Below are 72,089 nucleotides of genomic sequence, written 5' to 3'. Positions count from 1 at the left end.
TTAGTGTGTCTTTGATGTGGCCTGTCTTCAGTGCCAGGGGTCATCTGCCTCCCCCTGACGTCTCCGTCCACATCTCTGTTCACCAGGAGATAGACGACCTGTTTTCCTCTGAACTGACAGACTAGAGGGTCCTCATTGTACTCTTCAGGATCCTTTTGGCTTTGTGCTCCTTGGCCCATCAGACCGGCTCCTAAAACTACCATGACAGATGCTGGCAGGAGTTGTTTGAAAAGTCATGTTTGGATTATATATTACACCGAATTTCCACGTGTGTGATCCTAGACTAGTATCTGTGTGTTTTATGTCGAAATATATGTTTTGATCAAAGTTTATCGCTGAGATTTAGTATGTGTTTTGACATTGTTATAATACAAGAAATGGAAGCAGATCAAATATTTATTCTCGTTCACATCTAGATAAATAGACGCTGTAAAGCAGGAGGAAGTGAATATATTCATGTACAATGATGATATTTATTACTTTCAGATAGAATGACACCGTAGCAACGTTGTGTTAGTTCAGGTCAGTATTTCACCATGCGGCGTTACATAAAGTTCTGGGCCTTCTGTCCTTGAACACATGTTGCCCGTCCAAACTGAGGAAAAACACCATAATCAGACAACCACTGATGAGTCACTAATGAAATGGACCATGGGTGGAAACCTGATATTGCCTACCAGAATGTTTTCACTAAAGCAATGTCATTAATACAATGTGATTCCAACCAGGATTTCATGTGGTGAATTGTACACAAAGGGTCTAGCTGGTTAAAAATATATATATAATCAGGGGTGGCCACCATCCAGCTCAAAAGAAGAAGGAATTGACGCCAAGTTGCTTGTTTTATCTGGACAGTGATATACTTGCATCATAGTAGCTCTCCAGAAATAATGTCAAAACCCGATGACTCAAAGAGAAAATAGTGAACTTGTTGAAAATAAAGGTCTGCCTGTCTTTTCAGCTTAACTCAAATCCGCATTTAGTGGAGCAGAGCAGCTTTGGCAGATTGATGCTTTTCATACTTGTGTTGTTGGACTTGGTGAATGGATGTTTCAGGCATCGCGTTAATAACAAGAATTCAAGCTTTCTGCCAATACCAGATATGTCTATGTCCTGGGTCATGTTCTTGTCACTTACAACCTCATGCTTATCGCATTAGCCGACGTTAGCTCAACCGTCCCGCCGGGGACCCAGTGTTAATAAACTTCAGTCAGCTATTGATCAAGAGAATGGTTGATGGATAGGAAGAGAGCTCAAACTACAGACGTGGCTATCACAACTTTTCACAATTTACACATTTCGGTAACACTTTACTGTATGTGCCCTTATGCATGCATTCATGACGTCTTTATAACAGCTAAATAACACATTATAATATTTGTCATAAGCTGTAATAAGTTGTCGTAAGTAGTTATGAGTAACCCCATATGATGTTATAAATATATGATGTTAATTAGTGTTATAGATGACTGTTCATCCTGTTGTCATGTGCTCTAATTTCAACTGTTAATAGCAACTGCTATTACACAGTATGGATGACAATTTATGTAATATGTTATTACATTCTACATAAGAGTCTACATACAAGATGTTATAATGGGATTATTTCATTTTCCCACCCTATGTCACCTCTGTGTGTAAGGTTAGGGTTAGGTTAAGGTTAGGGGTTAGGGTAGGGACATCCCAAGGTTCCCGGATAGCGCAAACGTGTTAATTTTGCTTATCATGAGAAATGTTAGTAAGTCACACCCTTCTTCTGATTTCAGCGATATGATTCGATGACACAAGATCTGTCAATAACTTTTCATTGGATCGGCAACCTGTCAATTTCTGTCAGCCAATTATAAAGCTGAAAATGTATGTTTGGAGATCCAGTGAAACATTTTTGAGAGCACTCTTGCCAGCGAATCATATTGCTGAAACTGGAAGAAGGTGGGACTAACAGAAGATGGGAGAAGAGAGACGTTGGCTCATGTAGCGAACCTTTCTACATGCAAATAGCATGGATTACAATAACATAAGTTATCTTGAAAAGGTGACTGTGTTTAAAATGCAAGTGAAAGAGGATGTTAATGTGCAATGCGCTGCAGAGTAAGCGTTATAATTCCACGTGTAGCTAGCCACAGATGCTGATGATCCTCTGTCCATCCTACAAAGGAGCGCCTCTTCTCTGTGGATCAACGACCGGTATAGTGGCAAGTATAATGTCAATGTGCTGTGTTATTGTGGGATTTTGAGGAATCCCTTGTTCACTAATGCAGTGGTCAGAGACGTTCAACTTCATTGTAATATCCGTTCTTGTACAGTATACCACTTAGAGTGCATGCCCAATGATGTTTCCATGCTAGGGTGGATATTGGAACATGGTCTTTGCTAAACTAAGAACTATGAACTCATTATTCCAGGCATCACCATTCAGACACACACAAGTATGGCGGTACCTGTTCTCAATATTATGGACTTGGCGATATGTGATGGAATACTTAACTGTATTCTTGATAAACTATGTTGGGAAGTGCACATCTCTTTCAAAGGGTGGAGAACTGTGACGCAGCACATAGCTGACTATTAGCTGGTCCCAGTTCACTCTTTTTCCCTTGACTGTATAACTTTATGTTGAGCATCCACCATTTTCTTCACATCTTTCAGGTCTGCTATCATGAAATGGTTAAGGGCAAGGGAATTGGAACCTAATGACTATCTGACATAATGTGTCTCTCTCTCTCTGTGTGTGTGTGTGTGTGTGTGTGTGTGTGTGTGTGTGTGTGTGTGTGTGTGTGTGTCTGTGTGTGTGTGTGTGTGTGTGTGTGTGTGTGTGTGTGTGTGTGTTAGCAGTAAACTCTAAGGATAAGGCTTGATGACCACACCTCCATGTTTGTGAGTGTGGCACTAAACCCGGTACACATTTTACACTTACCTGAGTCCTCTTCTTTTTTCTAGTGGTTCCACATTCCAGTATTCTCCTCACCAAAGAGCTCAATACTGGGAATCAACACAATGTTGCAATTGTAACATCAACTACGTAGTTACCTGACTAACTGGCCTTTTTCGTTATGTACAGTAAGTCCTTATTACTGTAGCCTGCATCTCTTCCTTTTGTCACAGCGGTTACTAATCCTGCTGTGTTCCAGAAACACTGATTCTGTTGTAAAATTGCATTTGCCTCCATTTTGTTTGAAAATGTTTGTTTTCTGGCAAGTTGTTGTTATAATGTATATTTTTTATATCTGGGCGTGGTCTACAACTCAGTTTGTCTCGTTGTCCCCCCCCCCCAAAAAAATCTATAGTACATCTGTGCTCCCTTTTGCCCAGGTTGTTTGGAGATTCTTTGAATGGTTTTGTTTTGTGATACTTTCAACTCATCCTGTGGTATAAGCATATTCGTAACTATTTGATAACACCTCAAATGACTGCCACTTTACTTAAAGTGTCTGTGCACACTCTATAAGGGCATACGACATGGTTATGACACCCTTCATTTCTTTCAATGTAATACTGTGACACAGAGGTTAGTAAATAATTAAATAATACCCTGTTATAACATCTTGTATGTAAACTCTTATGTAGCATTTAATAACACGATATAAGTTGTCATGCAGAATGTGTAATAGCGGTTGTTATCAACAGTCGACATGAGCGCATCTGACAACAGGATGAGCAGTCATCTATAACACCCAATTATAACTGGTTTTATAACATCATATGGGGTTATTCATAACTAGTTATGAAAACGTAGGACAATTGTTATAATGTGTTTAAATAGCTGTTATAAAGGCGTTATGAATGCATGCATAAGGACACCTACATAAAGTGTTACTGACATTTTATAATCTAAGGGAGTGACTGATTAGGTAAATGGGCAGCACAAGAAGTGACATTGACCTGCGAGTTGCTATCATACACGCACAGTGGATGTTAAACACATGACTGTTTACGTGAAGTTTCAACATCTAAAAATAGACGTTTGCAGCTAAAATAGCCACCTTAAAGTGTGAAATAGTGAGTTGCCAGATCACAAAAAATGGCTGTAATTTCCTGTCAAATAAGAAAACAACGCCACAGTGTGACAATCTTGCATTATTCATCAGCATCTCACATTACCCAAATTCCCCCTGGATGAAAATAGATGACTATGTGTGGGGTGTGTGTTCTGATGTTGACATTTCTGGCCACATTCCAAGATCTAACCTGTTTTCGGTATTCATAGCGTGACGAGTATCAGCAACAAATCACCAAAACAGGATATGTAACTGGCAGGTGATTGCGCCATGTCAGGTCTACAGTACATTGGAGGTGATGGACGCCATCCCATGTTGGTCTATGCTGGAGGTATAGCCTATAGCATAAATGAGTTCAGGCAGCCCCATAGTAAACTAAGCGTTAAGCATCTCACTCGCATCAGGGAATCTCGTCCTATGGACCATCAAAGAGCAGCTTCACCACGAGTTTCCCTGCCCTCCGCAAGGCTATGGACAAAAGACCCCTAAGGAATGGAAAACAGGCCTCAGTAGAAGGGGGTGCAGGGGAGGGAGGGGTGTTGGTGTGGGGGAGACGGGGGAGGGAAAGGGGCTGTAGGAGGAAGGAGGTGGGCTCGTGATTGGCGTAGTGAACCAGTGAGAACTGTTTAGCTGTGGTAGTCATACTTTTATTGTGCTGCTGTCACATTTTATACTGGGGGAATGTTTTAATGGTGGCCCAGCTGACTAAGCATGTCTGTCTGGTCTGGTCACACCACATAAAGCATGGCATATATACAGTATATACCAGTGGAGGCTGGTGGGAGGATCTATAGGAGGACGGGCTCATTGTAATGGTTGGAATGGAATAAATGGAACAGTATCAAACACATCAAACATATGGAAACCACATGTTTGACATCACTGACATGTTTAATTCCATTCCAGCCATTACAATGAGCCCGTCCTCCTACAGCTCCTCCCACCAGCCCCCACTGGTATATACACTGACTGTACTAAACATTAGGAACACCTTCCTGATATTGAGTCGCACCCCCCTTGCCCTCAGAACAGCCTCAATTCTTTGGGGCATGGACTCTACAAGGTGTCGAAGGCGTTCCACAGGGATGCTGGACCGTGTTGACTCCAATCCTTCCCACAGTCGTGTCAAGTTGGCTGGATGTCCTTTGGGTGGTGGTCCATTCTTGATACACATGGCAAACTGTTGAGCGTGAAAAACCCAGCAGCATTGCAGTTCTTTACACAAACCAATGCACCTGGCACCTACTATCATACCCTGTTCAAAGACACTTAAATATCTTGTCTCGCCCATTCACCCTCTGAATGGCACACATGCACAATCCATGTCTAAATTGTCTCAAGGCTTAAAAATCCTTCTTTAACCCGTCTCTTCCCCTTTATCTACACTGATTGAAGTGGATTTAACAAGTAACATCAATAAGGGATCATAGCTTTCACCTGAATTCACCTGGTCAGTCTATGTCATGGAAAAAACAGGTGTTCTTAATGTTTTGTATACTCAGTGCATATACACTCACCGGCCAGTCTCATAGATACACCACCCCGATCACGAAAATTGATCGCTCCTACAGACAGTGAGTCACGTGGCCATAGCTCGTTATATAAATCAGGCAGACAGGCATCGAGGCATTCTGTTACTGTTCTATTGAACGTTAGAATGGGCAAAACGAGTGACCGAATCGTCGGTGCCAGTATCTCAAAAATGGCCTCACTCCTGGACTATTCACGCACAACAGTGTCTAGGGTTTGTCGAGAATGTTGCGACAAACAAAAAACATCCAGGGTGCGGCAGTCCTGTAGGCGAAAACAGCTCGTTGATGAGACAGGTCGAAGGAAAATGGAAAGAATTGTGCAAGAAAACAAGAGGGCCACAAGCAGACAAATAACGGCGCAGTACAACAGTGGTGTGCAGAATGGCAACTTGGAATGCACAACTCATCGGCCCTTGTCATGGATGGGCTATTGCAGCAGACGACCACACCAGGTTCCACTACTATCAGCTAAAAACAAGAAAAAGTGTCTCCAATGGGCACGCGATCACCAACATTGGACAATTGAGGAGTCGAAAAACATTGCCTGGAACATGACAGTGATTTCAATTTACTCAAGCGGCCTGTGTAGTCCACAGACCTCAACCTAATAGAGCATCTTTGAGATGAGATGGAATGGGCTGTTAGCAGCATGAATGTACCGCTGTCCAAAATGCAGCAACTGTGTGATTCCATCACATCAGCACGGACCAAATCCCTGTGGAACGTTTCCGACACCTTGTAAAATGCCCCAAAGAATTCAGTCTGTTCTGGAGGCAAAGGGGGGTCTGACCCAGTACTGGATACGGGTACCTAAAAAATTGGCTGGTGTGTGTATATATATATCACTTAGTAATGTCTTTGTTTTTGCAAATTTTTGTGTACGAGATCTTCAGTTTGTTGGCAATTTCTCGCATGGAATAGCCTTCCTTTCTCAGAACAATAATAGACTGATAAGTTTCATTAGAAAGGTCTTTGTTTCTGGCCATTTTGAGCCTGTAATCGACACTCCAGATACTCAACTAGTCTAAAGAAGGCCTGTTTAATTGTTTCTTTAACTTCTCTGGGATAGGTGGGACGGTAGCGTCCCACTTGGCCAAAATCCAGAAAAAATGTAACGCGCCAAATATATTACTATAAAAATCAATCTTTCATGAAATCAAACATGAAAGACACCAAATTAAAGCTACACATGTTGTGAATCCAGCCATCATGTCTGATTTCAAAAAGGATTTACGGGGAAAGCACACCAAACAATTATGTTAGCTCAGTACATAGCTACAGAAAAATACAGCCATTTTCCCAGCAAAAGATAGTAGTATCAAAAAGCAGAAATAGAGATAAAATTAATCACTAACCTTTGATGATCTTCATCAGATGACACTCATAGGACATCATGTTACACAATACATTTGTTTTGTTCGATAATGTGCATATTTATATCCACTAATCTCGGTTTACATTGGCGCCATGTTCAGAAATGCCTCTAAAATATCCGGAGTAATTGCAGAGCCACGTCAAATAACAGAAATACTCATCATAAACTTTGATGAAAGATACATGTTTTACACAGAATTAAAGATACACTTGTTCTTAATGCAACCGCTGTGTCAGATTTAAAAAAAACTTTACGTAAAAAGCACACCATGCAATAATCTGAGACAGCGCTCAGATTTAACAACATTTCTCCGCCATGTTGGAGTCAACAGAAATACGAAATTAAATCATAAATATTCCCTTACCTTTGATTATGTTCATCAGAATGCGCTGCCAGGAATCCTAGTTCCACAATAAATTGTTGTTTTGTTCGATAATGTCCATTACTTATGTCCAATTAGCTACTTTTGCTACTTAGCTACTTTTGCGTGTCCAAACGCTCGCGCAGATGCAGGCAAACGTCGGACGAAAACTTCAAAAAGTTATATTACAAGTCGAATAAACTGGTCAAACTTAGTAGAGAGTCAATCTTCAGGATGTTGTTATCATATATATCCAATAACGTTCCAACCGGAGCATTTCTTCATGTCTGTATAAGTAATAGAACGCAAGGCAATATCATGAGGAAAGCGCGTGAGCAAGAACTGGCAATCTGCCAGACCAGTGACTGAAACACCTCCCATCCGGCCCCACATCACACTAGAGGCTTCATTCAGCGTTCTACAGACTGTTAACATCTAGTGGAAGACGTAGGAAGTGCAAACAGATCCATATATTACAGGGAATTGAATAGGCGATGACTGTAACATCGACCCGTCTCAGAATTCTCACTTCCTGTTTGGATTTTTTCTCAGGTTTTTGCCTGCCATATGAGTTCTGTTATACTCACAGACATCATTCAAACAGTTTAGAAACTTCAGAGTGTTTTCTATTCTATAGTAATAATAATATGCATATATTAGCATCTGGGACAGAGTAGGAGGCAGTTCACTATGGGCACGCAATTCATCCAAAAGTGAAAATGCTGCCCCCTATATCAAAGAAGTTAATCAGCACAACAGTTTTCAGCTGTGCTAACACAATTGCAAAAGGGTTTTCTAATGATCAATCAGCCTTTTAAAATTATAAACTTGAATTTGCCATTTCCAGCTGCAATAGTAATTTACAACATTAACAATGTCTACACTGTATTTCTGATCAATTTGGTGTTATTTTAATGGATAAAAATGTGCTTTTCTTTCAAAAACAAGGACATTTCTAAACGACCCCAAACTTTTGAACGGTAGTGTACCTAGAAAAAGTGCCGTTGTGAGGCGGAAGTGCTGCCCCACTCCACTCGCTGCCTGAAGAAATAACAAGGCACCTTCGTGCCCTTCTAATTGGCCATTAACTTTATTTTGACAAAACTTGTGTTTCCATGCATGTGCTGGACTAACAGGCACCTCTCTCGCTCTCTCTTTGTGCTGTGGTCTGGTAGGGATTTAGCATGGTTATAAACACAGTTTTGTCTAGGCCATAGTATTATTCTGATAATTGAGGTCAGGGGAAACTCAGTGGGTACCTCTTACCTTTTCACCCCGCTGGCACGGTGACATCCCCTTGCCTCCTTCAGGTCACCAGCTGAGTCCTGTCGTCACTGCGTTCCTAACAGTCACAGGCACAGAGCTCTGCTTCTTGTCTGGTGAAATGTTTTGTATTGAGAGTGAGAGCCAGGAGGGGTGCTGGCTGTTAGGCAGTGGAACATAGAAAAAGCCATATCCCTGTCCAGTGTCTGTGTTCTTTTGCCCATCTTAATCTTTTATTTTTATTGGTCAGTCTGAGATATGGCTTTTTCTTTGCAACTCTGCCTAGAAGGCCAGCATCCCGGAGTAAACTCTTCACTGTTGATGTTGAGACTGGTGTTTTGCGGGTACTATTTAATGAAGCTGCCAGTTGAGGACTTGTGAGGTGTCTGTTTCTCAAGCTAGACACCCTAATGTACTTGTCCTTTTGCTCAGTTGTGCACTGGGGCCTCCCACTCCTCTTTCTATTCTGGTTAGAGACAGTTTGTGCTGTTCTGTGAAGGGAGTAGTACACAGCGTTGTACGAGATCTTCAGTTTTTTGGCAATTTCTCGAATGGAAAAGCTTTATTTTCTCAGAACAAGAACAGACTGAAGAGTTTCAGAAGAAAGTACTTTGTTTCTGGCCATTTTGAGCCTGTAATCGAACCCACAAACGCTGATGCTCCAGATACTCAACTAGTCTAAAGAAGGCCAGGTTTATTGCTTCATTAATCAGAAAAAAAGTTTTCAGCTGTGCTAACATAATTGCTAAAGGGTTTTACTAGGGTAGGGGGCAGCATTCGGAATTTTGGATGAAAAGCGTGCCCAAATTAAACTGCCTGCTACTCAGGCCCTGAAGATAGGATATGATTTGGATTGAAAACACTCTAAAGTTTCCAGAACTGTTAAAATAATGTCTGTGAGTATAACAGAACTGATATGGCAGGCAAAAACCAGAGGAAAATCCAACCAGGAAGTACTATTATTTTGAAAGGATCTTTTTCCATTGAAAGCCTATCCACCATACAAAGACTTAGGACCCAGTTCACGAGCTCTATGGCGTCCTTTACATGTGGCCAGTCTTTAGGCAATGTTTCAGGCTTTACTCTGAAAAATGAGGGAGATACAGCACTTTCAATCAGTGGCCAGTGGAAACTTCCAGACATCAGCCATGCGCCTGATCGGGAACGCGCCTTTCTTGTTTCTCTTTTTCTATTGACGAAGCTTTTGTCCGGTTGAAATATTGTTGATTATTTATGACAAAAACAACAGGAGGATTGATTGTAAACATCGTTTGGCATGTTTCTACTAACTTTTATTGTACTTTAAAAAAACTTTTAGTCTGGCCTTGAGCATTCGGATTACTGGACAAAATGCGCGAACAAAAAGGAGGTTTTTGGTCATAAAAAGGGACATTAACGAACAAAACAAACATTTATTGTCTAACATGGAGACCTGGGAGTGCCACCAGATGAAGATCATCAAAGGTAAGTGATTCATTTTAATGCTATTTCTGACTTTTGTGACACTCTCCTTGGCTGGAAAATGGCTGTATGGGTTTCTGTGGCTAGGTGCTGACCCAACATAATCGCAAAGTGTGGTTTCGCCGTAAAGCCTTTTAGAAATCTGACACAGCGGTTGCATTAACTTCTTATGGCTGCAATCCCGTTAATGGGATGATATGACAACAGCCAGTGAAAGTGCAGGGCGCCAAATTCAAACAACAGAAATCTCATAATTAAAATTCCTCAAACATACATGTATCTTATACCCTTTTAAAGGTAATCTTGTTGTTAATCCCACCAAAGTGTCCGATTTCAAATAGGCTTTTCAGCGAAAGCACCACAAACGATTATGTTAGGTCACCGCAAAATCACAGACAAACACAGTCATTTTTCCAGCCAAAGACAGGAGTCACAAAAGCAGAGAGATCAAATTAATCACTAACCTTTGATGATCTTCATCAGATGACACTCATAGGACTTCATGTTACACAGTACATATATGTTTTGTTCGATAAAGTTAATATTTATATCCAAAAACCTTACATTGGCGCCATGTTCAGAAATGCCTCCAAAATATCCGGAGAAATTGCAGAGAGCCACGTCAAATAACATAAATACTCATCATAAACTTTGATGAAAGATACATGTTTTACATAGAATTAAAGATACACTTGTTCTTAATGCAACCGCTGTGTCAGATTTCAAAAAGTTTAACGCCAAAAGCACAATATTCAATAATCTGAGAACAGCGTTCAGCCACAAAAGCAAGCCATACAGTTACCCGCCAAATTGTGCAGTCAACAAAACTCATAAAAAGCATTATAAATCTTCACCTACCTTTGCTGATCTTTGTCGGAATGCACTCCCAGGACTCCCAATTCCACAAGAAATGTTTGTTTTGTTCGGTAATGTCCATCATTTATGTCCAAATAGCTATTTAGCTATAAAGCTATAATAGCGGGTTTGGTAAACAAATCTAACGTCAGGAAGCGCGTTCACTAAAAGCTGACGAATGTCCAAAAGTTCCGTAACAGTCAGTAGAAACATGTCAAACGATGTATTGAATCAATCTTTAGAATGTTTTTAACATAAATCTTGAATAACGTTCCAACCGGAGAATTACATTGACTTCAGATATGCGATGGAACAGAGCTCCCTCTCATGTGAACGCGCATGGTCAGAGCATGGTCAGGTCATGGCAGACCTGACTAATTCCCCTCTCATTCGGCCCCCCTTAGAGGCATCAGACAAGGTTCTACAGACTGTTGACATCTAGTGGAAGCCGTAGGAAGTGCAAACTCATCCACATCTCACTGTGAATTCAATAGGATATTGGTTGAAAATCGACAAGCCTCAGAATTCCCACTTCCTGTTTGGATTTTTTCTCAGGTTTTTGCCTGCCATATGAGTTCTGTTATACTCACAGACATCATTCAAACAGTTTTAGAAACTTCAGAGTGTTTTCTATCCAATACGATATGCATATATTAGCAACTGGGACTGAGGAGCAGGCAGTTTACTATGGGCACCTCTGTGCACCTTTCATCCAAGCTACTCAATACTGCCCGTGCAGCCATAAGAAGTTTTTAAGGAGAATATTCGTATGTTTAACACTTGTATCAATTATCAATGTTTATGATGAGTATTTCTGTCATTTGATGTGGCTCTCTGCACTTTCACCGGATGTTTGTTTGAGACAATGCATTTCTGAACATAACGTGCCAATGTAAACTAAGATTTTTGGATATAAATATGAACTTTATCGAACAAAACATACATGTATTGTGTAACATGAAGTCCTATGAGTGCCATCTGATGAAGATCATCAAAGGTTAGTGATTAATTTAATCGCTATTTCTGACTTGTGAGCCCTCTCCTTGGCTGGAAAATGGCTGTATGGTTTTCTGTGACTGGGTGCTGACCTAACATAATCGCATGGTGTGCTTTCGCAGTAAATACTTTTTGAAATCGGACACTGTGGTTGGATTTACAAGAAGTTTATCTTTAAAATTGTGTAAAACACTTGTATGTTTGAGGAATTTTAATTATGGGATTTCTGTTGTTTTGAACTTGGCGCCCTGCAATTTCACTGGCTGTTGTCGATGTGGGACGCTAGACGTTTCCAGCTACAATAGTCATTTATAACATTAACAATGTCTACACTGTATTTCTGATCAATTTGATGTTATTTTAATGGACCAAAAAAATGCTTTTCTTTCAAAAACAAAGACATTTCTAAGTGACTCCAAACTTTTGAACGGAAGTGTATATATATATATATATATATATATATATATATATATATACACACGTATATAGGTATAAATATATACATACACATAAACAGTATATATATATATATATTTATAAATATGCAGTTGAAGTCGGAAGTTTACATACACTTAGTTTGGAGCCATTAAAACTTGTTTTTCAACCACTCCACAATTGTATTGTTAACAAACTATAGTTTTGGGAAGTCGGATAGGACATCTACTTTGTGCATGGCACAAGTCATTTTTCCAACAATTGTTTACAGACATATTATTTCACTTATAATTCACTGTATCACAATTCCAGTGGGTCAGAAGTTCACATACACTAAGTTGACTGTGCCTTTAAACAACTTGGAAAATTCCAGAAAATTATGTCATGATTTAGAAGCTTCTGTTAGGCCAATTGACATCATTTGAGTCATTTGGAGGTGTACCCGTGGATGTATTTCAAAGCCTACCTTCAAACTCAGTGCTTCTTTGCTTGACATAACGGGAAATCAAAAGAAATCAGCCAAGACCTCAGAAAAAAAATTGCAGACCTCCACAAGTCTGGTTCATCCTTGGGAGCAATTTCCAAATGCCTGAAGGTACCACGTTCATCTGTACAAACAATAGTACGTAAGTAAAAACACCATGGGACCACACAGCCATCATACCGCTCGGGAAGGAGACGCGTTCTGTCTCCTAGAGATGAACGTACTTTGGTGTGAAAAGTGAAAATCAATCCCAGAACAATAGCAAAGGACCTTGTGAAGATGCTGGAGGAAACCGGTACAAAAATATCTGTATCCACAGTAAAATTAGTCCTATATCAACATAACCTGAAAGGCTGCTCAGCAAGGAAGAAGCCACTGCTCCAAAAACGCCATAAAAAAGCCAGACTACAGTTTGCAACTGCACATGGGGACAAATATTGTACTTTTTGGAGAAATGTCCTCTGGTCTGATGAAACAAAAATAGAACTGTTTGGCCATAATGACCATCGTTATGTTTGGAGGAAAAAGGGGGATGCTTGCAAGCCGAAGAACACCATTCCAACCGTGAACCACGGGGGTGGCAGCATCATGTTGTGGGTGCTTTGCTGCAGGAGGGACTGGTGCACTTCACAAAATAGATGGCATCATGATGGAGGAAAATGATGTGGATATATTGAAGCAATGTCTCAAGACATCAATCAGGAAGTTAAAGCTTGGTCGCAAATGGGTCTTCCAAATGGATCTTCCAAATGGACAATGACCCCAAGCATACTTCAAAAGTTGTGGCAAAATGGCTTAAGGACAACAAAGTCAAGGTATTGGAGTGGCCATCACAAAGCCCTGACCTCAATCCTATAGAAAATTTGTGGGCAGAACTGAGAAAGCGTGTGTGATCAAGGAGGCCTACAAACCTGACTCAGTTATACCAGCTCTGTCAGGAGGAATGAGCCAAAATGCACCCAACTTATTGTGGGAAGCTTGTGGAAGGCTACCCAAAACGTTTGACCCAAGTTAAACAATTTAAAGGCAATGCTACCAAACACTAATTGAGTGTATGTAAACCTTTGGCCCACTGGGAATGTGATGAAAGAAATAAAAGCTGAAAGAAATCATTCTCTCTACTATTATTCTGACATTTCACATTCTTAAAATAAAGTGGTGATCCTATCTGACCTAAGACAGGGAATTTTTACTAGGATTAAATGTCAGGAATTGTGAAAAACTGAGTTTAAATGTATTTGGCTCAAAGATACTTTCCATTGGGGCTCTTGACTGACTTGTCCAGTGCCAAGTAAGACATGAAAGACGTTATCTATTTAATCTATCATGTTCAGGGAATGCGTGGTGGATAGAGTATTTTGATGTCAAAATAGGATCCAGATTTATTTTTTGCTGCATCCTTTGTGTCCATCTTTTTTGTTTGATTCTCTGTATGGTAATAATACTGATATTAGTTTCATTTTGTGACATATTGGCCTAGGCTATATGCTCCATAATTCACCAGAGGAAGTGAGATCTCAAAACACATTAGCTAGATTGCGAACCCTAAATATGATATTGTTGCTAGATAGCCATGTAACTGCCATTTAATAGCCATGTAATCTAACAGTACATTTTATGTCCAACAAAAACTGTCCATTGGTAGGCCTATATAGGCTACTCTTCACCGCAAATGGCACGCTCTGCTCCGTTCCGCTAGTGCATCATTTCAATTACATTCTCAGTTTGTAAAGTGGACTTATTTCCTCAATATTTAGAAAGCTGAGACTCCTCTCTCTTTAACAACAGTAACATTAGTTGTGTTTTGCTCTAGATTTAGATTCTAACCTGCTGGCTCCTGAAGCCCCCATGAGCTATATCAAACTACTCCAGTATCCCTGCACATTGTACATTTGGTATTGACCCTGTATATAGTTTTCTTTATTATATTTATATATATTTTTTTTATATTATATTAGTTATACTCTTTTGATATTGATTATTGCACTGTTGGGTAGAGCTTGCAAGATAGTCATTTAAAAGTACTTAATTAAATGTTTTACATTTTTAAATGTTTTTTTTTTATTTCACTGTAATTGTGTATGTGATAATAAAACTTGAACTTGAACTTAAAATAAATCTTCTTTGGGATCGGTGTCCCGTCCATGGGACGGTTGAGCTAAGGTAGGCTAATGCGATTAGCATGAGGATGTAAGTAACAAGAACATTTCCCAGGACATATACATATCTGATATTGGCAGAAAGCTTAAATTCTTGTTAATCTAACTGTGTCACGCCCTGACCATAGATTGCTTTGTATGTTTCTATGTTTTGTTTGGTCAGGGTGTGATGTGGGTGGGCATTCTATGTTGTATGTCTAGGTTGTCTATTTCTGTGTTTGGCCTAGTATGGTTCCCAATCAGAGGCAGGTGTCAGTCGTTGTCTCTGATTGGGAGCCATATTTAGGCAGCCTGTTTTCCTTTGTGTTTTGTGGGTGGTTGTATCCTGTGTTAGTGTTTTCACCATACGGGACTGTTTCGGGTTGTTTGTTTTATACTTTTGTTATTTTCGTTCAGTGTTCTGTTTGATTTATTAAATATATCATTATGGACACTTACCACGCTGCGTATTGGTCCGATCCTTGCTACTCCTCGTCAGACGAAGAGGACGAAACCCGTTACAAACTGCACTGTCCAATTTACAGTAGCTATTACAGTGAAAGAATACCATGCTATTGTTTGAGGAGAGTGCACAATTTTGAACATGAACAATTATTAATAAACAAATTAGGCACATTTGGGCAGTCTTGATACAACATTTTGAACAGACATGCAATGATTTATTGGACCAGTCTAAAACTTTGCACGTATACTGCTGCCATCTAGTGGCCAAAATATAAATTGCACTTGGGCTGGAATAATACATTATGGCCTTTCTCTTGCATTTCAAAGATGACGGTACAAAAAAAAGTATGTTTTTCTATGTATTGCCTTTTACCAGATCTATTGTGTTATATTCTCCTACATACCTTTCACATGTCCATAAACTTCAAAGTGTTTCCTTTCAAGTGGTACCAAGAATATGCATGTCCTTGATTCAGGGCCTGAGCTACAGGCAGTTAGAGTTGGCTATGTCATTTTAGGCGAGATTAGAAAAAAAGGTGCAGATCCTGAAGAGGTGGGAAAAGCTAAGGGATTGGTTGAGAGATGGCTGAGCTATTGATGAATCAGGTCATCAAATGTTACGTGTCCATTTAAATCCACTTCACAATGGCCTATCAACTGTTTTAGATTATTTTCCCCCTTTGAAATACGGTTTTGGGAGATATAGGGTTATCACATATCCGTTTGAGAAATGTCCTTCCTGGAGGCAAAGTCATTCATATCCGTCGGGTGATTGGTTGAGGCTTCTTGTGTGTGTGATGTCATTGTGAGCCCTTACCAAAACACCAAACATGGCTTACAGTTTCTCTCGCCATCTGAAACCAGTAGTAATCACCAACTTCAATTACAGTTAAGAGATATACCATGGGCCTACATACCGAATTTGGTGTTATTTGTTAAGATTTTCCAACATTTCCAAGATGGAGGAAAATCTATCCTGATGGACCTTATCGTTCCTTGTAACAAATTTGTTCAGCATGAGGAAAGAAACCTACATATAAAGTGTAAAGTCTCTAGGTCAAACGGGGCAGCAGATATGAGGGTTTAGGTGACCTATAGTCCAATCGGTGCCATTCTTTTTGACCAAGTTACTCATGGCCTCTAAGTTATCCAATCTATGCTTGAGTTATTTGACCATGTCAAGGGGAAAAAATGATCTAAGAATAACAAAAGATTTCACAGCTTCGCTGTGAGCCCCTAACGGGGAACAGAGGGTATGATCCATAAACTTTTAGAGGTGAGCATTTCTTTCAGCAGCTAAATGCATCTCTGAACATGAATATCCCACATGTGATAGTTTAGCTACGCTGTGACCACAGCAACAGAGGGGTTGAGGAAGCAAGAGAAGGAGGGAACTGCACCCCAGTGATGAGCAGAACCTAATGTTCTCACCTCTGAAGTAATAGTCAGAGGTGCGTTCGGCAGTCAAAAGTGAACACACCTTTTCCACTAGGAAAAGGGGAACCCACAAGAGACCAAAACATCATCACCATGCACCACCACAACATCAGTCCAGACTTCACAAATTGTGTTTTAATGACAGAAGCTATCACATCATTATCATAAATTATGACTGCAAGTTCACTCTTGCCCTGCATTTATAGATTTTTTTGGGACGGACATTGTCAAGAGCCAAAATAATACACGTGGTTTACTGACACCCCAGTACCCAGCACCAGTCTTCTTCCTCATGTCTTTCTCTACCAGGTTTATTTTTGGGCTGGATGAGTGTGTGTGTTATGTAAATGAGCCTAGTGCAGGTTTTGTGTAAACGGCTGTGCAGTCACAGATTACATTAGCGGAAGTTGTGAGCTCAGTAACAGGTCAAGTTTTGGGTACAGACAGTTTATAACCCCGGTAAGAGTAGCCAAGGCTTTGTTTTCCGATACAGAGGAAAGCAAGCGAGACTCAAACCCCTTATTTTCATCACTCCTGCAATGCAGCTCTACGGGTTTTAGCCATTGATGCCTCTACCTTTCGTTCTACTTAAAAACGGTGCAACGATTGAACTTTTTCAATTACTATTACTTTTTCTCTGCCTCACCATGGTTGTTCTCTATTTTTTCACTCTCCCGTCATTCGAAAATATAGACTGTAACTATAGGCTGTATGGCTTGTATTAGGAAAGTCAGGATTTATATGCTAAGGAAAGATAATGGGACATTTTTACGGCAATAGCACTATTTTAGAGGTGTGTAGAAGTAAGTTGTATAACCATTTTTAGACTGCAGACATAGGTGGAAAATTGGAGTAAGCTACTAAAAGGCAGTTGTAACTTTTTAAAGCCTATGGCTTTTCACGGAAACACCTCCTCGTAGACGTAGAAAATATATGATGCTAATCATATGCTATTAACATCTCTGCCTATAGCCGGGTAACAGTGCCAATAAAATCTATCTGGGATTTCATAACAGTTTTCCTTGAACAAACAATTTTTTTTTTTTTAAATAAGGTAATTCCCGTAACATTGTCAAGCCCATAACACATGGATGACATAGGTTGACACATGGTTGACAATAAGACCTTACATTATGTGACGGCAAGCTCCGTCTGCACTTGGTAAGAACCTGCAGACGTGACACTATTTCTCTCTGACTTTTCTGTCTATAAATAATCTGAGTAGTCAATGGAAACAAAATGACTCCCAGCATGATTCATAACCTCCTTAAATAAACAGTGTAAATTGATAGCACCACAGCGTATTTCCTTCTGCTATTGTTGTTGTTTCTATATTTAGCTACAGGGAAAAGAAACCCGTGCCACTCATACAGCATAAAACGGGGTCCCTTTCTACATACACCGTCACAACAGAGCAGTGTACTACTGCTGCACAGAGGGCACTGTGCACGTTAACACTATTCAGTAGCTGTGCATGTGTAAAAATCACTGAGGAAGCCAAGCCAAGCCAGGATTAAAGCCATATTACAACCTATGTGTTGTGATAACTGCATTGTTTGGTCTATAACCAGCTAGTTCATACGCCACTGTGATAAATAAGGCCAAGACAACAAGAAGACAGACACAGTGGCAGAATATATTCAACCACAAGTACAGCGGCTTGCGAAAGTATTCACCCCCCTTGGCATTTTTCCTATTTTGTTGCCTTACAACCTGGAATTAAAATAGATTTTTGGGGGGGTTGTATCATTTGATTTGCACAGCATGCCTACCACTTTGAAGTTGCAAAATATTTTGTATTGTGAAACAAACAAGAAATAAGATAGAAAAAAAGAAAACTTGAGCGTGCATAACTATTCACACCCCCAAAGTCAATACTTTGTAGAGCCACCTTTTGCAGCAATTACAGCTGCAAGTCTCTTGGGGTATGTCTCTATAAGCTTGGCACATCTAGCCACTGGGATTTTTGCCAAAAGTCAAAACTGCTCCAGCTCCTTAAAGTTGGATGGGTTCCGTTGATGTACAGCAATCTTTAAGTCATACCACAGATACTCAATTTGATTGAGGTCTGGGCTTTGACTAGGCCATTCCAAGACATTTAAATGTTTCCCCTTAAACCACTCGAGTGTTGCTTTAGCAGTATGCTTAGGGTCATTGTCCTGCTGGAAGGTGAACCTCCGTCCCAGTCTCAAATCTCTGGAAGAATGAAACAGGTTTCCCTCAAGAATTTCCCTGTATTTAGCACCATCCATCATTCCTTTAAGTCTGACCAGTTTCCCAGTTCCTGCCGATGAAAAACATCCCCACATCATGATGCTGCCACCAACAAGCTTCACTGTGGGGATGATTCTCGGGGTGATGAGAGGTGTTGGGTTTGCACCAGACATAGCGTTTTCCTTGATGCCCTAAAAGCTCAATTTTAGTCTCATCTGACCAGAGTACCTTCTTTCATATGTTTGGGGAGTCTCTCACATGCCTTTTGGCGAACACCAAACATGTTTGCTTATTTTTTTCTTGCCACTCTTCCTTAAAGCCCAGCTCTGTGGAGTGTACGGCTTAAAGTGGTCCTATGGACAGATACTCCAATGTCTGCTGTGGAGCTTTGTAGCTCCTTCAGGGTTATCGTTGGTCTTTTTGTTGCCTCTCTGATTAATGCCCTCCTTGCCTGGTCCATGAGTTTTGGTGGGCGGCCCTCTCTTGGCAGGTTTGTTGTGGTGCCATATACTTTCCATTTTTTAATAATGGATTGAATGGTGCTCCGTGGGATGTTCAAAGTTTCTGATATTTTTTTATAACCCAACCGTGATCTATACTTCTCCACAACTTTGTCACTGACCTGTTTGGAAAGCTCCTTGCTCTTCATGGTGTGGCTTGCTTGGTGGTGCCCCTTGCTTAGTGGTGTTGCAGACTCTGGGGTCTTTCAGAACAGGTGTATACAGTTGAAGTCGGATGTTTACATTCAACTTAGCCAAATATATGGAAACTCAGTTTTTCACAATTCGGGTAGCCTTCCACAAGCTTCCCACAATAAGTTGGGTGAATTTTGGCCCATTCCTCCTGACAGAGCTGGTGTAACTGTGTCAGGTTTGTAGGCCTCCTTGCTCGCACACGCTTTTTCAGATCTGCCCACAAATTTTCTATAGGATTGAGGCCAGGACTTTGGATTGGCCACTCCAATACCTTGACTTTGTTGTCTTTAGGCCATTTTGCCACAACTTTGGAAGTATGCTTGTGGTCATTGTCCATTTGGAAGACCCATTTGCGACCAAGCTTCCTGACTGATGTCTTGAGATGTTTCCTCAATAAATCCACATAATTTTCCTCCCTCATGATGCCATCTATTTTGTGAAGTGCACCAGTCCCTTCTGCAGCAAAGCACCCCACAACATGATGCTGCCACCCCCGTGTTTCATGGATGGGATGGTGTTCTTCGGCTTGCAAGCCTCCCCCTTTTCCTCCAAACATAACGATGGTCATTATGGCCAAATAGTTCTATTTTTGTTTCATCAGACCAGAGGACATTTCTCCAAAAAGTACGATCTTTGTCTTCATGTGCAGTTGCAAACCGTAGTCTGGCTTTTTTATGGCGGTTTTGGAGCAGTGGCCTCTTCCTTGCCGAGCGGCCTTTCAGGTTATGTCGATATAGGACTCGTTTTACTGTGGATATAGATACTTTTGTATCTGTTTCCTCCAGCATCTTCACAAGGTCATTTGCTGTTGTTCTGGGAATGATTTTCACTTTTCACACCAAAGTACGTTCATCTCTAGGAGACAGAACTCGTCTCCTTCCTGAGCGGTATGACGGCTGCATGGTCCCATGGTGTTTATACTTCCGTACTATTGTTTGTACAGATGAACGTGGTACCTTCAGGTGTTTGGAAATTGATCCCAAGGATGAACCAGACTTGTGGAGGTCTACAATTTGTTTTCTGAAGTCTTGGCTGATTTCTTTTGATTTTCCCATGATGTCAAGCAAAGAGGCACTGAGTTTGAAATTACATCCACAGGTACACCTCCAATTGACTCAAATTATGTCAATTAGCCTATCAGAAGCTTGTAAAGCCATGACATCATTTTCTGGAATTTCCCAAGCTGTTTAAAGGCACAATCAACTTAGTGTATGTAAACTTCTGACCCACTGGAATTGTGATCCAGTGAATTATAAGTGAAATAATCTGTCTGTAAACAATTGTTGAAAGAATTGCATAAAGTAGATGTCTTAACCGACTTCCCAAAACTATAGTTTGTTAACAATACATTTGTGGAGTGGTTGAAAAACGGGTTTTAATGACTCCAACCTAAGTGTATGTAAACTTCCGACTTCAACTGTATATACTGAGGTCATGTGACAGCTCATGTGACACTTAGATTGCACACAGGTGGACTTTATTTAACTTATTATGTGACTTCTGAAGGTAATTGGTTGCACCAGATCTTATTTAGGTGCTTCATAGCAAAGGGTTTGAATACATACGGACGCACCACTTTTCCATTTTTTTATTATTATATATTTTTTTAAACAAGTTATTTTTTTCATTTCACTTCACCAATTTGGACTATTTTGTGTATTTCTATTACATGAAATCCAAGTAAAAATCGAAATAAATTACAGGTTGTAATGCAACCAAATAGTAAAAATGCCAAGCGGGTGAATACTTTTGCAAGGCACTGTATCTTCCATCACAAAACCGGAAAGCACCTTTTCCAGTGAAGTCCACAAAGCATATTGCATGTAACAAATAGTTACGTAACCTACAGCATGGTCAAGCAAGTTAATGTGTCCGACAATTTTGGACCACAAGTCTCAAAGAAAACAGGAGCTGCCTACGCTATTCCAGCACCATTTCAACTTCAACATTTCATCATCATCACATCAACTATGCTTAGTCTAATACAGTGACAACTTAACGATATCAAAACAATTTAGTCCAATCAATGTAAGCTAAATATCATGAGACTGATTTCTATGTGTGTGTACTTGTAGAGGAATGCCAATGCCATCCTACTTTCTTTCATGTTGCCAAAACGGCCCATGACTCTGTCTTTAAACACTTTTAGTTTTTGTTGACCTAGACCAGGTAACCTGGCTAAAATGCTTGCTAGCCTCTACAGATCAGTGTCCCACCGCGGGTCAGTTGAGCTAACGTAGGCTAATGTGATTAGCATGAGGTTGTAAGTAACAAATAAAATCCCAGGACATATGGGCAGAAAGCTTAAATTCTTGTTAATCCAACTGCACTGTCAAATGTACAGTAGCTATTACAGTGAAAGAAGACCATGCTATTGTTTGAAGAGAGTGCACAATTATGAACTTGAAAATGGCACATTTGGGCAGTCTTGATACAACATTTTGAAAAGAAGTGCAATGGTTCATCTGATCAGTCTAAAACTTTGCACATGCACTGCTGCCATCTAGTGGCCAAAATGTAAATTGTGCCTGGGCTGGAATAATACATTATTGCCTTTCTCTTGCATTTCAAAGATGATGGTACAAACAAATAATGTTTTTCTTGTATTATCTTTTACCAGATCTAATGTGTTATATTATCCTACAGTAATTTCACATTTCCACAAACTTTAAAGTGTTTCCTTTCAAGTGGTATCAAGTGGTGGCAGGTAGCCTAGTGGTTAGAGCGTTGGACTTGTAACCGAAAGGTTATAAGGCCCCCCCCCCCCCCCCCCCCCTCCTTTTGGAAAAGCTGACCACGACTCCATTTAGTTGCTCCCAGCCTATAGACAGAGACTAAAACAGGAAGCACCCGCGCTCAGGTCTGTTCAACACTGGTCCTACCAATCGGATTCCACGCTGCAAGATTGCCTCGACCACGTGGACTGGGATATGTTCCGCATAACGTCGAACAACAACATTGATGAGTACGCTGATTCGGTGAGCGAGTTTATTAGCAAGTGCATCGGTGATGTACCCACAGCGTCTATTAAAACATTCCCCAACCAGAAACCGTGGATTGATGGTAGAATTCGCGCAAAACTGAAAGCGCGAACCACTGCTTTTAATCAGGGCAAGCTGACCGAAAACATGACTGAATACAAACAGTGTAGCTATTCCCTCCGCAAGGCAATCAAACAAGCTAAGCGTTAGTATAGAGACAAAGTGGAGTCGCAATTCAACGGCTCAGACACGAGAGGTATGTGGCAGGGTCTACGGTCAATCACGGACTACAAAAGAAAAACCACGATGTCTTGCTCCCAGACAGACTAAACAACTTCTTTGCTCGCTTTGAGGACAATACAGTGCCACTGACACGGCTCGCTACCAAAACCTGCGGGCTCTTCTTCACTGCAGCCGACGTGAGTAAAACATTTAAACGTGTTAACCCTCGCAAGGCTGCAGGCCCAGATGGCATCCCCGGCCGCATCCTCAGACCAGCTGGCTGGTGTGTTAACGGACATATTCAATCAATCCTTATCCCAGTCTGCTGTTCCCACATGCTTCAAGAGAGCCATCATTGTTCCTGTTCCCAAGAAAGCTAAGATAACTGAGCTAAAAGACTACCGCCCTGTAGCACACACTTCCGTCATCATGAAGTGCTTTGAGAGACTAGTCAAGGACCATATCACCTCCACCCTACCTGACACCCTAGACCCACTCCAATTTGCTTACTGCCCCAATAAGTCCACTGACAACGCAATCGCCATCACACTGCACACGGCCCTAACCCATCTGGACAAGAGGAATACCTATGTAAGAATGCTGTTTATCGGTTACACCTCAGCATTTAACACCATAGTGTCGACCCCACCCTGTGCAACTGGGTCCTGGACTTCCTGACGAGCCGCCCCCAGGTGGTGATGGTAGGTAAAAACATCTCCACCCCGCTGATCCTCAACACTGGGTCCCCACAAGTGTGCGTTCTCAGCCCTCTCCTGTACTCCCTGTTCACCCACGACTGCGTGGCCATGCACACCTCCAACTCAATCATCAAGTTTGCAGACGACACTACAGTGGTAGGCTTGATTACCAACAACGACGAGACGGCCTACAGGGAGGAGGGAGGAGGTGAGGGCCCTCGGAGTGTGGTGTCAGGTAAATAACCTCAGCACCCGATGTCACAGGAAGGCCATAAAGATCACCAAGGACAACAACCACCCGAGCCACTGCCTGTTCACCCCGCTATCATCCAGAAGGCGAGGTCAGTACAGGTGCATCAAAGTGGGGACCGAGAGACTGAAAAACAGCTTCTATCTCAAGGCCATCAGACTGTTAAACAGCCATCACTAACATTGAGTGGCTGCTGCCAACATACTGACTCAACTCCAGCCACTTTAATAATGGAAAAATGTATATAATAAATGTATCACTAGACACTTTAAACAATGCCACTTTATATCATGTTTACATACCCTACATTAGTCATCTCATATGTATATACCGTACGCTATACCATCTACTGCATCTTGCCATCTTGATGTAATTAAATCTATCACTAGCCACTTTAAACAATGCCACTTTATATAATGTTTTCATACCCTACATTACTCATCTCATATGTATATACTGTACTCTATACCATCTACTGCATCTTGCCTATGCCATTCGGCCATCACTCATTCATATATTTTTATGTACATATTCGTATTCATTCCTTTACACTTGTGTGTATAAGGTAGTTGTTGTGAAATTGTTAGGTTAGATTACTTGTTAGTTATTACTGCATGGTCGGAACTAGAAGCACAAGCATTTCGCTACACTCGCATTAACATCTGCTAACCCTGTGTATGTGACAAATAAAATTTGATTTGATTTGAGATCAAATCCCTGAGTTGACAAGGTAAAAATCTGTCGTTCTGCCCCTGAACAAGGCAGTTAACCCACTGTTCCTAGGCTGTAATTTAAAATAAGAATTTGTTCTTAACTGACTTGCCTTGTTAAATAAAGGTAAAATAATCAATTGCCAGTACAGAGAAGGAAGTTTAAATCCCTGTTTCCAGCCATTGCTTATTTAGGAAAGGAACAAAGTCCATCAATTCATGTTTTTTCTGTCAATGACGTTTTGCTTTTGATGTGATGTGATTGGTGTAAAGCCAAATCCAAACTGGCTCACTCAGTTTAGCTCAACGCTGAATGGCTTCTCTTTCATACTTTTTTTTATCAAGGGAGGCCAAATGCTCGCTGGCTTCCCTTGCTATTGAATTCAATGCTATGGGCGGCAACAATGTCATACTCTTTTTGGCCAGACAGTATCAGATAAATGGACTACACACACTAAAATGGTTGTACAGTTACGGTTCAGAATGACACAACAATAGAGTAGTGGACCTTTGAGTTAGACCCTTCCCTGGGAGAACCATAAACATATCATGAGTGACATATATCACGGTTAAAGGTTCTTGGCTTGTTGCTCAAACAAAACTCCCCAAACAGAGATGAATATTAAATTATCACCGTTGATCACCCTCTCCGCTGTGGGTCCTGTTTTGAAGAGCAGACGTTAAGCTAACTGCACGCTACACGTTGAGTGGATCTGTCTCGCCCTGGCTGTTGTTTCATTGGGGTGGCCATTAAGTTGAGCTATTGAATGACCCCCTGAAGGATTGATTGAGTCCGCCTCTGGATGAAAGCTGAACTACCGAATAAATCAATCACATTCAGAACTTAGTGTACAGTACGTGCCACATGGTGCATAGTCTAGTGCTAACAAGAGGCATGGAATCAGTCTAGTTTAGTCTATGTGTTAAATGTCCATATCAATGCTATTAAACATCTGGGAAATTTTACGCACGCTTTTGTATATTCATTAAACAGTCATGGCCTGCACTCTTAATGGTGGGTGCTTATATGTGTCCTATTTCACACATGTACAAGTGTGTATTATTCACATGTGTGAATTGGAAATTAGTTTTTTTGCATATCCCAACTCCCCCCGGAGTCCCCCTCGGAGAGTAGGTACCCTTCCACTGTCTATCAATAGTCTTCCCTGTAAATAGAAAGACACCTAATACAATAGCATATAAACTGGGGTCTGGAACCTTTTTCATCAACAACATGGTTCGTTCACATTTTCACTTTCTTAGAGCACCCGCCAACACTTCCTCTCCGGCGCTTAGCTGTCTTATCACCAGAGTTGTTTGGGAGTAGGAGCTCCTGGTTGTATTGGGGGGGGGAGGCGCTTGTTCAGCCTGTTTGCTTTTACATCACTCAAGTGGCTGCAAGATGGATGAGCCTTTCAAAACCTCAGGCCACTGTTATCCCCCGAACTGTCCCCTTGATCGCACATGGAGTGGCGCTTTTGTACCCTTGTCATGACTGGACATCTACTGGTTGGCTATGACGGACTTCCTGTGCCCGCTCATCTCGAAATGTGGAGCTTGGAAGTTCGGAACATGACATTTCAGGGAGCGTCAAAGCTCATTTGGGATTGGGAAAGATCCTTGCCAGTGTTGCGGCGATGACGGTGGGGAATTTGATGGGGAAGTAGACACGCAAAGGTATCACTCATGCCCTTTATTTAGGAAAAGCAGTTATGATATTTGTTTGTTGAGATGAAGTAACAAGAAGAACAGAATGTTCCTCTCCAGCAGTCATGGGCAACGTAATATTCACAACACACGCGTTGATTACCGATTTTCATAAGCTCTTTCTATGAATGACAGACCAGTTCTTAAGTTTGGTCATTTCAGAATCAAAATGAATCTGTAGTTAATGTACAACCATAAATATTATTTTATTGAAACAGGAGGCATATCCCATCAAATATGAATCCATAAAGCATAAAAATCAATAAAGAAATAATGAAGAAAAAAAACATCCTTGAATGTCAATGGCTGCCCATTTGACGAAAGTAGTGGTAGGTAAAGCCTGGTAGGTAAATATTTTATGTGTCCAACCAAACAATTTCCTGAGTTGAATAGTTTCGAAGAACAGCTCTCCTGTGTAGGTACCCTTTGCAAATACCAGTGCAAAATAAACAGCTGTGGTGGGAATGTTTACATGTAGCTCAACTAGACGTGTGCTCGACCACGCATGGTACGACTTCAATGTGTTGGTTGCATGGTCAATTTGGCCTTCATGAGAAAGTGTGGTAAGCGTGTGTTTGTAACATATCTACTCTAAACACCGTGCAAGAACGTTGCTAGGAAGTTCCAACATGGGAGTTGGTCTCTTCAAGTGTCTCTTGTTTAAGCAAAGGAATGGTTTGAAGGTCACAGTATTTTTAAGACACCCACAAATTAGAACAATCACAACAATACAGCAACACTAGAACTTGTTCCACAGCCAACTAAGGTCTCTCCTTTCTCTCCTCAGTGTATAAAACACACAGCTGCAGCCCCACGTCCCTCTGCTCACCGGGGTCGAGATCAACCTATAAAAATAAGGGTTGTATAGGAGTATTCTCAGAGTGAGGGGCCAGCTCACCCCAATAAGGCTACTGTGTTTCAAGACGGAAATAGACATTCATATTCAGAAGCCAATACACTTTCTCTCCAGAGAATCCCCCCCCCCCCCCCCCCCCCCATTCGGCTCTGTCCCTCCCGGCAGCCTGACACTGATTACCAGCTTTCGGCGCTGGGCTCCTTGCTCCTGCTGCTAAGGCTCATGGGACAGGAAACTTTAGGAACTATTAGCGGTTTTCTTAAGGCCTGCAATCTCATATTAGAATTGGCGCCGCTCCTCCCTCTCTCTCTCTCTCTCTCTCTCTGTCTCTCTTTCTGTTTCACTGGTTTACAGCAGTAGCTCGGTGGCCCTCGTGCGACCCTGGCTCTACATACCTTAGCTGGCTGAGCATTCTGGGCCTATAGATTTACATCAGTCATGCTACACTACTGCTGCTCCTGAGGGGATGAGAGGGCGATCACAGTACAATTACATTTTTATAGGGCCGTTATCTATTCTCCTTAGCACATGGACTTATGTTTCTTAAGATTTTAAGAATGAAATCCAAGTTATCACAAGTACAACAAGCTGGTCATTAACATCTTTGTACTGTTTGATTTACAATATGATTAAAAGTAGATTAATCAAAGTCATTCACATTCTGTAAAGCCTAAAGTAGCAAAGCATATTGAGAAGTGAGGGCTTAGAACTTGCAACAATGTAATTAGTAGATATTTTGCACACTACCCAATGTTTGAAGGATTGGTCTGGATTCAGAAACATTTTATTGTATTTTCTGCTTAGTCTAGCTCCATGTGAGACTCATACAGCAGTCTCCCAAGCCATCTGAAATATAATATTCGACAGGGAAATACACTGTTTTATTTCAAAATATTTGTTCAATAATTCAAAGACAGATGTGCTCATATTGCCATAGATTCAATTTCATGCAACTTGAAATAAAAACCAACCCCTGCATAAGAAACATTGAAACCTGAATCTACTGTGGCTACATTACTTTGCCCATGAAAAAAGTTGGATTTCAGATTGTTATCAAAGGTCGTCCAATGACTACACGTGTCTTGACTTCTCCAAATCTTGCATGTCAGCGTTTTTACAAATTCTTTATCAACACAGACAGTCTTATAGTAAATCAGTATAACACCATTTTCAAGTGATCAAACACATAGTACTCTCATAGAAGAACATAGCTGACAGAGACAACATTCTGGGCAAAGTTTTGTTGAGTCGACTTAGATTCCGCAATTGTTCAGCTTGCTTTTGGCCGACACCTTAAGCAGTTGTCAGGATGACTATAGTGCTTGACTTCACTCTAAGACTCAACAACAACATTTTGCAGAGCACCTCACTTCTTCACTCAATGAGTGCAAAAGACAAGGTCTGTCGTGATGTCCACATGCTGTGTGATTCTAATGTCAGACACAGCAAAGGACATCCATTAAAATCAAATCAAAATGATTCACGATGTTATTGATACAGTTAATTTGCAGATCCTGCTACTTTAAACAGCCAAAGCTTTTTTCCGCCGCCCCCCCCCCCCCCCCCCCCCCCCCCCACCCCATAGTCACATTAAGGGTATTTCACCCCAAACTGAGCCACTGCAGGAGCCATAAAGCATTCTCTGAACCTGGGAGTGGTATGAATAGATTGCATAATCTGTACCCCCTGCTCATTTTCATACCTGGTTTTTGAATAACTTCCTTAAAACTGTCACTGAATGTTTCAATAAGACTTTTAATTACACTGCTAGCTTTGTTTGGGTTAACTTTTTTGAACTCCAAGCACAGATAGGAAAGATGGAAATGAATTTCCTTAAGCATTAATCTTGCAAAAAAAATGTTTTATTGTGACACGGCATCAGTGAGATTCAAACCTATGATCTTCTGTTCTCTATCCATTAGTCCACTGCACTAGTGATGTGCGGGCTGACTCATAACCCGCAGTCCCCGTGGTTATATCCATGAGGTGGGTGGTTTTTGGGTCATGAAATATTGTGTGGATGAAGGGCGGGTGGGCGTGCAGGCTGGTTGAATAAAGAGAAAACAATACCTTAAAAAATCCATACATGTATCATTCTTGTGCAACTTATATCTATAGGCTACATTGAGGGTTTTCTTTCATTATTTTTAGGCTATCTGACATTAGTGCGTAGGCCTAAGCTTTAGGACCTAACTTTAACCGAGAATTCTCCTCGGTTATTGTCACAGCCGTGTATATCCCCCTACCACAACGGCCCTCAAGGAACTTCACTGGACTTTAATGCAAACTGTAAACCATATATTCTGAGGCTGCATTTATTGTAGCTGGGGATTTTAACAAAGCAAAATTTGAGAACAAGGCTACCTAAAATCTATCAGCGTATTGACTGTGGTACTCGCAGTGGCAAAACTCTGGATCACCGCTACTCTAACTTCCGCGATGCATACAAGGCCCTCCCCCGCCCTCCTTTTGGCAAATCTGACCACAACTCCATTTTGCTCCTCCCTTCCTATAGGCAGAAACTCAAACAGGATGTGCTTGTGTTAAGAACTATTCAACGCTGGTCTGACCAATCGGAATCCACGCTTCAAGATTGTTTTGATCACACGGACTGGGACGTGTTCAGGGTAGCCTCAGAAAATAATTTTGACGTATACGCTGATTCGGTGAGTGAGTTTATAAGGAAGGACATAGGAGATGTTGTACCCACTGTGACTATTAAAACCTACCCTAACCAGAAACCGTGGATAGATGGCGGCATTCGCGCAAAACTGAAAGCGTGAACCACCGCATTTAACCATGGAAAGGTGACTGGGATTATGGCCGAATACAAACAGTGTAGTTAATCCAATCAAACAAGCGAAATGTCAGTATAGAGACCTGGAGTTGCAATTAAACGGCTCAGACACGAGATGTATGTGGCAGGGTCTACAGACAATCACGGACTACAAAAGGAAAACCAGCCACGTCACGGACACCGACGTCTTGTTTACAGACAAACTAAACACCTCCCACGCGGTCCGCTACCAAGAACTGTGGGCTCTCCTTCTCCGTGGCAGATGTGAGTAAGACATTAATACGTGTTAACCCTCGCAAGGCTGCCGGCCCAGATGACATTTCTAGCCTCGTCCTCAGAGCATGCGCAGACCAGCTGGCTGGTATGTTTACGGACATATTCAATCTCTCCCTATCCCAGTCTGCTGTCTCCACATGCTTCAAGATGGCCACCATTGTTCCTGTACCCACGAAGGCAAAGGTAACTGAATTAATGACTATCGCCCCGTAGCACTCACTTCTGTCATCATGAAGGGCTTTGATAGACTAGTCAAGGATCATAACACCTCTACCTTACCTGTCATCTTAGACCCACTTCAATTTGCTTACCACCCTAATAGGTCCACAGACGATGCAATCGCCATAACACTGCACACTGCCCTATCCCATCTGGACAAGAGGAATACCTATGTAAGAATGCTGTTCATTGACTATACAGTGGTTCCTCCTTTAAAAGTTGCGTCATACTGCAGCACACCTTGCAGGCTGCTGCAGCATTCTGTTGCACGTTATTTCATTGTCAGCCATTTTTTCTATTTATGCATGTTAGTGCTAGTTTGACCACCAGAGGGCATCTTTGAGAAGCATTTTATAGTCTTCCATATTGACATTACCATAGAATTCAAAAAAAATAATGTAATAACATAGAATATGGGATTGATTTTTAAAAAATGTGGCTTAATTAATTTGATTAATATTAAGGTGTTTCTATTCTGAGAAAAACGAAAATCGAAAACTTCAATGTTTCCGTTAGGATGGAATGGAAAATATGGCGCTGTACAATGTGACGGTCTGGAGTAGGCTATAGCATAAGAGGATTACATTTTTTAAATTTAACTAGGCAAGTCAGTTAAGAACAAATTCTTATTTTCAATGACAGCCTAGGAACAGTGGGTTAACTGCCTTGTTCAGGGGAAGAAGGACATATTTTTTCAGCTCAAGGATTTGATCTTGCAGCCTTTCGGTTACTAATCCAACGCTCTAACCACTAGGCTACCTTCCACTCCATTTGTGATCACTGGGACAGTTCGGGTGATTGGAGGATTCTAAATTGTTTGCCTTCATTAGACAACTTTGTTCCAATATTTCTGTAATTCAGTGATATTTATTCCCATAGCTAAATAAACATCAGCATTTTGAAAGAGTATTTTTATCATTATTTTATTAACGAAAGCATAAAGATGCTGATGAAGAAATACAGTACTGTACAGTCTATGCTTTTACATTTGGATAATGGACTCTGCCTGTCGGATGTGGAGTTCCAGAGCTCACAGGTGTGCCTGGCATGGATTGTGACTCCATCTCGTTCCTCACCCTTTTCAAAGCGTCATTCTCCACCTGACTCTCCGCCAATGCCGCATGAGAATATGAGGAGTGACTCTCCACCAATACCACCTGGCTCTGGACCAATGCATCAGTTGTTGCCAGTATCTCTGCCCTCAGAGAATGTTTCTCTTTCTGATGGTCTGCCTTCAATGACTCGATCTTGGTCTTCAAAGTTTGAATCTCATCCATGAGCACCTTTATCAGATGAGCAGAATGGTACCGCCCTGAGCCCCCATTGATTAGTGGCCTAACGTGCAGACCTTTTTCTTTAAATGATTGTTTTATGTAGGATGCAACATTTTTGACCAGTTGCAATTGTAAGTAGGCCTAATACAAAAAAAAAACTACTTCTATCAGGCTGTTAAGCCTCATAGCCTACCTCAGCCAGTTAAGTTATTTTATATAGGTCTAGACTCTGAAGAACTAGACTCCAATTAAGCCCTCTTCTTGTTTGTAAAGTCAAATTAAAATCAAGATTATTGTTGAAATGAATTGCTCGACTGGTGTAGGTTTTCTCCATCTGTTGGTGTGCAACACTTGCATCACAAGTTAGCAATATATTCATCACCAGCCATATTTTCAGCACCAGCCACCTCCTACTGATTGCGCTGGGTTGCCGCCAGTTGTTTTTTAAATTGAACCTTTATTTAACTAGGCAAGTCAGGTAAGAACAAATTCTTATTTACATTCACGGCCTACTCCGGCCAAACCCAGATGACGCTGGGCTAATTGTTCGCCACCCTACGGCACTGCCAATCACGGTCGGATGTGATACAGCCTGTATTCAAACCAGGGACTGTAGTAATGCCTCTTGGACTGAGATGTAGTGCCGTAGACCGCTGCGCCACCCGGGAGCCATGACCATTATATATATATATTTTTCAGAACATTAACCGTGTGTAGGCAGATACGTGTGTATGTGTAGGTAGATGTGCAAAGGTAGATACAAATGATTTGTTGCAAGTTGGGGAGTTTTTTTTTTCACACCTTGCTCAGCTATTAGACAATTCTTTAGTAAAGGTTGAATAGTCTATTGTTCAGCTAATAGCCCATCCTAGAAACGTTGTTTGCAGAATTCACAGTCTGCTATGCTTGTTAAAAACTACTACTAATACTTTCCCCCCTTTCCACTTGTTAAAGATTCCAATTGATAAAGTGTTTTTAGCTTCGATCGGACCCAACCCCAATTAATACATTTGGGCACAGTCATAGCGTGCTGGACAACATTATATTGTTATGCTGGTCTCAGAGCAAATAGCCTGGATTGTTACTCCCATCTCGTTCCTCGCCCTCTTCCACTCGTCATTCTCCACATGTGGCTCGCTTGTGGGCGTGCTGGCAGGATATGGCAGCACCTTCGGTTGTGCGTCAAGAATTCAGCATAGCAAGTTCGTATGAAGATCTGGTTATTCACAGGCAAATAGTAATATGCTCTAACAAACAAACTTTGCTGCCCTGTTTTTAATCATCCACATGGCTGGGAGAACCCCCTCAGATTAATGCAGATGAAGGAAGTTAGATATGCATAGGAAGTGTTGTGTACTGTTTTTTTCTGTATATATGAATTACAAATCAGCCTTTACTTAAATCATGTTTCCAGTCTATTGCATAGTTACAATGTGTAATCATTGACGTCCCAGGAGCAGGAGTGGTAAACACTGTTGAAGTGTATAATTGTAGTACATACATGCAGATACAGCATCATTCAAAGAATGGAGTTTGATATACCTGGTATTGGATGTGACTTAAAAAAAACTTGCTCACTAGCGATTTTCGTAAATTAACTTTATGACAAAAACATGTGCACAATCGTTTGTCTCTACATTAACTGACATATTCCTCTCAATTGTACATGTTTTGCTTGACTTATGATGTTATATTTACTTACATTTGCTTCCACTGTAATGTTTTTGTCAGACATCTTTGCTGAAGAAAGTCACCAGCGATCAGCGGTGGCATGATGTCAAATTCGTCATTGGAACCACTCGATATGATTGGTCATATAAAAACCTTGGGACCCAAATGCATAATGACTGCTCTAACTCCCCCCTGCGGTGGTCTGGAGCAATGAAGCTGAGACGCTGGGTACCTCTAAGTCGTAAGCTCACAACTTTTAACGGAGGAACCACTGTAGCTCAGCATTCAACACCATAGTACCCTCCAAGCTCATCATTAAGCTAGAAGCCCTGGGTCTCAATCCCGCCAGGTACAATTGGGTCCTAGACTTCCTGACGGGCTGCCCCCAGGTGGTGCTGATCCTAAACACTGTAGCCCCACAAGGGTGCGTGCTCAGCCCCCTTCTGTACTCCCTGTTCACCCATGACTGGGTGGCAATGCACACCTGTAACGCAATCATCAAGTTTGCAGACGACTCAAGAGTAGTAGGCTTGATTACCAACAAAGACGAGAAAGCCTACAGGGAGGAGGTGAGGGCACTCGGAGTGTGGTCCCAGCAAAACAACCTCTCACTCAACATCAACAAAACAAAGGAGATGATTATGGACTTCAGGAAACAGCAGAGGGAGCACCCCCCTATCCACATTGACGGGACAGCAGTGGAGAAGGTGGAACGTTTTAAGTTCCTCGGCGTACACATCACGGACAAACTGAAATGGTCCAACCACACAGACAGTGTGGTGAAGAAGGCGCAACAGCGTCTCTTCAACCTCAGGAGGCTGAAGAAATTTGGCTTGTCACCTAAAACCCTCACAAACTTTTACAGATGCAGAATTAAGAGCATCCTGTCGGGCTGCATCACAGCCTGGTATGACAACTGCACCACCCAAAACCGCAAGGCTCTCCAGAGGGTGGTGCGGTCTGCAGAACGCATCACCGGGGGCAAACTACCAGCCTTCCAGGACACCTACAGCACCTGATGTCACAGGAAGGCAAAAAAGATCATCAAGGACAACAATCACCCGAGCCACTGCCTGTTTACCCCGCTACCATCCAGAAGGCGAGGTCAGTACAGTTGCATCAAAGCTGGGGCCGAGAGACTGAAAAACATTTTCGATTTCAAGGCCATCAGACTGTTAAACAGCAATCACTAATACAGAGAGGCTACGGCTTACATACAGACCTGAAATCATTGGCCACTTTAATAAATGCATCACTAGTCACTTTAATAATGTTTACAGATCTTGCATTACTCATCTCATTTGTATATACTGTATTTTATACCATCTATTGCATCTTGCCTATGCCGCTCTGTCATTGCTCATCCATATATTTCTATGTATATATTCTTATTCCATTCCTTTACTTAGATTTGTGTGTATTAGGTAGTTGTTGTGGAATTGTTCGATTACTTTCTAGATATTGCTGCACTGTCGGAAACTAGAAGCACAAGCTTTTCTCTACACTCGCAATAACATCTGCTAACCATGTGTATGTGACCAATAAAATTTCATTAGATTTTTTACTAGCGCCAAATAGCCTACACGCTTGTGGGAATGGGCAGAAAAAGTTACTTCGATCCACTGAGGCAAAAGGACAATGTCAGAGTTTAATTCAATAAGAGAAGATCTGTAAAATGGAGAGTTGAAAATAAAGAGAAGGGAGGGCCAGAAAAGTAAGGTTTGGGAAACACTTTCCATTTCACTAATCAGGAAATGTATGGCTTCATTCCCAGAACTAATGGAAAACCAAAAACCATGCGTTCCCAAAACTTCCAATGAACCGAATGTGCTAGCTGGGATATGGTTCTCAGAACATGATGTGTTAGCTGGGCAGAGATTAAAACTGCTGCTAAAGCATTATTATCAAACATGTAAATGCTGACCCACATAGGGCTGTTGGGAAGATCATGGGGATGGGTATGATCCGTGGTGGGGATAACATTTGATTCATAGCCCTCGCAGTCTACATAACCCCAGCTCTGTTTTGGTCTGCTAAGGCAGAGTAAGATTGGGTAAAAAACACACGAGGTGTAACTTACAATCATGGAGAGGAAGTAGAAAGTCCGTGGTTTAATAAATTACTTCCCCTGAGGGAATCTGATTTATTCTTAGAGCGGAGACTACATGGTGCTAGTTTTTTGAGTGTGTGTGTGAGCGTGCACGCATGTGAGTGCATAAGTGTACTGTAAGTACAAGTGTGGACTGATGTACACACCTGTCCTGATGTCAGTGACCTGTCCTGATGTCTGTCACCTGTTTTCATCCTGTACAATGGATTAAGCTGAGCAATAAGAAATCAATCTCTGCCTTTTTTAAGTGCTTCAACTCCTTTTTAACTTGAATTAGGCCCTTTGGAAGTGTTTCTTGGTAAGCCATTCTCGTGTGTCCTGATGTACTAAAACTCAACCTGTATAAGCTAGTGATGTCACTCACTTTAGGTATTATTAAAGTCAAACCTTTGGGCTGTACTAAGCTGATGAGACAGTTTTATGAGGCAGGGACTGCACCATCAGCTATGACATCTTCTTCAGGGCAAAGGAAATGTCCAAAGAAAAGATCAGCAAATCATTATTGATTTATTTCTATCCTGCCCATTGCTGCATGTGGACATCTCCCTGCTATCGCTATCAAGTCAGTCATAAATACAGTCCAAAAGTTGGAGAGGAGTTCTGGTTTGTGAAACCGGTATCTTATTTTTTTCTTGAAGAGTCCCTGAACCGTATCTCCGCTGTGGGTGAATTTTCGCTCCAGGCAGGTTAGAGATTTTCATACGTTTGCCAAGACACAGACAGATATGAATTAGATGGTTCTTCAATGGTCTGTGGCAGCACAATTCAATGTATGTCTTTTATTGGGGGGAAAATATAAATATTGTTTTGAAGATGCCTGGAAATTTGGACGACTTCAATTGAACCCAAATGTAAAACTCTCAAGGGTTCGAAAATGAACTCATAGGTCCAGAGTTTGTTGAGCGATTTGCCAAAGTCCCAAGCGAGCAACGGTGTTTTTACTTCTTTGTAACTTTTATAGATTTCGATACAATTACTGACCAAAATATACACTTGTTTAATTCACTTGGCATTTCTGACAGATTGGCACTGAAAAATATTATGTCTCTATTGTATAGCATCAATAGGACATAGAGTACATCTTTTTTTAAATGGTGTACATATTTTCTAAATCTCCTCAAAATTACTATTATTAATTGTTTATGCAATGAGAGGTGTTCCAAATCTACATAACACGCTACAAATAAATAAATTCCATCTCATACAATCTAGATTGCCTTTCATGTACACCTACACCTTCCCTTCCTTGAATCCATCGAACCAAAACTAATCTCAGTATTCAATATCATCATCAGCTTGGCCTAGATCACTCCCCATACAGCCTCTCTCTGGTGTCATTTGTCAGCATGATGAATACAACTTCTACCTAAATGTGTCCTTGTCTCCCCAGACAACACTAAACACCAGTCATGAAATCTCATTTCTGAAGCCAGACATCCTGGCCTGCTGCTGTCATGGCCGATGCATTAAGGTTCCACTCTTCCCTGTGGGGGGGACAGGAGAGCCAGGCGAGGGCTAGGCTCGATTTGATGTTAATGGGAGCAACCACAGTGGGAGGTGTATGGTCCTGTACCTGAGGGACTGCTTCTAAACAATGCCATACAAGTGCCTCTGGTGATGAGCCCAGCAGCTGTAAGCCTCAGGTTAGGCCTGGGTTTACCATTAGAGGGCCACTGTGAGGTCTCCAGCAGGTCTCCAGGTTTGGGGCAGGAATAAAAAGCCCCATATGAAAGGAGTGCAGACAGGTCAGGGGGAACATGTTTGGCACTAGGGCCACTTTAAATAAGTGATTTCTAATTGAAGGACATATTTCTTCCTCTGTCTCAATTGGATCTCGTGGAACATTTTCATACGAGATGAGTGCTTTGTTAAAAAGTGTTAATGTTCCTAGTTGTCACCGGTGGTGAAGTGTGGTGAAGAATCTCTATAGTTTGAATGACTGACATCCATTCCTCCTTTAGAGCCACCTTATTGTGGGCTGGATGAATCCTCTATGAGCTGCCTGTTTAACCGATAGTCGTGCTGGCAAAGGCTAACCAGGTGAGTTATATCTGTTTCATAGCAGGTGCTCTGTAACCATGGATGATCCAAATGAGAAATAAGAACCACTTCAAAACCCACATAGAATTGACCCGTCCAGGTTTTTTTCAGAAGCCTCAGATATTGAAATCATAAAGGAGACCATTTGTGACATTTATGTTGGACCTCTTCTGAGAAAAACACATTAAATGGGGAGTTACACTGTATCTGAGTAGATCGTTTCAGAGGTATTGACCGAAAGTAAACTTTGCAAGACGGTTGTGCAATAATGTAAGAGGGAGTAGAAGCAGGAGCTGAACATTTAGGGGCTGGATCCACATGTAGGAAGGCATGACTTGACAGCCTTGGGGAGCAACGGTGCAGACAGAAATGGTCAAGCCGCCTTATGATTTTCCTGTCAGCTTGGCTGAGGTGACTCAATCTACTGTATGACTAATCAGCTGAATCAGTCATTATCGTCTGCATCAGTGGCACAGGGGCCAGCGAGCACATGGTAACAGTACAGGGGTAATGGGAAAAAACGTATCCACCTCTTGCCTGAGAAACATGCAGGGAATCAAGGGCGGGTAGGGATGTTTCTGTGCCCTGACACGGTCCTGGAAGCCTGGGCCAAACCACAGCTAAATGTCTGGGAGCTACTCCACTACACAACCACTCCGCCTTCTAGGCTCCCATGAGGCTGGCATGAGTTCCACCGAGCAGCCCTTGCTCCTGACATCCACCCAGGCTGCAGGAGGACAAGCCTGAGGAGGAGGGGAGGGTGGACAGGGGTTGGATATTGGAGGTGGAGGACTCTGTTAGAAGCCTGGAACTAAAAGGGCTTGTGGCGTTCCTAGAAGAGCCTGGCGTCTTGCGCCTCGTTGTTGGCCAGACTGCGGAGGGATCTCTCTGACTTATCCAGCTCTGTTAGGCTTCATCCCACATGGCACCTTATTCCCCATTTTGTGCACACCTTTTGACTTGGGCCCATAGGACTATGTTCAAAAGTAGTGGCCTTTATAAGAAATAGGGTGCCATTTGGGACACAGCATCAGTCCACACCATAGGGGAAATGTTAATGCCATGTTTACGTGTCTGTTTGTTGTTTGTTGATTCTAATGCTTCTCGCTGCTAGCCACATGAGTGGAGCAGCTAGTCTGGCGAATCACCCAGACATGGTCTTGAATTAAGTGCTTTCTCCCACAGAAGCGCAGTGAACAGAAATGACTAACCGAGTGCAGTTAACAGTGCATTTAGTTGTCACAGGGCAGTTGGTCACAGCTGAAGACAAGGCCGCACTGCGGTATGCCGGTCTGTAATTACTGATCAGGGAAATCAAAGCACTGAATACATTCTCCTTCTTGTGGGAATGGCTTCGCAGCCACGTGAAAGCCTACTGTACCCTCCAGCTTATCAAGGCTGTAATATCATGACTTTGAACACAGATTGATATTTACTTCAGGCTATTAGGTTGAAACAGTTTTTGTATTGATAACATTGACAAAAGTCCACACACAAATCCAACAACAGGTTGCACTTCACAAAATATTGAAGCCCCATGCAGTCTTTAATAAAAAAAATAAATCATCACTTAATTTCTATTAAATCACTGTGTGTGTTTATTTTATGATAATAACTCCAAATATATTTTAATAATTTATTTCCCTGAGCCTCCTTTTTGGCATTGAAATGCTTAGTCTGATTGTGCGGGCGTGTACACAAGATAACATCTTAGCTTTCATTTTAAGACTCAAACTACAACGACTTGCCTAGCAAGTAGTAATAACAGTAAAATTAGTGGTAGTAGTAGTTGTTTGTTGCTAGGTAACAATGTAAACAATGGCACTTTTTATGAATACTGGCCATGTGTATGTTGTCTATATATCATGGGCAGGATAGGCTCTAACAATGGGAATTCCAAACCAGCAGCGGTATAAATGCAATTATAAACTGGGTGGTACAAGCCCTGAACGCTGATTAGCTGAAAACCGTGGTATTTCAGACCATATACCAAGCGTATGACAAAACATTTATTTTAACCGCTCTAATTACATTGGTAGCCAGTTTATAATAGCAAATCAAATCACATTTTATTTGTCACATACGCCGAATACAACAGGTGTAGACCTTACAGTGAAATGCTTACTTACAACCAACAATGCAATAAGGCACCTTGAGGGTTTGTGATATATGGCCAATATACCATGGCTAAGAACTGTATCCAGAAAAGCCCTTAGCCGTGATATATCGGCCACATACGTGTCACGACTTCCGCCAAATTTGGTCCCGCTCCTTGTTCGGGCGGTGTTCGGCGGTCGACGTCACCGACCTTCTAGCCATCGCTGATCCATTTTTCATTTTCCATTGGTTTTGTCTTGTCTTCCTGTCACGCCCTGACCATAGAGAGCCTTTTTATTCTCTATATTGGTTAGGTCGGGGTGTGACTAGGGTGGGTAATCTAGGTTGTTTTATTTCTATGTTGGCCTGGTATGGTTCCCAATCAGAGGCAGCTGTTTAGCGTTGTCTCTGATTGGGGATCAAATTTAGGCAGCCATTTCCCCACAGTTTTTTTGTGGGATCTTGTTTTTGTGTTGTTGCCTGTGAGCACTCCAGAACGTCAAACGTTTCGTTTGTTCTTTATTGTTTTTGTGCGTTTCATTGCACTGCACTTTGGTCTGAGTATGCTTACGACGATCGTGACACTTCCCTCACACCTGGTTCCAATCCCATCAATTACATGTTGTGTATTTAACCCTCTGTTCCCCCTCATGTCCTTGTTGGTGATTGTTTATTGTAAGTGTATGTGTATGTGTATGTCTGTACTGGTGTGTGTCGGGTTATGTTACCCATTGATTTTTATTATTATAGTTCCGGTGTTTTTTTTGTAAATAAACTGCGCCGTTGGAAACACAGTTATTTCTCTCCTGGGGTCTTCCCTGAGCGCCCCTTTCCCGCCTGAACCCAGTGGGATTCGTCTCTCCTTGCCCCAGGAGTATGACGGGAGGGCTGCGAACTGCCAGGGGTTCCTGTTACAATTAAACCTCTACCTGGCCACCATCCACCCAGCTCCATCGGGTCGTGAGAGGGTGTCCGCCCTCATCTCGTGCCTCAACAGGAAAGCCCTGAAGTGGGCCAACGCCGTGTGGAGAGAGGGAGATGCGGCGTTGGACCAGTTTGAGGAGTTCACCCGCCGTTTCCGGGCAGTCTTCGATCATCCGCCCGAGGGTAGAGAGGTGGGCGAATGCCTCTACCATCTGAGGCAGGAAACGAGGAGCGCCCAGGAGTTCGCCCTGTAGTTTAGGACCCTGGCTGCTGGCGCGGGATGGAACAACAGGGCCCTGATCGACCATTACCACTGCAGTCTGCGCGAGGACGTCCGTTGGGAGCTGGCCTGCAGAGACACCACCCTCACGTTCGACCAGCTGGTGGACCTGTCCATCCCGCTGGACAACCTGCTGTCTACTTGCGGATGTCCAGATCGGGGTCTGGTGGTTCCATCCTCCCGCACCCCCTCTCCGATACCCATGGAGCTGGGAGGGGCGGTGCGCAGGGAGACCGGAGGGGGTTCCCGCTCGTGCACCATCTGTGGCCGCAGAGGTCACACTGCTGGTCGGTCACCCCAGGTGAGCCGGCACCATTCTCACCCAGAGCCCTCTGTTGCACATATGTTTGTGTCTGTCACTTTTCCTGAGTTTTCCCTGCATTCCCAGCATAAGGCGCTCGTCGATTCAGGCGCGGCTGGGAATTTGATAGAGCGTTAGGTCATAGTTTAGGGATCCTCATTGTTCCCGTGGATGTGCCCTTCCCCATTCACGCCTTAGATAGTCGAACATTAGGGTCAGGGTTGATTAGGGAGGTCACTGCTCCCTTGAGCATGGTGACGCAGGGGGGTCCCTGGTGCGCAGAGTGCTTGGTTGCCTGTTGGAGCATGAGCTGTACGTCAAGGCTGAGAAATGCCTGTTCTTCCAACAGCCCGTCTCCTTCCTAGGGTATCGCATTTCCACCTCAGGAGTGGAGATGGAGAGTGACCGCATTGCAGCCGTGCGTAATTGGCCGACTCCCACCACGGTAAAGGAGGAACAGCGGTTCTTAGGGTTTGCCAACTCCTACCGGAGGTTTATCCAGGGTTTTGGTCAGGTAGCGGCTCCCATTACCTCACTGCTGAAGGGGGGCCCGGTGCTCTTGCAGTGGACAGCTGAGGCGGACAGGGTTTTTAGTCATCTGAGGGCTCTGTTTACCTTGGCTCCCGTGCTGGCCCATCCGGATCCCTCTTTGGCGTTCATAGTGGAGGTGAACGCGTCCGAGGCTGGGATAGGAGCTGTGCTCTCTCAGCGCTGGGGTACGCCACCGAAGCTCCGCCCCTGTGCCTTCTTCTCTAAGAAGCTCAGCCCAGCGGAGCGAAACTATGATGTGGGGGACCGGGAGCTGTTAGCTGTCATCAAGGCCTTGAAGGCATGGAGACATTGGCTTGAGGGGGCTAGACACCCTTTTCTCATCTGGACTGACCACCGCAATCTGGAGTACATCCGGGCAGCGAGGAGACTGAACCCTCACCAGGCAAGGTGGGCCATGTTTTTCACCCGTGTTGTGTTTACCCTTTCCTACAGACCAGGGTCCCAGAACGTTAAGGCAGACGCATTGTCCCGGCTGTATGACAAAGAGGAGCGGCCCATGGATCCCACTCCCATACTCCCCGCCTCCTGCCTGGTGGCGCCGGTAGTGTGGGAGCCGTACGCGGACATTGAGCAGGCGTTACGTGCAGAGCCCGCTCCCCTCCAGTGTCCAGCTGGGCATCTATATGTTCCGTCTGCTGTCTGCGACCGGCTGATCTATTGGGCCCACACGTCACCCTCCTCTGGTTATCCTGGGATAGGTCGGACGGTGCTCTGTCTTAGTGGGAAGTACTGGTGGCCCACTTTGGCTAAGGATGTGAGGGTTAATGTTTCCTCCTGCTTGGTGTGCGCCCAGTGTAAGGCTCCTAGGCTCCTTCCCAGAGGTAAGTTACAACCCTTACCCGTTCCACAACAGCTGTGGTCGAACCTGTTGGTAGATTTCCTGACCAATCATCCTCCCTCACAGGGTAAAACCACGATCCTGGTCGTTGTTGATCGTTTTTCTAAGTCCTGTTGTCTCCTCCCTTTGCCCGGTCTCTACAGACTGTGGAGGCCTTGTTTACACACGTCTTCCGGCACTACGGGGTGCATGAGGATATAGTGTCTGATCGGGGTCCCCAGTTCACGTCGAGGGTCTGGAGGGTGTTCATGGAACGTCTGGGGATCTCAGTCAGCCTTACCTCAGGGTTTCACCCCGAGAGTAATGGGCAGGTGGAGAGAGTTAACCAGGATGTGGGTAGGTTTCTGAGGTCCTATTGCCAGGACCGGCCGGGGGAGTGGGCAGCGTTCGTGCCCTGGGCAGAGATGTCCCAGAAATCGCTCCGCCACTCCTCCACTAACCTCTCTCCCTTCCAGTGTGTATTGGGGTATCAGCCGGATCTGGCTCCTTGGCATCAGAGTCAGACCGAGGCTCCTGCGGTGGATGACTGGTTCCGGCGTGCAGAGGAATCATGGGACGCCGCCCATGTCCACCTTCAGCGCCGTGCTGCGCCAGAAAGTTGGCGCAGACCGTCACCACAGTAAGGCCCCGGTGTTCGCACTGGGGGACCGGGTCTGGCTCTCGACCCGGAACCTGCCCCTTCGCCTTCACTGTCGGAAGCTGGGTCCGCTGTTTGTTTGGGCATTTAAAGTCCTGGGGAGAGTGAACGAGGTTTGTTACAGGTTACAGATTCCCCCCGATTACCGTATTAACCCCTCGTTCCACGTGTCTCTCCTCAGGCCGGTGGTGGCTGGCCCGCTCCAGGAGTCCGAGGTGCGGGAGGTTCCTCCGCCCCCTCTGGACATCAAGGGTTTCCCGGCGTACTCCGTTCGTTCCATACTGGATTCGAGACGTCAGGCGAGGGGCCTTCAGTACCTCGTGGACTGGGCGGGGTATTGTCCGGAGGAGAGATGTTGGGTTCCGGTGGAGGACGTGTTAGATCCTTCTATGCTGCAAGAGTTCCACCGTCTCCATCCGGATCGCCCTGTGCCTTGCCCTCCGGGTCGTCCCCGAGGTCGGTGTCGACGCGCGGCTCAGGGGGGTACTGTCACGACTTCCGCCAAAGTTGGTCCCTCTCCTTGTTCGGGTGGTGTTCGGCAGTCGACGTCACCGACCTTCTAGCCATCGCTGATCCATTTTTCATTTTCCATTGGTTTTGTCTTGTCTTCCATCACACCTGGTTCCAATCCCATCAATTACATGTTGTGTATTTAACCCTCTGTTCCCCCTCATGTCCTTGTCGGTGATTGTTTATTGTAAGTGTATGTGTACGTCTGTACTGGTGTGTGTCGGGTTATGTTACTCATTGATTTTTATTATTATAGTTCAGGTGTTTTTTTTGTAAATAAACTGCGCCGTTGGAAACACAGTTATTTCTCTCCTGCGTCTGACAGTTCACACCCTTACAATACCACACCTCCTTGGGCCTTACTGCTTAAATAAAAGATGACTGTCATTGGTCTATGGAACGCCGTCTTGGGTCTTTGCGTGTCAAAAAAGATACATGTCAAATAACACTATTAGTTGACCAATCAGGACCTGAATATGACTGCACGTCACATAATAATTTTACATGTTCATACATTTTTTACATAGTTATTACACATTGATGACACTATCCCTAGCATTTCATATGTCATAGCGATTAACAAATACGTGTTCTATGATGCTGGTAAAGTTGTCATGCGCACCTGCCACTGCCGCGCGAGGCAGGCATACACTTCCCTAAGCTCTGGGTCAGTGCTGGTCAGAAAAAAGCTAGCTAGCAGTTGGATGAAAACAATGTTCTCCCCCAAAAACATAGCAAAACGACATCACTGTTTCAGTAGCTACAGTTAGCTAGCTAACTATCTAGCTAGGTGTCATCATGTAAAATAACATTCATTTATGAGATAGTTTTCGTATTTGGTTGATGATGGTAAGACTTGGTCCGGTCAAGTCATGCTTATAACGTTAGCTTGGGGCAAGAGGGCTGGTTGACTTCGGTTTGCAGTATGACAGTCACTCACCAATTTCTCTGATACAGATGTTTTTAGCAACTTATGTGGTAGCTAACTAGCTAGCTTTAGCTTGGTACCTAGCTAGCACCAATGAAACCAGCCTGAAAACAATGACCAGGAACTGAAATAACTTTCAATATTCTTAGCAATGATTTAGGAATCCATGTCACTAAGTTTTAGTTAGACTGTCACTTGTTGTTCTCCTAGTGAAATTGACATTCCGTTCATGAAAATATCTAGTGACTGTCATACTGCAAACCAAAGTCAACATAGGGACACAGTCTACCTCCAGTTTGCAAACTGTCATCTATGTCGACAAAATGCTTGTTTTTCTGTTTTTTGACTAGCTAAGATGAATCAGGTGCAACTGCTTATGATAAGGTTGGCTGGCTGGCATGCAGCAGCAGGATCACCATCCTTTCTCCCTTGCCTCTGGAATTGTTGCATGTCAGGGCTACTTAACTAACATTTTTTTTATCCTGTTCATTCGATCCTGGTCTTATTTTTCAATGCTCACACAGATGTTTTCCCATTCGGATGAACAAATAATTGCTTATTACCAACGCAGCACTGTAAACACATCATGGCTGGTTGTGTACTTGTTTGCAGACCTTTGTATTTTTTTTACAGTTTTGACAGTGTGTAACGATTCTCCTCTTCGTCTGAGGAGGAGTAGGAAATATCGGACCACTGTGCAGCGTGGTAAGTGTCCATAATTAGATTTTTAATAAATCAACTGAACACTGAACAAAATAACAAAAGCACAAACAAACAACCGAAACAGTTCTGTATGGTGAAACACAGACACAGAAAATAACTACCCACAACCCATAGTGGGAAAACAGGCTACCTAAGTATGATTCTCAATCAGAGACAACGATCGACACCTGCCTCTGATTGAGAACCATACTAGGCCAAACACATAGAAATATAACACACAGAACAACATAGATAACATAGAATGCCCACCCCAACTCACGCCCTGACCAAACAAAAATAAAGACATAAAAAAGGAACTAAGGTCAGAACGTGACACAGTGCTGCTAATCTTCCTGGTGGGGCTTGGCTTGCTCATGCAAATTCAGCGCACACAACATTCTGAAATAGCGCTATTTGATGTGTAAAATAGTGTTATTTGACATGTATCTTTTTTGACACGGAAAAACCAAAACGGCATTCAATATTGGTCAGCATAATCAGATCAGATTATGATGTCATGTTTTGGGCCAAACACTCCATTCCATCTGAACAGGCTGAAATTCCAGTTGTTGTTTTTTTTTGCTCTTACACTAAAAGGGCATTATCATAATTTCCAACATTTCTGAGTGTTATTTCGACCTCATAGTGTGGTTATATCATTACAAAAAACTGGGTAATCACGTTTTTGACAGCACTGCCCCTTTAAGCCATACAATCTGAACTACCAACTGGTCTTCCTCTCATCACCCTATGTAACCCTTTCCTTGAAGGACTATACCGCCATTCCTCTGGCGTGGACAACCTGGTTGACAGTCCTACCGCTGGCCACTGTGGGGTTATTAGGAGTAAATCTCCGCTGACCCAGTTACAGCTTGCTACCAGCCCACAGCCTCTTGCCTTTGGCCCATCACCTACCCAGCAACACGGCTGGCATTTATTATTTTTTTATCAGCAATTGGTCAGAGTTATTTTTCCAAACTGCAAAATGACCTTGGTGTTAAAGTAAGCAGGCAATACAATGTAAACGCTCTCATTTGCAGATCAAAGAGAGGTGGCGCCCACTTTCACACATGTAAATACGGCTCACACGTGTGGGTACTTGAGTGTGAACAGACACAGGCACACTATAAGTGATGAATCACATCCTTATTTGCACACTCACACACACAATAATTTGCACACACACACACGTTTAAATACATATACAGACTACAGAGCAATACCTGTTTTAGTAATCAATCAAACAGTCGCAGTTCAGATGAAACTCATTGATCGCCCACCATATTGTAGCACCTTGTTTGCCTATCAGGCTACTCCGTCGAATATCAAACTTATAGTAGGCCTACATTTGAGAAAGTGTAGTTTATTTCAGTTGAGTGGGAACAATAAGGATTTTGGTTATTGCAGTAGTCTTCTGGATTACTGTAGTCACTGTAATCAGAACGCTGTACGCACTTTCCATTTGAACATCCAAAATTATGACACGATCCAAACAATACAACCCCCCAAAACTGAAAATGATTTAGGGTGGCAATAAAACCGGTGCTGCTGTAAACGTGGAAAAAGTGACACAGACACCGTGGAAGAAACCATGATCGACAGAATTGGACCATTTTCAAAGGCTGTCCATTGTATTTATTTTCTTCGTCTCGGTTTTCACAAAGTGGTTATTGTATTGGTGACGCGTCACCGTTTACCGAAAGCAGTTGACACTCCTCCAGTTGTAGTCCTGTGGGTACAAAGTCTTTAACGCAGCGATCAGCGCCAGACAGCTTAGAATGACCTGACTTGACTATAGAAGAGCTTTTCCCTCTGGCTACAATGGCTCAACAACTTTCAGTTAGATAATGCTAACCAGCTAATGCCCACACTTTCTTACAGGGGAGCCAAAACTTACTTCACTTGTCAGTTATAGTTACCTCAGACCTGTGTGGTGGTGCAACAACAGACAGTAGTGTCCACTGGTCCTTGTGGTTGTTTTTGTTGGGATAAAACCCATGGTGCCATTTATGCAACAACCTGCATTCGGGCATTTGTGTTTATTTCGCTGACTAGGCACATTGACTGAGGTATGGGAAAGGAGCTACGCGATTCTACTGAGTGACGTGCCTTATTTTCCAACAGCACGCTCATTTTTAGACACCAAACAGCCATTTTTTGCTTCGGTAAACGGGTGGGGACTTGGTCCAGGACAGAAGATGTCATCACAACAGGTTTCCCCTTGTTCACCATCCTGTCTCCAGCAAATAATTGTTATGATTCAGTGATTTATGACGTAAGATATGTTTCCGCCAATATAAATAATTTGTTTACTGATGTTTCTATTATTTATTCTCAAAGCTGCTCCTTAAAGTGGAGCTGACAGCATTTTAACTACTTTGCAGATTTTAAAATAATATCAGTCAAAAATATCAAATGTCCTATTTATGCTTCAAAACCCACTTTATAAGAGGTTGTAAAAATAGGCTCTATTTGACTCAAAATGCAATGACTCACAGTAAGGCATTGCTGGCAGAATATATGGACGCAGTTCAATGCATGATTCATATAATTCACCAATACGTTTCTTGGTAGTCGAAAAGATATTGCTATCAGGTTGTAAATCACAGCTGGCCTGGTACATTGTTTGCTGCCCTCCACCCATTCGGGATGCACTGTTTCAGTTTTAATGGCTCAAGACTTTGAACAAAAACGGACGACTGTAACTGGGAATGTCAATACAATCAAACTAGCAAGGGCAATGATCACAAGTCAGTCATAACATGGCTAATAAGCTAGCGCACATGTGTCAAACAAGGCCCGCGCGCCGAATAGGACATAAGCGAGTATATATATATATATATATATATATATATGAGTCAACAGTTGAGTCGTCTACTTTAGGAAATTAGAGAACCGGTGAATTAAACTTCAATTGCTTTCGTGTGTCCTGTTTACAGCGCGCAGCAGAGGGAAAGTGTACAGACACATACAGTCCTAGCTAGGCTACTAAAATGTTGCAGTCTGGCTTCGGTATTTAATGCTTGACAATGAATAACCAAAAAACTAAATCTGCAACGAAACACCATGCAAAGGAGAAACATGTAGGCATATTACAGCAACATTTGAGCAGTAGCCTATGCTTGATATTCAACTACAATACATTTTGAGTGCACCATACGGCAATGGTGCGTTCAACCACACCCGTGATCCATTCAGTGCATAAAAATGAAAAACCTATAGCTACACTTTTGTTATTTGGAGTTATTACATACTTTTTGATTAGGGTCACAGCATATTATGCACATCTGCATCTGCAAGCATGGACAAATAGTATGTATCTCTTATTTTGTTTTAATATGTTCAAATCAAATTTTATTTGATTCACATACACATGTTTAGCAGATGTTAATGCGAGTGTAGCGAAATGCTTGTGCTTCTAGTTCCAACAGTGCAGTAATATCTAAAAATGCTATATACAGCATCCTATGTACAGAACATTATAAACGGACATCTTAAAAATAAAAAATAAACAATGGCCAGTTTGGGTTGCAGTTGCATGTTTTTTGGTAAAAACAAATAGGATATGTCTGGCCATCGAATTTGTTGTAATTTTTCAATATGGCCTGTGTGCTGATTGAGATTGACACCCCTGGGCTAGTGTATCTATTTATGTAGCTAGCTATTTATTTAGCAAGCTAAATACATGGATCCTAACATTAGCGAACTAGCTGGTGGGAGTAAGTCATGTCATTGGAGGAGTGGGTGAGTGACTGACTTTTTCCACTCATATAGTTTCTCAATGGCTACAGCTAGAGATGCAGGTGCCATTTGGTTAGCTAGCAAGAAATGTGAATCGCTTTGCTAGCTGGCTAGCTATGCTGAACTTGAACTACTGTTATCCACAGTTAGCATATCTCTTAGTTGTCTGTCAAATGTATTTGGCATTGATCAAATGAGTGGGCAGGTAGGCAAGTTCTCTGTTGTCAAAACGTGGGTTGGGACAAGCATGCATTGGCAGGAAAGCTACAGAAGGACGAACAGGCTACTATTCCCCATCGTTTCAGTGCAATTTTGAAGGCCAACTAGTTTAAAAATGTTTGAGAAGGTTCATCTAATGTTCCCTTGTTAGATTTTAGCTAATCTTGCTCTGGCTAGCATTAGTTGTTGATCTTGTTGTTGTGCTTCTTGTTGATGTGCTTAATTGAAGGAGTGACAGCCTACCTTTTCATGGTTGTTTGATCAATAGGACTGTAATGTTTCCAAATGTAAGAGGACTCCCGTGGGAATTTACATATTCGCAGAAATCCATTCAGGTGTATTTTGTGGCTTTTGGTGAATGCTTTCTAATGACCTAAAGTCACGCTTTTGCTACTGCCTGTAAACGCACAGACCAGTTCAAAGTGAACGATGGCAGGCCAGTGTGGAATATGGCTTATTTGCATATAGGCCTACCGTAGCTCTGCTTAGTCTCCAGTCCTGGACAAGACAGATGTATTTATTAGATTTAATTTGCTGCAGTGTCCATTAATTATCCAAACGCACTGTCGCTTTCCCACTTTATATAGCTATAGAATTTTCAGAAACACCTTACTATACGTCATATCCAAACAATCCATGAATTTATGAAAATGTGAAAATTACCATATCTAAGTGCTCGCTTGTCAGAAAATGTGTCTTACCATGTTTTCCCTTTTCGCCTACAACGAATTACATTTCCGAACTATCCATCATTTCATTCTGGGTTGCTATGGCAACGTTGTCCAATGAGTGTATGTGCATGTTCTCGCTGACTCATGCATTGAGTTTGGCCTGAGGACTAGGCGCCAATCAAAAGGCAGACTCTGTGCCATTATAACCACACTATCCATGCCACCCTGCCCTTAAACTGTCACTTCAGATTGGCAGGAAGGGGCAAAAAAAAGACCCTGGCTTTCTCAGACAAGTGGCAAGTCTCAGGCAAGGGAAACATGAGAAGGCAAATATGAAAATTACTCGAAAAACACAAAATGACCGATTTTTCATTGCTGTTCTTGTGAAAATCAGTGTCTGACAGCGGTAGGTGTGTGGATGTGGATACCTTTTTCCTGGCCTTCCTCCCTATTTCAAGAACAATTGTAAATTAATGAAATTACTGTAAATTAGTTTAAATGGGGTTTGAAGTGAAAGGAAATCAGAATGGAAGAATAACATCAACCACGACTGGGAGATTCAACTTTCACACACACACACACAACATGCACACACACACACACACACACACACACACACACACACACACACACACACACACACACACACACACACACACACACACACACACACACACACACACACACACACAGTTTGCCTCAGTAGCAGTGGACTCCTTTACAAATTGCTCAAGTCTGTCCAAACAAGGACATAGTGTGGTACCACTGATTGCTTGAATATTTCCCTCGCTCTCTGTCTGTCCCGCTATAAAAGCTTAAAATACATGTTCTAACTTAAATGGTATTGCTGTGCAGAATATGGAATATGTTATATTATTATTGACCTAAATAAATATAATAAATATTCTGACCAGTCATGGAGCAAAACACTTCATTGAACTGTATGTAGATGTGTCACATCCATACCCACAAAACAGGTTCCCTGGATTTTCAGAAATAAGCATAGGAAAAAGGCTTACTCATCATTGCATCATTTTGACCAATAGCCACCTTGTCTGTTGTTGGTCATGTACTTTATATGAGGAGTGACGAGGAGGATTTTTCCACCAAGTCTTTTTTTCTTCCCTTTCGGTATTACTCAGCATTCGTTCAGAGAAGCGTCTATTCCAAGCTATGTTGGAAAAGATTCCAACTCCATCATCTGATCAAAATGAAATACAAAATGAACTCTGACAGTGTGATATCCTGAAAATAGAGTAAATCATTTTATTATCAGAAACAAATGCGTTTGTGTGATCAAAAATCATATCAGTGACCCCACATCTGTTTAGTAAATAGGAACGCTTCTGCAAATATTGCAGGAAAACAGAAACACACACAGCGAACAGAATTACAATTTCTAAAGAGGGCAAATGCCATATTCCAAAAACGAGAATATTACTTTTGAGAGGTCTGTGACTGCGCTACCTTTTTCACAGACACATGCTAAACAGAGTGTGATTTAAAAGTGTAATCTCGCATTTTTTCTAACCATATTTATTTTGCCAACCACAGATGGAGAGGCTGCTTATTACAATAGCCCAGGAGTGGTTATTAATTATCCTCATTTGGCTAGTGACAATGAAATTAGCCTTGTTATAGGGAATTCAATGAAACAGAAACCTACAGAGAGAGAGGGAGAAGAGGGTAGATCTTGGGGCCCTGGAGAGAGAGAGAGAGAGAGAGAGAGAAGTTGTGGTTACACCTTGCATGGTTGTCTTCGTCCGATCAAGATGATCTGATTGATATTTGTTGCGTCTACACATGGTATATAATGTGTCTTTAGCTGCCCACTGCGTCTGTGTTGTGACAAGATTCCCTGGTCCCTCCCTATATGCAAATTAATCCAACCTATCTTGAACCTCCCATTATGACACAAGTTCTCAGTTGTCTCCATGTTCTCCCTCATGAAAATGTACTACTGAATGATTACAGAAAACCTATTTGTGCAGTAGTGTCTATGTAGAGCAGAGCTCTCCAACCCTGTTCCTATAGAGAGGGGGAGTTCATAATAGGCTAACATTGTGCAATAATTTGGAACACGTAGCCTATTGGAATCATTATGGAACTCAGACCAAATGTAGCAGTTTAAACCTGGAGCCTGGCGCACAGTATATGAAGACTGAACCGTTGTCATACAGTTCCATGATTAGTGAGGATTAGGGTAGATTTATAGGATTATTGTTCAACCCCTATGGTACACTTTTTTTCCCACCTTCCAATATTTCTTGCACTGAACTTGAATATGGTAACTTTCAGAAGGAATTAAACAGCTGTTTTTCAATATATTTAGTGCATAAAGGCTTTCCTAACCCTAAAATGTGCCTAAATAATCTACAAAATCAGAGTTTTTTTTAAAAATCTAGCAGTTGATGCTGAAACAGAGACGAATATGCATATATTTAGATGGATTTCTTTCATTGAACGCTTTATTCTGAACCCATTCTCTTTATGTATTTTAGTCAACAAAATTATAATTATAATACTCTGTATTTAAAGGGATGGCTTAATTTCTCTAGGGTAGGAGGCAGCATTCGGAATTTTGGATGAAATGCATGCCAAAATTAAACTGCCTGCTTCTCGGGCCCAGAAGATATTATATGCATATAACTGGTAGATTTTGATAGAAAACACTCTAAAGTTTCCAAAACTGTTAAAATAGTGTCTGTGAGTATAACAGAACTGATTTGGCAGGTGAAAACCTGAGAAAAATCAATTCAGGAAGTAGTTTTTTGGGGGGTTTTTGTAGTTTTCTATTCAATGCCATTACAGTATCTATTGACTTAGGACTCAAATTGCACTTCCTATGCCTTCCACTAGATGTCAAGAGTCTTTAGAAATTGTTTCAGGCTTGTATTCTGAAAAATGAGGAAGTAAGAGCAGTCTGAATGAGTGGACCCTAAAGTGTCACAGAGCTTTTTCATGCGCACGACCGAGAGAGTGCCTTTCTTGTTTACCTTTTAAATTGACTAAGTTATTGTCCGGTTGAAATATTATCGATTATTTAGGCTAAAAACAAACTGAGGATTGAATATAAACATCGTTTGACATGTTTCTATGAAGGTTTACGGATACAATTTAGATTTTTTTGTCTTCCTGTTTTGACTGCGTTTGAGCCTGTGGATTACTGAAGAAAACGCGAACAAAACTGAGGGGTTTTTGGATATAAAGAGACATTATCGAACAAAAGGAACATTTATTGAATAAATGAATGTCTGCTGAGTGCAACCATATGAAGATCATCAAAGGTGAGGGATTCATTTTATCTCTATTTCTGACTTGTGTAACTGTTCTACTTGGCTGGTGACTGTTTGTAATGATTTGTCTAGTGGGCTATGTTCTCAAATAATCGTAAGGTATGCTTTCGCCGTAAAGCATTTTTTAAATCTGACACCGTGGTTGGATTCACAAGAAGTTCATCTTTAAACCTATGTAAAATATGTTTTGTTTTCAGAATTTTTATAATGAGTATTTCTGTATTTGAATTTGGCGCCCAGCAGTTTCACTGGCTGTTGAAGAGGTAGGACGCTACCGTCTCACTTACCCAAGAGAGGTTAACTTCTTGACGCTAGGGGTCAGATTTTTTTAAAATAATGTTCCCAAGGTAAACAGACTATTTCTCAGGTACAGATCGTAGAATATGCATATAATTTACAGATTAAGATAGAAAACACTCCAAAGTTTCCAAAACTGTCAAAATATTGTCTGTGAGTATAACAAAACTGATTTTGCAGGCGAAAACCTGAGGAAATCTAACCCGGAAGTTATTATTATATTTTTAAATCTGTGTTTCATTGCCCCTCTTTCTTCCATTTAAAGGGGTATCAACCAGATTCCTTTTCCAATGGCTTCCTCAGGCTGTGACCAGGCTTTAGACATAGTTTCAGGCTTTTATTTTGAAAAATGCGCAAGATTTTTCAAAACTAGTCAGGTGTCCTTTGATTAGTTCCTGCGCGCGAGAGGGGTAGCTCTCCATTTTCTTTCTCTCTTTATTGAATAGGTTACGGTCCGGTTGAAATATTATCGATTATGTATGTTAAAAACAACCTGAGGATTGATTAGAAAAAACATTTGACATGTTTCTACGAACATTACGGATACTTTTTGTGTCACGTTCCTGACCTTATTTCCTTTGTTTAGTCTTTGTTAAGTTGGTCAGGACGTGAGCTGGGTGGGTATATTCTATGTTTTGTGTTTCATTGGTTTAGGTGTGTCTGATTGGCCTGATATGGTTCTCAATCAGAGGCAGGTGTTTTACGTTGTCTCTGATTGGGAACCATATTTAGGTAGGCTCTGTTCACTGTTTGTTTGTGGGTGATTGTTCCTGTTCGTTGCGTTCTTTGTTTTCACTAGGTTAACATGTTCAGGACTGTTAGCGTCGTTTGGTTTCGTTCTGTTTATTGTTTTGTTCGTGTTTAATAAGTGTTCCAATAAATATGGAAACGTACCACGCTGCGATTTGGTCCTCCTCTCTTCCACATTACGACGACCGTTACAGAATCACCCACCAACCTAGGACCAAGCAGCGTGGGAAAAAGCAGCAGCAGCGATCGCAGGACTCATGGAATTGGGAGGAAATTCTGGACAGCGGAGGACCATGGGCACAACCTGGAGAATATCGCCGCCCTCGTGAAGAGCTGGAGGCAGCTAAAGCCGAGAGGCGGTGGTATGAGGAGGCAGCACGGAAGCGAGGCTGGAAGCCTGAGAGTCAGCCCCAAAAATGTATTGGGGGGGGGGGGGGGGGGGGGGGGGGAGGGGGCTAAAGGGGAGTGTGGCGAAGTCAGGTAGGAGACCTGCGCCAACTTCCCGGGCTTACCGTGGAGAGCAAGAGTACGGGCAGACACCGTGTTATGCGGAAGAGCGCACGGTGTCTCCTGTACGTGTGCATAGCCCGGTGCGGTACATCCCAGCTCCTCGTATCGGCCGGGCTAAAGTGGGCATTGAGCCAGGTGCCATGAAGCCGGCTCAACGCATCTGGTCTCCAGTGCGTCTCCTCGGGCCGGTGTACATGGCACCAGCCTTACGCATGGTGTCCCCGGTTCGCCAGCACAGCCCAGTGCGGGTTATTCCACCTCTCCGCACTGGTCGGGCTAAGGGGAGCCTTCAATCAGGTAAGGTTGGGCAGGCTCGGTGCTCAAGGGAGCCAGTACGCCTTCACGGTCCGGTATATCCGGCGCCACCTACTCGCCCCAGCCCAGTACCAACAGTGCCTACACCACGCACCAGGCTTCCAGTGCGTCTCCAGAGCCCTGTTCCTCCTCCACGCACTCGCCCTGTGGTGCGTGTCTCCAGCCCGGTACCACCAGTTCCGGCACCACGCATCAAGCCTCCTGTGCGTCTCCAGAGTCCTGTGCGCCCTGTTGCTGCTCCCCACACTAGCCTTGAGGTGCGTGTCCTTAGCCCGGTACCACCAGTTCTGGCACCACGCACCAGGCCTACTGTGCGCCTCAGCCGGCCAGAGTCTGCCGTCTGCCCAGCGCCGTCTGCGCTGTCCGTCTGCCCAGCGCCGTCTGAGCTACCCGTCTGCCCAGCGCCGTCTGAGCTGTCCTTCTGCCCAGCGCCGCCTGTGCTGCCCGTCTGCCCAGCGCCATCTGAGCCGCCCATCTGTCCTGAGCCTTCAAAGCCGCCCGTCTGTCCTGAGCCTTCAGAGCCGTCCGTCAGTCAGGAGCCGCTAGAGCCGTCCGTCAGTCAGGAGCCGGTAGAGCCGTCCGTCAGTCAGGAGCCGCCAGAGCCGCCCGCCAGTCAGGAGCCGCCAGAGCCTTCCGCCAGACAGGAGCCGCCAGAGCCGCCCGCCAGACAGGAGCCGCCAGAGCCGCCCGCCAGACAGGAGCCGCCAGAGCCGCCCGCCAGACAGGAGCCGCCAGAGCCGCCCGCCAGACAGGACCTGCCAGAGCCGCCCGCCAGACAGGACCTGCCAGAGCCGCCCGCCAGACAGGAGCTGCCAGAGCCGCCCGCCAGACAGGAGCTGCCAGAGCCTTCCGCCAGCCAGGAGCTGCCAGAGCCTTCCGCCAGCCAGGAGCTGCCAGAGCCGTCAGCCAGCCAGGAGCTGCCAGAGCCGTCAGCCAGCCAGGACCTGCCAGAGCCGCCAGCCAGCCAGGACCTGCCAGAGCCGTCATTCAGCCAGGACCTGCCAGAGCCGTCATTCAGCCAGGACCTGCCAGAACCGTCAGTCAGCCAGGACCTGCCAGAGTCTTCAGTCAGCCAGGAGCTGCCAGAGCTGCCTGTCACGCCAGGAGCTGCCAGAGCTGCCTGTCACGCCGGCGATGCCGGAATTGCTCCTCAGTCCGGAGCTGCCCCTCAGTCCGGAGCTGCCCCTCAGTCCGGAACTGCCCCTCAGTCCGGAGCTGCCCCTCTGTCCAGAGGCGCCCATCAGTACAGTGGGGTTATTTTGGTGGGTCGTTAATAGGAGGAGGCCACGGAAGCGGGGATTAACTATGGTGGGGTCGGGGCCACGTCCAGCGCCAGAGCCGCCACCATGGACAGATGCCCACCCAGACCCTCCCCTATAAGTTCAGGTTTTGCGGCCGGAGTCCGCACCTTGGGGGGGGGGGGGTACTGTCACGTTCCTGACCTTATTTCATTTGTTTAGTCTTTGTTTAGTTGGTCAGGACGTGAGCTGGGTGGGTATATTCTATGTTTTGTGTTTCATTGGTTTAGGTTTGTCTGATTGGCCTGATATGGTTCTCAATCAGAGGCAGGTGTTTTACGTTGTCTCTGATTGGGAACCATATTTAGGTAGGCTGTGTTCACTGTTTGTTTGTGGGTGATTGTTCCTGTTCGTTGCGTTCTTTGTTTTCACTAGGTTCACATGTTCAGGACTGTTAGCGTCGTTTGGTTTCGTTCTGTTTATTGTTTTGTTCGTGTTTAACCTGTTATGGCTGCAGGGCGGTGCCGGTACACTTATGACAACAGCCCGTCCAAGTGCAGGGCGCGAAATTCAAAAGATATTTTTTAGAAATATTTAACTTTCACACATTAACAAGTCCAATGCAGCAAATGAAAGATAAACATCTTGTGAATCCAGCCAACATGTCCGATTTTTAAAATGTTTTACAGCGAAAACACCACGTATATTTATGTTAGCTCACCACCAAATACAAAAAGGACAGACATTTTTCACAGCACAGGTAGCATGCACAAAACCAACCTAACTAACCAAGAACCAACTTCATCAGATGACAGTCTTATAACATGTTATACAATAAATCTATGTTTTGTTCGAAAAATGTGCATATTTGAGGTATAAATCAGTTTTACATTGCAGCTACCATCACAGCTACCGTCACAAATAGCACCGAAGCAGCCAGAGTAATTACAGACACCAACGTGAAATACCTAAATACTCATCATAAAACATTTCTGAAAAATACATGGTGTACAGCAAATGAAAGACAAACATCTTGTGAATCCAGCCAATATTTCCGATTTCATAAGTGTTTTACAGCGAAAACACAATATAGCATTATATTAGCTTACCACAATAGCCAGAAACACAAGCCATTTACCAGCAGCAAAAGTTAGCGATCGTAACAAACCAGCAAAAGATATATAATTTTTGACTAACCTTGATAAGCTTCATCAGATGACAGTCCTATAACATCAGGTTATACATACACTTATGTTTTGTTCGAAAATGTGCATATTTAGAGCTGAAATCAGTGGTTATACATTGTGCTAACGTAGCATCTTTTTCCCAGAATGTGCGGATATTTTTATGACACTCACCTATTCTGACCAAATAACTATTCATAAACGTTACTAAAAAATACATGTTGTATAGGAAATGATAGATACGCTAGTTCTTAATGCAATCGCCGTGTTAGAATTCTAAAAATAACTTCATTACGACATCCAGCTTACGTTATAGCGAGAGAGTGCCCAAAATCTGGGCGCAAACTATTAGTAAACATGTTCCGACAGATATATGAAATAGCATCATAAATGGGTCCTACTTTTGATGATCTTCCATCGGAATGTTGTACAAGGGGTTCTTTGTCGGGAACAATCGTTGTTTGGTTTTAGAATCTCCTCTTCTCCAGTCAATTAGCACGGAAAGCTAGCAAAGTGGCGCGAAGCTCTCCTTCGTGAACAAACGCAGACAACGCAACACGCCTAACGTCCCGAAAAATGTTCAATAATCTAATAAAACTATATTGAAAAAACATACTTTACGATGATATTGTCACATTTATCAAATAAAATCAAAGCCGGAGATAGTAGCCGTCTATAACGACAGCTTTTCAGAAGGCAATCCCCGGGTACTTCTCGCGCCTTCCTGAAAACAAGAAATTGGTGACACGTCATGCCAAGAGCTCTTATTCGACCTCAGATCAAGTTATACACTCCATTTCTTCTCTCACTCCCTATTGACATCTAGTGGAAGGCGTATGCAGTGCATGTAGACTAATACATATCGAGCAAATTAATCGGGATGCCCTAGAACAGAGCATCGATTTCAGATTTTCCACTTCCTGTCAGGAAGTTTGCTGCAAAATGAGTTCTGTTTTACTCACAGATATAATTCAAACGGTTTTAGAAACTAGAGAGTGTTTTCTATCCAATAGTAATACTAATATGCATATTGTACGAGCAAGAATTGAGTACGAGGCCGTTTGAAATGGGCACCTTTTATCCAGACTACTCAATACTGCCCCTGCAGCCCAAAGAAGTTAATAAGTGTTCCAAAAATATGGAAACGTACCACGCTGTGATTTGGTCCTCCTCTCTTCCACATTACGACGACCGTTACATTTTGGAATTTTTGTCGAACGGAACGAGGCTGTGGTTTTCTGAACATAACGCGCAAACCAAATGGCGTTTTTTGTTATAAAAGTAATATTTATCGAACAAAAATAACATTTATTGTGTAACTGGGAGTCTCGTGAGTGCAAACATCCTAAGATTATCAAAGGTAAGCAATTAATTTTATTGCTTTTCTGACTTTCATGACCATGCTAATTTTGGGCTAGCTGTTCTAGCATTGATTGATACACTCACAAAAGCTTGGATTGCTTTCGCTGTAAAGCATATTTTCAAAATCTGACACGATAGGTGGATTAACAACAAGCTAAGCTGTGTTTTGGTATATTTCACTTGTGATTGCATGATTCTAAATATTTTTGTAATATTTTTGAATTTGGCGCCCTGCAATTCAGCGGTGGTTAGGAAAATGATCCCACTAAAGGGATCTGTGCGGAAAGAGGAACCTTTTCTCAATAGGGGGGCGCCATTTTCACTTTGTAAAAAATCGTTCCCAAATTAAACTGCCTCGTACTCAATTCTTGCTCGTACAATATGCATATTATTATTACTATTGGATAGAAAACACTCTCTAGTTTCTAAAACCGTTTGAATTATATCTGTGAGTAAAACAGAACTCATTTTGCAGCAAACTTCCTGTCAGGAACTGAAAAATCTGAAATCGAGGGCTCTGTTCCAGGGTCAGTTTATTAATTTGCATGGAATCTATGGGTCTACATGCACTGCATACGCCTTCCACTAGATGTCAGTAGGCAGTGAGAGTTGGAATGGGGTGTCTAGCTAGATCTGAGGCCGAACAAGACCGCTTGGAACGGAAGGTCTGGTCTTTTCATCATCTGGCCTGACGCAAGAGGGACGTCTGCATTGCGCTCTGAAAAGCTTTCGTTTTATAAGTTAGATATCTCCGGCTCTGATTTAATTTGATATATGTGTTAACTTCTTATGGCTGCAAGCCTGACGTCGGTACACTTATGACAACAGCCAGCTCAAGTGCAGGGCGCGAAATTCAAAATATATTTTTTTTAAATATTTAACTTTCACACATTAACAAGTCCAATACAGCATATGAAAGGTACACATCTTGTGAATCCAGCCAAGATGTCCGATTTTTTAAATGTTTTACAGCGAAAACACCACGTATATTTATGTTAGCTCACCACCAAATACAAAAAAGGACAGACATTTTTCACAGCACAGGTAGCATGCACAAAGCCAACCTAACTAACCAAGAACCAACCAAACTAACCAACAAACAACTTCATCAGATGACAGTCTTATAACATGTTATTCAATAAATCTATGTTTTGTTCGAAAAATGTGCATATTTCAGGTATAAATCATAGTTTACATTGCAGCTACAATCAGAAATTGCACCGAAAGCAGACAGAATAATTACAGACACCAACGCCAAATAACTAAATACTCATCATAAAACATTTCTGAAAAATACATAGTGTACAGCAATTGAAAGACAGGCATCTTGTGATTCCAGACAATATTTCCGATTTATCAAGTGTTTTACAGCGAAAACACAATATAGCGTTATATTAGCTTACCACAATAGCCAAAAACACAAGCAATTTCCCAGTAGCAAAAGTAAGCGATCGTAACAAACAAGCAAAAGATATATAATTTTTGACTAACCTTGATTTTCTTCCTCAGATGACAGTCCTATAACATCAGGTTATACATACACTTATGTTTTGTTCGAAAATGTGCATATTTAGAGCTGAAATCAATGGTTACACATTGTGCTAACTTAGCTACTTTTTCCCACTACGTCCGGATTTTTCCTGACACTTTTTCTGACACACATATTCTGACCAAATAGCTATTCATAAACATAACTAAAAAATACATGTTGTATAGGAAATGATAGATCCATTAGTTCTTAATGAAATCGCAGTGTTAGAATTCTAAAAATAACTTCATTACGATATGCAGCTTCGGTATAGCTAGAGTACCCAAACGTTGGGCGCCCACGACTAGTTCACATGTACGACAGATATATGAAATAGCATCATAAAATGTTTCTTACTTTTGCTGATCTTTCATCAGAATGTTGGACAAGGTGTCCTTTGTCCAGAACAATCGTTGTTTGGATTTAGAACGGCAACTTTCCCTCTTGATTTAGCACGCGCACTAGCCAAGTGGCACGGATCTCTCCATTGTCAACAAAGTCAGAGAACGGAACACGGCAAAACTCCCGAAAAAATTTCAATAATCTGATTAAACTATATTGAAAAAACATACTTTACGATGATATGGTCACATGTATCAAATAAAATCAAAGCCGGAGATAGTAGTCGTCCATAACGGCAGCTAAACAGAAGGCAATCCCACTGTCCACCTCGCGCTCCCCAGAGTACCGGAAATGAGGGACACGTCATACAAAGAGCTTGTATTCCAATTCAGACCAAGATAAACACTAAATTTCTTCTCTCACAGCCTCTTGACATCCAGGGGAAGGTCTATGAAGTGCACGTAGACTCTTACGTATCATGCCCATTTATAGGCAGGAAGAAGAACAGAGCCTCGATTTCAGACGTTCCACTTCCTGGTCAGGAAGTTTGTGCCAAATGAGTTCTGTTTGACTCACAGATATAATTCAAACGGTTTTAGAAACTAGAGAGTGTTTTCTATCCAATAGTAATAATAATATGCATATTGTACGAGCAAGAATTGAGTACGAGGCCGTTTGAAATGGGCACCTTTAATCAGAGCTACTCAATACTGCCCCTGCAGCCATAAAAAGTTAAAAACATCATAATCTAGTTATTTTAAACCGAGTTATATCAGTTTATATCAGTATATTGCGATTTTCTGTATTTCTTTGTTTTGCGTTATGGTTAGTTGGGCACTTCTGCGCCACATGGCTGCTAATTCCACAGATGAAGACGACATTCTTGTCACGTTCCTGACCTGTTTTCTGTTAGTTTTGTATGTGTTAGCTGGTCAGGACGTGAGTTTGGGTGGGCAGTCTATGTTTTCTGTTTCTATGTTGGTTTTGGGTTGCCTGGTATGGCTCTCAATTAGAGGCAGGTGTTTTCATTTCCTCTGATTGAGAGTCATATTAAGGTAGGTGTTTTCACACTGTTTGTTGTGGGTGGTTGTCTCCTGTGTCAGTGTTTGTATGTTACGCCACACGGGACTGTTCTCGGTTTGTTTGTACGTTCGGTCTTTTGTGTAGTCATTTTCCTGTTCGTGAGTTCTGCGTTGTATGTAAGTTCGCATGTCCAGGTTTGTCTACTCCGTTTTGTTGTTTTGTTAGGTTATAGTGAAGTTCGTGTTTTCGTATTTTCTGTAAATAAATATGTCAACTTCAGAAGCTGCGTTTTGGTTCAATCCATGCTCCTCCTCTTTGGATGAAGAGGAAGAGGACTACCGTTACAGAACCACCCACCAAATTAGAACCAAGCAGCATATGTTCGAGCAGTGGAAATCACAGGACTACTGGACTTGGGAGGACGAGCTGGATGGAAAAGGTCCATGGGCACAGCCGGGAGAATATCGCCGTCCCAAAGCTGAGCTGGAGGCAGCGAAAGCAGAGAGGCGGCGATATGAGGAGGCAGCAAGGAGACGTGGCTGGAAACCGGAGAATGAAGCTCAAAACCGGATTTATGAAGGTACGCGGCTAGCACTGAAGCCCGTGAAGAAACCCCAAAAATTTCTTGGGGGGGGGCTAAGACGTAGTGGGCCAAGGGCAGGTAGGAGACCTGCGCCCACTTCTCAGGCTAACCGTGGAGAGCGGGAGTACGGGCAGACACCGTGTTACGCAGTAGAGCGCACGGTGTCTCCTGTACGTGTGCATAGCCCAGTGCGGGTTATTCCACCTCCCCGCACTGGTAGGGCTAGATTGAGCGTTGAGCCGGATGTCATGAAGCCGGCTCTACATATCTGGCCACCAGTACGTCTCTTTGGGCCGGCTTACATGGCACCAGCCTTACGCATGGTGTCCCCGGTTCGCCTACATAGCCCGGTGCGGGTTATTCCACCTCCCCGCACTGGTCGGGCGACGGGGAGCATTCAACCAGGTAAGGTTGGGCAGGCTCAATGCTCAAGGGAGCCAGTACGCTTGCACGGTCCGGTATTTCCGGCGCTACCTCCCCGCCCCAGCCCAGTACCACCAGTGCCTACACCACGCACCAGGCTTCCAGTGCGTTTTCAGAGCCCTGTTCCTCCTCCACGCACTCTCCCTATGGTGCGTGTCTCCAGCCCAGTGCCTCCAGTTCCGGCACCACGCACTAAGCCACCTGTGCGTCTCCAGAGCCCTGTACACACTGTTCCTTCTCCCCGTACTCGTCCTGATGTGCGTGCCCTCAGCCCGGTGCCACCAGTGCCGGTACCACGCACCAGGCAAATAGTACGCTTTGAGAGTCCAGTGTGCCCTGTCCCTGCTCCCCGCACTAGGCTTGAAGTGCGTGTCTCCAGTCCGGTGCCTCCAGTTCTGGCACCACGCACCAGGCCTACAGTGCGTCTCAGCCGGCCAGAGTCTGCCGTCTGCCCAACGGCGCCTGAACTGTCCGTCTGCCAAGCGCCGCATGAACTGCCCGTCTGTATTGAGCCTTCAAAGCCGCCCGTCTGCCATGAGCCTGCAAAGCCGCCCGTCTGCCATGAGCCTACAGAGCCTTCCGCCAGACAGGAGCCGCTAGAGCCTTCCGCCAGACAGGAGCCGCTAGAGCCTTCCGCCAGACAGGAGCAGCCAAAGCCTTCCGCCAGACAGGATCAGTCTGAGCCATCCGTCTCCGCAGCGCCATCTGAGCCATCCGTCTCCGCAGCGCCATCTGAGCCATCCGTCTCCGCAGTGCCATCTGAGCCATCCGTCTCCGCAGCGCCATCTGAGCCATCCGTCTCCTCAGCGCCATCTGAGCCATCCGTCTCCCCAGCGCCGTCTGAGCCATCCGTCTCCCCAGCGCCGTCTGAGCCATCCGTCTGTCCCGAGCCATTAGAGCCGCCCGTCTGTCCCGAGCCGTCAGAGCCGTTAGTCAGTCAGGAGCCGCTAGAGCCATTCGTCAGTCAGGATCTGCCAGAGCCGCCAACCAGACAGGATCTGCCAGAGCCGCCAACCAGACAGGATCTGCCAGAGCCGCCAACCAGACAGGATCTGCCAGAGCCGCCAACCAGACAGGATCTGCCAGAGCCGCCAACCAGACAGGATCTGCCAGAGCCGTCAGTGAGCCATGAGCGTCCAGAGCCGCCAGTGAGCCATGAGCGTCCAGAGCCGTCAGCCAGCCATGAGCGTCCAGAGCCGTCAGCCAGCCATGAGCGTCCAGAGCCGTCAGCCAGCCATGAGCGTCCAGAGCCGTCAGCCAGCCATGAGCGTCCAGAGCCGTCAGCCAGCCATGAGCGTCCAGAGCCGTCAGCCAGCCATGAGCGTCCAGAGCCGTCAGCCAGCCCGGAGCTGCCAGTAATCCAGAACTGCCCCTCAGTCCAGAGCTGTCTCTCTGTCCGGAGCTGCCTTTCAGTCCGGAGTTGCCCCTCTATCCTGAGCTACCTCTCTATCCTGAGCTACCTCTCTATCCTGAGCTACCTCTCTATCTCGACCTACCTCGCTGTCCTGAGCTACCTTGTCTTGGTGTTGCCCCTTATATTAGGTGGGTGGAGAAAGAGGGTGGTCATTCTAAGGGGGAGATGTAAGCTGGGATTGACTATGGTGGGGTGGGGACCTCGCCCTGAGCCTGAGCCACCACCATGGTCAGATGCCCACCCAGACCCTCCCCTAGACTTTGTGCTGGTGCGCCCGGAGTTCGCACCTTAAGGGGGGGGTTATGTCACGTTCCTGACCTGTTTTCTGTTAGTTTTGTATGTGTTAGCTGGTCAGGACGTGAGTTTGGGTGGGCAGTCTATGTTTTCTGTTTCTATGTTGGTTTTGGGTTGCCTGGTATGGCTCTCAATTAGAGGCAGGTGTTTTCATTTCCTCTGATTGAGAGTCATATTAAGGTAGGTGTTTTCACACTGTTTGTTGTGGGTGGTTGTCTCCTGTGTCAGTGTTTGTATGTTACGCCACACGGGACTGTTCTCGGTTTGTTTGTACGTTCGGTCTTTTGTGTAGTCATTTTCCTGTTCGTGAGTTCTGCGTTGTATGTAAGTTCGCATGTCCAGGTTTGTCTACTCCGTTTTGTTGTTTTGTTAGGTTATAGTGAAGTTCGTGTTTTCGTCTTTTCTGTAAATAAATATGTCAACTTCAGAAGCTGCGTTTTGGTTCAATCCATGCTCCTCCTCTTCGGATGAAGAGGAAGAGGACTACCGTTACAATTCTACAACCGAACAACGATTATTCTGGACAAAGGACAACTTGTAAAAGATTCTGATGGAAGCTCATCAAATAGTAGGAACAATTTATGATGTTAATTCTTATTTCTGTCGAAAATGTTTAGACTAATATTCCGCCATTAATTTCGGCGCTGTCTCGCTATAACGTAAGCTGTATGTTGTAGTAACGTTCTTTTTAAAAATCTAACACAGCGGTTGCATTAAGAACTAGTGTATCTTTAATTTGCTGTCCAACCTGTGTTTTTTAGTCAAGTTTATGATTAGTTATTGATTAGATTAGGTGCCTCTCCAAGATATCTCCGGACAAATTGTTTGAATTTTGGCTACTTATTCACATTGTTCAACCACGAATTGTACCGCTAAATATGCACATTTTCGAACAAACCATATATGTATTGTGTAATATGATGTTATAGGACTGTCATCTGGTGAAGTTTGAGAAGGTTAGTGAAAAAATGTATATATTTTGCTGGTTTATTCGCTATCGCTAACGTTATGTTGAATCAATGCGGTTGTGTGGTAGGCTATTGTAGTAAGCTAATATAATGCTATATTGTGTTTTCGCTGTAAAACACTTAAAAAATCGGAAATATTGGCTGGATTCACAAGATGTTTGTCTTTCATTTGCTGTACACCGTGTATTTTTCATAAATGTTTTATGATGAGTATTTATGTATTTCACGTTGGTTTCTGTAGTTATTGTAGCTGCTTTGGTGAGAGTTGTGATGGTGGCTGCAATGTAAAACTATGATTTATACCTGAAATATGCAAATTTTTCTAACAAAACATATGCTATACAATAAATCTGTTATAAGACTGTCATCTGATGAAGTTGTTTCTTGGTTAGTGACTATTTATATCTTTATTTGGTCGAATTTGTGATAGCTACCTATGCAGTAAAAAAATTGTGAAAAAAAAAAGTTGGGTCTTTTGCGATCGTGGTTAGCTAATAAAAATACATATTGTGTTTTCCCTGTAAAACATTTTAAAAATCGGAAATGATGGCTGGATTCACAAGATGTGTATCTTTCATCTGGTGTCTTGGACTTGTGATTTCATGATATTTAGATGCTAGTATTTACTTGTGGCGCTATGCTAGGCTATGCTAGTCAGCTTTTTTACTGATGAGGGTGCTCCCGGATCCGGGATGAGTACCAAGTAGAAGTTTTAATGTAAGACGAATTAACACGAAGAACACTAAACAAACTAATACAAAACAACAAAACGAACGTGAACGCTATAAACAATGAGTGCAGACATGCAACTTCACATAGACAATAACCCATAAACCAAACTGGAAAATGGCAACCTAAATAGAATCCCCAATCAGAGACAACGATAAACAGCTGCCTCTGATTGGGAACCAATCTAGGCCACCATAGACCTACATATGTCTAGACTAGAGACACACACCTAGACATACAAAAAAACCTAGATAAGACAAAAACACACATACCACCCTCGTCACACCCTGACCTAACCAAAATAATAAAGAAAACAAAGAATACTAAGGTCAGGGCGTGACAACAGGTAAGACAAAATATGTATTTTTACTGCTCTAATTACGTTGGTAACCAGTTTCTAATAGCAATAAGTTACCTCGGGGGTTTGAGGTATATGGCCAATATACCACGGCTAAGGGCTGCGTTGCGTCGTGCTAAGAACAGCCCTTAGCCATGATATATTGGCCATATACCACACCCCTCAGGCCTTATTGCTTAATTAGAAACTTCAGCAACTAACATGTGCCGTTGTCTAGTAGTGACAGAGTAGTGAAGTAAGATGTCAATAGTGAATTTTGAATAAGCAAACAGTAGTAAATGTGTCAGTTTTCAATAGTAATTCAAAAGGGTTTATGTGGGAAATGAAAAAGGATCAGAAGCAGTTCAGTAGTGATCAGTAGTGACACAACACTACACACACAGATGGCAGTAGTAATTCAATAAAGATTTAGTATGCATACAGCAGTAATGTGTAGGCATTGCATAGTGATTCAATAGAGAACATGTAGGAATGTGTAGGTTTTAAGTAGTAGATACCCAAAAGCTCAGTAGTTACACAGCAGTCATTAAAACCCGTGGAAATCTAATTAGCATTACAAAAAATCCCCATAAAAATATGTCAGTTTAAGCTAGAGACACAAGCTGCGTTTTAAACACGTAAAAGACACACCCTCCTCCACTTACCCTCGCATTATGCCCCGCGGCCATCTTTGCCCTCGGTCCAGACAATTTGCCAAGCAAGGGAAGTTGGCAACGTAAGCCCCTCAGCCCTCATTTGTTATCAAGTTTGCGAGTGTACAGTTCTGTTCACTCCAGGGCCTGAAACGCCACATAATTCAATCCGCGATGATTGTACATCCCCTAAGATAAGTCAATGCAAAACTTAAAACCAACATCAATATGTGACCCGATTCAGGAAACTAGGCAAATGTCGCAAGTCTTGACTTCACAGTAGAGCCGTTTGAATGTAAAAACATTTTTTTTTATCAAAATGTGTTTTATGGTAGAAATGCCTTCTCCAACATGTGAACTTTCATGTATATGCCTTAAAAATAAACTTGTATGCATTGTTGGCAATAAAATAGTTAAATTACGAGCCTTGTTGGTTAAGCCACAGAAAAAGTTGGCACCCTTCCCACTAGCCATGATTGGCTGAGATAATGAGTGGGCTGGACATGCCGAGAGAGGAGTTCGGATTGGTCTTCCATATTGAAGGCTGCTGTCTATTTGAGCTTGTCAGTCTGTGTTGGGAATCCTGTTGAACGTGTAGTTCAACGTGTATTATGTAGTTGAGTTGCATAAGTGTTGCTCTCCACTTTCTGGAGGATCAAGTTTTGAAATCAGTGGAATTAGATTATGATAGCTAAAGAGATGGAGGAAACACCTGTCTCCGGATTACATCTTCAAACTAAGAGCAACCGTGTATGGTCTTCCTGACAGGGAAGACCATACACGTCTCATGCATGACGATGTATACACGTAAGATAGTCTAGCGTTAGCTAGCTACATTTTCAGATATCACACGTTTCTAATTTTGACAGGCAGTGGTTTCATTTCAAGCTAAAGTGTACTATTTAGCTAGCTAATGTTAGCTGGCTGGCTCCCTAGCTGACGGCATTATTTGTTTCCCAGAGCCGTTTGCTTTTCTAGTTCGAGCCTAATGTTAGGCATTGTTGGCACTTTGTTCATTGTTGTTTAACTAGCTAATGTTAGCTGAATGGCTCGTTAGCTAATGTTATGTGACGCGTGTACAACACCCGTTGAATATGGCCGGTGTCAGTAAACGTCTGCAAAAAAGCGGAAGGAAATTGTTGCCAGCCGAGCTGGTTAGGCTGTTTTCATGTTATCCAGAGGTAAGCAAATCATTGGTCAGAGCATCAAGTGTGCGCTCTGAGAGCGAAACGAGATGGGTGGGGCTAAAGCTTAAGAGGGTGTGAACGATGCTGAATGGGTATAGACAAAGAAGAGCTCTGCACTAGATACCACAACATTCAAAGGTGATTTTCTCAAAAGTGAGTTTAAAAGTTGATTAACTTTCAAAGCTGAATTACTTTCCCGTTGTTCCTCAAATGCAGTGTATGATATACCATTTTGTAGCTCTTAGTCTCTACATTTATCCAATATAAAAAAACACCTTTTCACATTTTGCTACATAAGACCGAATCCAGCTGGTTAGTCATATATGGAGAAGTCAACATGTAAGTGTAAGGAAAAACAAATGTAAATAAGTTAGAAATTGTGCTACTAATGCACATGACGGCATAAACACGTATCGTGTTCGGTTAGCTTTTGGAAATGTTAACTAGGGCATACAACGTTCCTTGACATCATACTTTTGTAATTTTCGATGTACCCGATATCATCGGATTGCTAGGATTCGATGTCTGCGGATGCGTTGTCTTCTAGCCAAGATATAAAATGCAATCGTAATTGACTGTAGCACATATAAAGCACACATAACAGCATACAGTGGTTCCATGATGACTAAAAACACAATCGCGGGACGAACGAGTGAAACATTTCCGGGCAAGGGCGGTCCATTCATTCTTCCCTCGCCCCTTGCCCTGCAAGTGTCAACTCATCATACGTCATGATACGTCATCAGAAGTGTCAACTTAATTTGAGGGCTGAGGGGCAAGGGCGTGTATTTTACGTGTCTGGAATGCAGCCACAGTATCTTTTTTTTCATGAATGCGGCTCAACCCACTGCATCCGCCTATGTCGCACATCTGCATCTGCGGTTAAAGGTGACAGAGCTAGAGCAGTTTGTCAGACCATGAGACATCCCGGAAATCGATCCCGAAAATCGTTTTTCTCACAAAATCGTATGTAGCTTACAAACGGTTTGGCCTACAAAACTATTTTGAAAAGATGAGACTCATGAACACGCACATGTTGTTTTGCTCTATGCCTCACAAGACTCGTCTGAAGGTCCCCCGGTACCAGTTGAAAACATTTATGGAAGTATATACGGAGACTGTTATAAAAATGTTTCCTGATCTTTCTTGTATCTCTCAAACTTCCTTTTCATTTATTTTTTGGGGACTATCTGTTGTTCCATGCGTTTGTATGGGCTAATAGCAGTAAGGCCAAATACCATTTTTCATTCAATATGTTCTTATTATTTGTTTTTGGTACTTCAAGGGGTCTTAACATTCTAAATCAAATAGCAAAAGGATCCTTTGTATGACCTTAAAACCATTCCATAGCTTAGTTGATCATTTCTGTAATTAGCGCTGTGATTTTCTAACTCATCCCCCATTTTTTGTAAATGTTGAGGATCCCAATTTCACTTAAGTGTTCACACCCCTGAATAGTTTAAACTCTCATCTTTACAGCCTACTTTTGTTATCCAACGATTTAAGACTGGGCGTAATAGGTTGTCCCGATAACATCGACCTGTCCACAGCCATACAAATATGTGACCGACCGGCTCGATTCGGTCTGATGTAGCAAAATTCCACTGATTTCAAAACTTGGTCCTCCAGATAGTGGAGAGCAACACTTATGCACTTTTACTACGTGATATCTTTCAAAAAAGCCAAGTTAGAAAGGATTACCTACACGCAGAAAGGATTACCTACACACGTGCTTACATGACAAACCAATCCGAACTCATCTCTCAGCATGTCCAGCCCATTCATTTTCTCAGCCAATCATGGCTAGTGGAAAGTTTGCTGTCTTTTTCCGTGGCTAAACCAACTGGGTTCGTAATTTAACAATTTCATATTTACAAGGTTGTTATTAAGGCACATGAAAGTTCACATGTTCCAGGAATTTCTGCCAAAAAACAAATTTTGATCAAAAATAAAAGACACTCCTGTGAAGTAGTGACGCGCGACATACGGCTAGTGTCCTAAAACGAGTCACATATGTTTACATAGTTTTTCTTTATATTAATGTTCATGATTGAAAATGCAAATATGTTACGCCCTCTGAAGAAACTGGCATGTATACAAAGGAGCACACATGTAAAGCAAATACTATGGAGGAATTAAGTGTAGATCTAAAAGCAGCCTAAACTGTCCTTCATAATGTACATTATATTGGACAGTGGGCTCGCTCATGCTTACAGAAAGCTATGAGCCTTTGTGCATCAATTTGGACATCTGCACTTTATTACAATAGCGATTTATCTGGAAAATGCTCAAAGATTCAGAGAATATAATATAGGCCGATAGGATTGCATTATATAATGGGTGAAAATCTTATTTAGTATATCCTTAAAAAGTAGCCTATCTAAAAGGGGGAAAAATGTGACATGCTGGGAGAACAACCATGGTTTGGTCTTCTCCAAATCATTGATAAATGATCATTCACTAACGCGAGTCTCTTTCAATTTCAAGAGTTGATAGACAGATATACTAGCATTACAGAATTTAAATGAAACTACAAATGTAATGTGGATGCATGGGACGGTGGGCAGGTGGTGGGATGGTCCCCCAATACTTTGTCCAGTTCTGAATAAAATGGGCTTTGGGTTCTCCCGTTCCCACTCCTGCTACGATGTTTCAAATATTTGGTTTTGCGCTGGCTTTGGACATGGGAAAAGGAGAACCCTTTTTCCCCCTCATTCCCGACTATGTCTCTTCATACATATTTCCGTTGATCTAATTTCGATTGAACTGTGGCATCCAACCACAGTGTGAGTAGGCACTTGGTTTCTAATGAAGACTATGATCTTAATTCTACTGGAATTGTAGTCCATAATTATATCTCAACTGGCCATTTTTTTTGGCGAGGGCGGGACAACCGTGACTTTGGCCAAATGTATATGCTTTTGTTGTCAGGATTCGTTTGCACTTCAAGGATACCCGTACAAGATGCGTCTTCGACTACCTCCAGAGGTGGTCAGGATGATCTAATCACAATCATATCACAACGTGCCTTTTGATTGTCTACACCTGTCGAAAAATGTGGGCACAATCAGAATGTGGACGAGCTCAGGACAACAGACGCACATTAGAAACAAGTCAATACGGGGATACTGAGAGAGAAAGATAGAACGAAGGCAATCCACAGTAATTCACACTCAACTAATTTGTTTTTCTCAGAGAATAAGACTTACAACAAGGCTTCCAGAACATTGTTCTGTTCCCTTGACTCTTTTCAATGGTGGATGAGAGAAATTATTACTAAGTATAAAAGTACATGTAGCAGTACAATTGGCCTTTTCCCATGGCGTTGCTTTTGTTCATAATTACAATTCAGAAATAGTAAGGTGGGTTACTATACAGAAAGGTTTCTGGCCCACTGTCCCAACCCATGGGTGCTGTTGTGTGACGATGATGCTATGCTTGGTCCCTATGGAGAATTTGCTCCCTCTTGTGGAGCCTGTTGATACACTCAACAGGGTCTGTGACAGGTTAAACTCAGATGCCACTGCTCACACAAGAAAGAGAGAGGGTCTGTATGAGGACAATTACTGTCTATAGAGTTAGGCTAAGAATTGTCTTGTTTTTTATCTGGTTTTGGTGGAAAAGCTGGAGTGAGATGGATTTAATCTTCATAAGGGTGGCCAAAATGCCTGATTCATCCAATGTATAGCAAAACAAAAAGAGTAAATCCTAAATCCCGTCAGTCAGTGGGGTAGTA

Source organism: Salvelinus namaycush, chromosome 35 (genome assembly GCF_016432855.1).
Source record: "Salvelinus namaycush isolate Seneca chromosome 35, SaNama_1.0, whole genome shotgun sequence".
NCBI lineage: Eukaryota > Metazoa > Chordata > Actinopteri > Salmoniformes > Salmonidae > Salvelinus > Salvelinus namaycush.
This window is presented reverse-complemented; position numbering follows the sequence as displayed.